The 64,217-nt window shown below is 53.4% G+C and overlaps 3 protein-coding genes and 1 long non-coding RNA gene across 8 annotated transcripts in view; 3 read left to right on the forward strand and 1 right to left on the reverse strand.

Moving 5' to 3' along the window:
- Nucleotides 1–7,790, forward strand: part of EFCC1 (EF-hand and coiled-coil domain containing 1) — a 33,046-nt gene extending 25,256 nt beyond the window's left edge. Inside the window, exons 4-8 of one of the 3 annotated variants that reach the window (XM_073787773.1) lie at nt 380–548; nt 1,655–1,796; nt 3,580–3,720; nt 5,858–5,927; nt 6,732–7,790. In XM_073787773.1, coding sequence (XP_073643874.1) covers nt 380–548; nt 1,655–1,796; nt 3,580–3,720; nt 5,858–5,927; nt 6,732–6,868 — 659 coding nt within the window. In that variant the 3' untranslated portion in view covers nt 6,869–7,790. Of the gene's footprint in view, nt 1–379; nt 549–1,654; nt 1,797–2,758; nt 2,891–3,579; nt 3,721–5,857; nt 5,928–6,731 lie in introns of those variants that run through there. The other 2 variants (XM_033865528.2, XM_073787774.1) reach the window with 2 other exon arrangements.
- Nucleotides 7,791–27,151: 19,361 nt separating this feature from the next.
- Nucleotides 27,152–30,496, forward strand: GP9 (glycoprotein IX platelet). Of its 2 annotated transcripts, none has more exons than XM_033865525.2 (3): nt 27,152–27,758; nt 28,526–28,647; nt 28,733–30,496. In XM_033865525.2, exon 3 carries the CDS (start codon nt 28,746–28,748, stop codon nt 29,277–29,279), a length of 534 nt encoding a protein of 177 aa, XP_033721416.1. In that variant the 5' UTR covers nt 27,152–27,758; nt 28,526–28,647; nt 28,733–28,745; the 3' UTR covers nt 29,280–30,496. The 2 variants fall into 2 exon arrangements, with proteins under 2 accessions (XP_033721416.1, XP_033721415.1); XM_033865524.2 differs by having other exon boundaries at nt 27,153–28,339.
- Nucleotides 30,497–32,661: 2,165 nt separating this feature from the next.
- On the reverse strand, nt 32,662–59,712 carry RAB43 (RAB43, member RAS oncogene family). Of its 2 annotated transcripts, none has more exons than XM_073787775.1 (3): nt 59,373–59,712; nt 38,696–38,873; nt 32,662–36,292 (listed from the first exon to the last, which is right to left on the reverse strand). In XM_073787775.1, exons 1-3 carry the CDS (start codon nt 59,568–59,570, stop codon nt 36,042–36,044), a joined length of 627 nt encoding a protein of 208 aa, XP_073643876.1. In that variant the 5' UTR covers nt 59,571–59,712; the 3' UTR covers nt 32,662–36,041. The 2 variants fall into 2 exon arrangements, with proteins under 2 accessions (XP_073643876.1, XP_033721417.1); XM_033865526.2 differs by having other exon boundaries at nt 38,696–38,879; nt 59,373–59,711.
- On the forward strand, nt 34,112–49,251 carry LOC117313984 (uncharacterized). The gene is made up of 3 exons (XR_012323934.1): nt 34,112–34,240; nt 36,437–46,748; nt 46,923–49,251. It is a non-coding gene; the product is annotated as an uncharacterized lncRNA (long non-coding RNA).
- Nucleotides 59,713–64,217: the final 4,505 nt, after the last annotated feature.

Consider the following 64,217-nt stretch of genomic DNA (forward strand, 5'->3'; position numbering starts at 1 on the left):
AGATCGGTTCACTGGGTGCCCGTGCCCTGCAGAGCCCCAGCCCAGCCCGAGAGAGGGTCTTGGCCCCCTTGGCTGGGATCACCATGTCCTCAGTGGGAAATAACATGCCCGTTGAGGGCACAGATGGGCCCCGGCTTCTCAGCAGAGAAGAGAGGAAGGCTCCTCGCTCCCAGTGTCCCCGTGTGAAACCAGGGAGGGGGTCCCGGGCCAGGCACACGGGAGGGGGCTGCACGGCACAGCCCAAGGGGGTGGGAGAGCCACTATCTGGCGGAGGCGGTGAGGGACCGGCAGGGGAGATGGCACCAGGGCCTCTCTCCCCTCCCCCCTGCACCCCCCCAGAGAGCTGCCTGCTTCCCCTCCCTCTGTCCCTTATCTGCAGCCCGTGCTTCTCCAGCAGTGGATGAGCAGCTGTTCCGCTCGGTCGAGGGCCAGGCCGCCTCTGACGAGGAGGACGACAGTGAGAAGTGGCAGCAGGAGCAGGGGCCACCGGCTGAGGTCAAGGCCCTGCTGGCCGGCCTCTCCAGCTGCGGGCGTGGGTGCGTGTGCCGGTGAGGACACCCAGGACCGGGCACCAGGGCGCCGGGCTCTCACAGTCGTCCTGGAAGCACAGGGCGGCCCCTCCGTGCAGTGACAGACCCTGAACGTGGGAGGCTGACCCCCCCCGATTCACGTCCAGGCTGGGTCACCTTCATGCCCTCTGACGCTCTGTCCCGTCATCTGTTGGGGGAGGGGAGAAGACGGCGCCCGGCATGCGTGAGGGTGAAATGAGATGAGCCAAGGCACAGTTCCTGGTGGTTTAATCCCCACTGACTCTCACTCCCTTGGCCGCGGCCCCAGGACCTGCCCCGAAGCGCTAGTGGGACCCTCAACACATCAGTCCCTTTCCTAACCCACTGCTCCCGACACCTGGGGCGCCTCGGCCAAGTCGCCCAACTTCTGAGCCTCAGTCTTCCTGTCTCTCAGATGGGACAGTAACACCTGTCTGACAGAGGTTTTGTGAGGATTCTCCATCGAGGATGTAAAATGCCCCACGGGTACCCGATCCCAGCAGGTACTCCACTGGGGGCAGCCTTGACTTTTTAAATGATATTGTAAGGTTCCGTTGATTTTCCAGGGTCATTGTTATCACCAACCCTTTAAGTCAACAAACATATACTAAGCACCTACTCTGTGCCAAACAAATTTGGGGGCATCAGGAAAACAGCATTAACCAAGACAGGCCCTCTGCCCTGGAGCCTCTGTTCCAGTGAGTGGTGACAGGTGTGAGGGAGAGGCGGGGCAGGGGAGGGCCTCTGAGCAGGTGCTGTTTGAGCAGAGCCCTGAAGGAAATGAGGGAAAAGCATTCCAGGCAGAGGAAACAGCAAGTGCAAAGGCCCAGAGGCATGCAGGAGGGGCCATAAGGAGCCTGCGGTGGCTGGAGTAGAATGAGTGAAGGTGGGTGGGAGGGAGGTCGGGAGGTCACGGGGCAGAGGGGGCGAGGCCTCTGGCTTTTGCTCTGATGAGATAAGGGGCCGCGGGGGTGGGTGAGCAGGGGGTGCCATAGCCCCGCTCAGCTTTCAGGGGAGACAGACTTGGTAATAACACCCGCCCCCCCCAGGCTGGAGCAGACTTTGGAAAGCAGCTCCCTCAGTGCTGGCACTCTCCTCCGCTGCAGGTGTGATGACCAGACGGCCAAGAACCTCGTGACCTACTTCACCCACTTTGGCAGTGCCGACCATGCCCGTGCCCTGGGGGAGCTGGAGCAGCTGGGGACCCAGGGCTGCAGTGGGAAGACCCTGGGGACACCAGGGGAGGAGGTCAGCTGAGTCCCACAGGCTGAGAGCTGGAGCAATGCTAGAGTCTCCCACAGGCGGAACTGAGGGACCTCAGCCAAGTGCTGTGCCCCATTTCCAGAGGCACAAACCGAGACTCAGAGAGAAGATGATTTAGGTCTAATGAAGAATATTCTGGTTGCAAGCTAAAGGATACATCTCAGATCAGCTCGAGTGAAAAACAGGAAGTTATTAGAATACGAAGCTGGGAGAACAGTTTCAAAAGAACAGCTAAGACGAGCTTCAGGCACTTCAGCTCCCTAAGATGGATGCAGGGACTCAGACCGCCTCCACCTATCTGCTCTGTATTTTTCTGGGTGCTGACCTCACTTTCCCCTACTTCAGAGGGGCCTGCTCCATGTGGCGGGGGACGGGAAGGTAGGACCACAGGCAGCTCTAGGCTCCCGTCAGCCCACTGAAGAAACCCCGGGGGAACAATAATAGCCCAGTACATTAAATCTCAGGGAAGAGCTCCAATGGTCCGGGCTCAGTCATGCGTCCGTGCCAGGGCTAACCCACGTGGTAGGCGGGCGGGGTCCCATGATTGGCAGCTCCATCAAAGTCAGATGAAATGGACGAGGGACACTTCCCTCAAGGAAAGTTAGTGAGTTTGTTGTGGAGGAGAAGGGTGGCGCCGGGCAACACCGAGAGAGGTGTCTCCATGTCAACAAGACCACTTGGCATGTTTTTCTCGTCTGTCTACACCATGGCAACTTCCCTGTTCCATAGTAATCAGGCATGGAATGCTATGGAAAGTTATTATTTCCCTAAGCCCTCTAGCACAATGCACTTTTGCAAACTGATTTTGATAAAAGAGTTTTATATTTATATACCTGAAATTCTAAATCCATACTGTTTTGTTTTCTTTTGTTTTTTAAACGTATCTGTGATCTGATACAGTTCCAAAGGGCATAGCGACCACTCCTTTCTAATTAAATCTCAAACAGGCGTCTGGAGAGCTCAGTTACTGACTATGTTCCCAGGCCTCCTCTCTCCTGCCTGAAGCTGAACGTCCAATGGCACCATGCCTTCAGCTGCTTCTCTTTCCCTCCATCGGTGCTAAGAGAGGGGGCTGCCTCACTCCTGCCATCCCTGCTTCGGAAGGCAGGTGGCCATGCAACATTCTGCGACCTCCCACCATCCACCCTCTGGTATTTTGATGGGATCAACAGCGTCAGTGCGCCCTGGCCAGGGGTGGGCCAGTGACTGTGGCTGGGCCAGTGGGGCCCCTCTCCTGGGGCTCTCTGTCCCGAGTGAGGGGGGGCGGGGGGAATGGCTGGAGAGTGTTCTCAGCTGCAGCACCGGACAAGAGGCTCGAGATGTTTCTGCTGCCTCATCCTGAGGTTCTCCAGCTTCCAGTCCCTTCTGGGAACAAGGCACTAGCCTGCCAGTGAATTCCCTTTCTGGTCAAACTAGCCAGATCGGTTTGTTGCTTGCAGCCAAAAAACTTTAAAAAGTAAAAGCAGATGGATAGAGAAGAGAAGGGAGGATGGAGTCCTTCCACCAGAAAAGGAAGGATGTGTATTCTTACATCAGCCTGACTCACTGTGTGGCCTCAGGCCCGGCATTCAGCTTCTCTGGGCCTCGCTGCCATCCCTGGGGAGACAGTGGGGCTTCTATGTGCCCGGCCACCTGGCAGGCTTGGGGGGCCAGATGAGACGACCTCTGTGAAAGGGTCAAGGCAGGCCATGGGCCCCGCCTGGGGACGGTGCTGTGAGTACGGGGCAGAGGGCAGCAGGGCAGGCGCTGAGCCGGTTGGTCCCCACAGGCAGAGCTGCAGCAGAAGGTGGACGAGAATGAGCGCCTGAGGCTGGAGCTGCAGATGGTGGAGACAGAGAGGGTGCGGCTGTCCCTGCTGGAGGAGAAGCTGGAGGACGTGCTGCGGCTCCTGCAGAGGCTCCGGGACCTGGTAGGCTCACGGGAGCTGGCACAGCCAGGGCAGGGGAGGAGCTTGGGGGGCGGGGCTGGGGAGCCCAGCCTGTGTCCGAGACTGGCTCTGAGCTTTCCCTACGTAGGCAGGTGTCATCTCTACTTCCAGATGTAGAAAGAGCTCAGGGAAGCTAATCCAAAAAAAGGGGAGGCTCTCTAATTCATTTTATGAAGCTAATATAACTTTGATCTCAAAACCAGAGGACAATAAATACAATAAGAAAGGAAAATGATAAGCTAATGTCATATTCAAATATGGATGCAAAAATACTAAATGGCATATTAGTAAACCAAATCTGGCAGTGTTTAAAGAAATGCAATATGACTAAATTGGATTTATCCCAGGAATTCAGGATGATTCAAGATCAAACATCTATTAACACAGTACAGCACACTGCAGATTAAAAGGAGCAAAACCACGTGTTCATCTCAATAGATGAACAGTCAGTAACAGCTCCTCTTATTATAAAACCTCTTGGCAAGTTAAGAACAGGAGGGATCGTCCTTAATCAGATTAGGAGTCTCAGCCAACTACCTCTCACAAACCTCACGCTTACTAGTGAAATGTTAGAAGGAATCCTTCTAAAAATCAGAATCAAGACAAGCATGCCTGTCATCACTGCTTGTGCCACGTAGAGGTTCTAGCCAATGCAGTAGCACAAGCAACAGAAAGGATGTGGGCTTCCCTGGGGGCGCAGGGGTTAAGAATCCGCCTGCCAATGCAGGAGCCACGGGTTCGAGGCCTAGTCTGGGAAGATCCCACATGCCGCAGAGCAACTAAGCCCGTGCGCCACAACTACTGAGACTGCAAGCCACAACTACTAAGCCCACATGCTGCAATTACTGAAGCCCATGCACCTACAGCCTGCTCACCACAACTAGAGAAAGCCCGCACAAAGCAACGAAGACCCGACGCAGCCATAAATAAATAAATAAATAAATAAAGAGAAAAAGAAAGGCTGTAAGGACTAGAAAGGAAGAAACAAAGTGATTAGTAATTATGTATCACATTTATCCACATAGAATACCGAAGAGAATCTAAAGGCAAAGTATTGTTATCCTTTGGCAAGGTGCCCAATTTAAAAAAATCATAAGACAGAGATCAATATTTCTAAATAGCATCAGCAAACCATTTAAAAATTTTTCTTAGGAGACACTAACTTAGCCAGGATTGCACAGCCACTATGAGCTGGAAGTAGGATGTGAACACAGGTCTTCAGGGTTTGAAGTGGGCTCTGCCTGCGCTTCAGGCTGCCCAGGATGTAGGGCTACCGAGGCCCAGCCTGATGTGACACAGCCTGGGACAGTGGCAAGTGGCAGCCCCGCACCTGTGGGCTGTGAGGGTAGTGGTCCCAGCACAGCTCTGGGCCATGGAGCCTGCGGGCAAATGCTGGTTCTTCCATCTCCCAGCTGGGCGGCTTTGGGCAGATTTCTCGCTTTCTCAGCACTGCTTTTTTAAAAAATTTTTTAAAAATTAATTCATTTATTTTTGGCTGTGTTGGGTCTTTGTTGCTGCGCGCGGGCTTTCTCTAGTTGCGGTGACCAGGGGCTACTCTTTGTTGTGGTGCCTGGGCTTCTCATTGCGGTGGCTTCTTTAGTTGTGGAGCATGGGCTCTAGGCATGCAGGCTCAGTAGTTGTGGCTCGCGGGCTCTACAGCGCAGGCTCAGTAGTTGTGGCACACGGGCTTAGTTGCTCCGCGGCATGTGGGATCTTCACGGACCAGGGCTCGAACCCGTGTCCCCTGCATTGGCAGGTGGATTCTTAGCCACTTCGCCACCAGGGAAGTCCCCCAAATTGCTTTTTTCACTGCTTAAAATGAGAATGAAATAAGCTCTTTCAAGGATTAAAGGAGCTGACGCATCAAGAGGCTCTCTGTTCACAGTCGTTTCCCAAGTGCCTACTTGGGCACAAGGACAGTTATCTGTAAGCACGTGATCTCTGAAGAAACGGGTCCTGCGTGCTGCTCCATCACCCACCTAGAGTATGGGCAGTGCGGCCACCCTAGGGGTGGGGGCCAGGGAGGGACCATGGGCAGGGGGACACTATCTGACACAGGGAGCCACACAGAAGCTCGAAAGGGCCACCAAGTGCCACCCGCCCTCCATTTCTTTTTAAGAACATATCGAAAAGAGCCCTGGGGAAGATTTTGCTGAGCACACTGGACGCTTGCAGGGACCCTGCACATGGTAGGTGAGCCCCCGACCCCATCTTCCAGAGCCTGGCTGCAGCTGGAGGGCATCCTGACCTAGCACCTCTGTCCTAAGTGTCTGGGCTGCAAAATGCCACCTCATTCCTGCCCTGCCCACCTGCGAAGGGTACATTCAGGAACAGGCTTCGGGAAGCTGGAGGTGCTATTTGACAAGAGCAGGGAGCACACACCCCAGGGAAAAGGCCAAACAGAAGCCAGTGTGGCCAGACCCCAGGGGAGCCAGGCAGTTCCCTGTGGGCAGTTTAGACTCACCCACAGTCCTGGGCTTACTGCGGAGGAAGGGCTGTTATCATACCCATTCCACAGATGGGAAGACGGAGGCACAGAGAGGCCAAGGGCCAGCCGTGCCAAAACCTCAGGTCTCTCCCTTAAGTACTAGGCCACGTGGCCCCGTTGTTTAGACAAAGTTCAGGGCAGCAGAATTTCATCAGTGCCAGCTTGTGCCCAATGAAATCAGGAGGAGCAAGGCCGGCTCCTGCCTGACAGGGCCTCACAGGCTGGCGGGGAGACAGACGGCTGAGGAGCATTTGCTCGCTGGCCTCACTGGGCACTGCTGGGCAGGGCTCAGGTATGTCCAGTGCCCTGAATGGTCCCTGGCACCAAGAAGGAGGTCAGAAACTGTGCATTAGAAGGTCCCTTCCCCAGGGTCCTCAGTGGGAGAGCAGCAAGAGGAGGGGGGACAGCTGAACAGGGCTGGGGAGGGCCCAGGGAGGCGGGGGAGCAGCTCTGTGGGCCAGAATGAGCAGACTGACCCGCCCTGCTGCCCACTCTTCCTTTTCAGAGGGGACGTCTGGCCCCTCAGCCATGCTGGATGCCCTGCACCGAGCTCTGGCTGGCTGTGAGCTCCTGCGTAGAGAGCCCTTGGCACCAGCCTCTGCAGCTCCAGCACTCAGCAACTCCCTCCTCATCTCCTGCTGAGGTTGCTAGCCCGGTCTGTGGGCCCCCTGGGCAGCCTGGCCACCATCAGACCAGCCTCGAGCAACAGCCTGGCCACATCCTCGGAACCCTGGAGGTGCAGGCTCCTTCTGAGACTGGCCCCAGTTCAGAGCCCGGCAGCCATCCCTTCCTTGGGTTCCTCCCAGATTCCCTAGCAGCCCCTGCATTCCTGCTGCCGGGGTCCACACTGCCCTAAGGTTGCTGGATCAGCCTGTACCTGCTGCAGTCTCCCCTGCCCTTGGAGTGGAGCTGTACACTCTTCTGCCCGGTCCAGTCCAGAATCTCTTCCCTGGGTTCCCAGGGTCTCCTCCCCTTCCTCCCCACAGCATGCCTGCTGCAGGGACTCTGTGTCCCCAGGTCCACCGGGGAAACTACTCATGCCTCAGGAATTGCGGAAGCCCAGGCAGGGCTGGGGGAACTCCAAGGCGGGCAGCGTGATCACTGCAGGCTTCCTGGTGGAGCTGGCCTTGAACTAGCTCTAGAAGAGGGATAGGATTTAGATAGGCAGAGAGGAGGGAAGGGCATTTCATGTGAGGTAACAGTGAGAGCAAAAGTGCGGTGCCAGAAAGGGCCCCCATTAGTACAGAACCCAGAGCCCCTCTTTCCTGAGCACACAGTAGGTACCAGGCCTCATGGGGTCACAGGAAGGAGGAGGACAAGCTGCCTGGCCTCATCTACCTTAAACTCTCGTAGGAGAGAAAGATACGATGGCAAGTCGTGCATCGCGGGTGAAATCCGGGCTACCCTGAGGTAGAAGAGAGGGTTCTTAATTAAAACTGCAAACCCCAAAGCTATGTAAGAATGTGAAGGCATATGTGAATATACGAAAATTAGAATTTTTGTGTATACAAAAAACTCCACAAATAAAGTCAATTATCAAAGGTAATGGTTTGATAATTTTTTTTTTTATTTTTTTTTTTTTGCGGTACGCGGGCCTCTCACTGCCGTGGCCTCTCCCCTCGCGGAGCACAGGCTCCGGACGCGCAGGCTCAGCGGCCATGGCTCACGGGCCCAGCCGCTCCACGGCATGTGGGATCTTCCAGGACCGGGGCACGAACCCATGTCCCCTGCATCAGCAGGCGGACTCTCAACCACTGCGACACCAGGGAAGCCCTGATAATATTTTTATTAAAAAAAAGAAAAAAAGAAGAGAGAGTTCTGAGAGCTCAGCTGAGAGGGATCAGTTCGAGCCAAGGAGGATGAAGCACTACAGAGACGGTGGGACGAGGGCAGATGCCTGGCAGGGACGGGGCAGGTCAGGGGGCCCTTGATGACAGACGAGGGTTTAGGACTCCATCCCCCAGGCAATGGGGGCCTTGGAGGGTTCTGACCTGCCTCCCAGAGGGTGGAGCAGAGAGGAGGAGACAGGAGGCTGCAGGACTCTGGGAGCAAGGGGTTGCCAAGGGGCTGGAGCAGAGTCATCGGGACACAGAAGGGGAACCCTGGGGGAAGGAGATCAGGGGAGCCCGGGACCAGCAGGCACTCCTGGGCAGGAGCCACAGGGAGGGCTGGAGGACAATGCCCAGCCTTGTGTCTTGTACGAACCTCATCTCATTGGAGGCAAGTTTATAACGTGGACTAGGATGTAGAGGTGCCCAGAGAGGCTGGAGGAGCTACCCAGCGTCACACAGCAAATTAGCATCCAACACTGGACTGAGGCCTGTTTTCTAATCTCATATCTCACACAATTCCTACCACTTCCAGCTGTCTCTGGCTAGGAAACTCCAGGCTTGGGGTCTGGATTCGTTATGGTACAGGCTAAACCACCCTGATAAGAGAGATCCCAATATACTCTGGGTCAAACAGGATAGAACTCTCTCTCCTGTAACAGCCCAGTGGTCCTGGTTGACAGAGCAGCTCTGCTCCATGTAGTCACCCAGGGATCAAGGTTCCTTCCACTTTGTTGCTCTGCCTTACCCTAGGGTGTCATCCTCCTTTGCATGGTGGAAGCCAATTCACCAGCACTGCATCTGCCCTCCACAGGAAGGAGGGGAGAGGCAGGGAAGGGTCAGGCACTCTGGCTCACATCTCCTCTACTCTCATCCCATTGGCCATACCTAGCTGAAAGGGATGCTGGGAAATATCATCTATAGCTGGGAAACCACGTATCCAGCTAATGCTAATATTATTAAAAGAAAAAAGGCAACCAACTGGACCAGGGCCAGCCACGCCCACCAGACCACCCACAGTAGTCAGCCTGACACAACAGAAGGACCTATGCAGTCCACATAGTGGGCACCCTATGGCATATAGCCTGGCTGGAGGAGAGTGCACTGCTGGGACACATAGGACATCTCCTACAAAAGGCTCCTTCTCCAAAGTTGGGTAATGTAACCAACCTACCAGATACACAGAAATAAAAATAGCAAATTAGGCAAAATGAGGTGACAGAGGAATGTGTTCCAAATGAAGGAATAACATAAAACCCCAGAAGAGTTAAGTGAAGCGGAGATAGGTAATCTCCCCAAGAAAGAATTCAGGGTAATGATCATAAAGATAATCAAAGAACTCAGGAGAAGAATAGATGAACAGAGTGAGAAGTTAGAAGTTTTTAACAAAGAGTTAGAAAATATAAAGAACCACCAAACAGAGATGGAGAATACAATAAATGAAATGAAAAACATACAGTGGAAGGAATCAACCGTAGATCATATGATACAGAGGAACAGATCAGCGAACTGGAGGAGAGTAGTGGAAATCACTGAAGCTGAAGAGAAGAAAGAACAGAAATGAAAACGGTTTAAGAGACCTCTGGGATAACATCAAGTGTACTCACATTAGCATTATAGGGGCCCTAGAAGGAAAAGAGAAAGAAAAAGGGACAGGGAATTTATTTGAAGACACTGTAGCTGAAAACTTCCCTAACCTGGAAAAGGAAACAGACATTCAGGTCCAGGAATCACAGAGAATCCCAACAAGAGCAACCCCCAAAAGGACCACACCAAGACACATTCTAATTAAAATGGCAAAAATTAAAGATAAAGAGAGAACATTAAAAACAGCAAGGAAAAGCGACAAGTTACACACAAGGGAACTCCCATAAGGCTATCAGCTGACTTTTCAGCAGAAACTCTGCAGGCCAGAAGGGAGAGGCACAATATATTTAAAGTGATGAAAGGGAAAAACCTACACTCAAGAATACTTTACCTGGCAAGACTCTCATTCAGATTTGAGGGAGAGATCAAAAGTTTTACAGCGGCACCCAACCAGCTTTACAAGAAATGTTCAAGAGACTTCTCTAAGCAAAAAAGAAGAGGCCACAACTATAAACATGAAAATTATGAAAGGAAAAAACTCATTAGTAAAGCAAATACACACTAAAGGTAGTAAACCAACCACATACAAAGCTAGTAGGAAGGTTAAAAGACAAAAGTAGTCAAATCTATATCCACAGTAAGCAGTTAAGGGATACACAAAAACACAGAAAAGGTGATGTCAAAAATATCACAGTGGGAGTTCTCTGGTGGTCCAGTGGTTAAGACTCCGCGCTTCCAAGACAGGGGGCACAAGCTCCACCCCTGGTCAGGGAACTAAGATCCCGCGTGCCATGCAGCAAGGCCAAAAAAAAAAAAAAAAATCACAGTAATTATGAGGGGAGGGGAGTACAAATACAGGGATGTTAAAATTTGTTTGAAATTAAAAGGTCAGCAACTTAAAATAATCACACATATATAGATTGCTATATATAAACCTCATGGTAACCTCAAACGAAAAATCTGTAATAGATACACGCACAAAAAGAGTAAGGAATCTAAATACAACACTAAAGATAGTCATCGTATCATAAGGGACGAGAAGAATGAGGGAACAAAAACCCCAAAACAATTAAACAAAGTGTCAATAATTACATGCCTATCAAAAATTACTTCAAATGTAAATGAACTAAATGCTCCAATCAAAAGACAGAGTGGCTGAATGGATATAAAAACGTATATATGCTGCCTACAAGGGACTCACTTCAGATCTAAAGAGACACACAGACTGAAAGTGAGGGGATGAAAAAAGACATTCCATGCAAATGAAAATCAAAAGAAAGTCAGGATAGCAATACTTACATCAGACAAAATAGACTTTAAAACAAAGACTGCAACAAGAGACAGAAAAGGACATTACATAAGGATCAGGGGATCAATCCAAGAAGATATAACAACTGTAAATATGCACCCAACATAGGAGTACCTAAATACATAAAGCAAATATTAACAGACATAAACAGAGAAATTGACAGTAACAGAATAATAGTAGGGAATTTTGACACCCCACTTACATCAATGGACAGATCATCCAGACAGAAAAAAATCAATAAGGAAACACTAGCCTTAAATGACACATTAGAACAGATGGACTTAAGAGAATGTGTAGATCATTCCATACAAAAACATCAGAATATACTTCTTATCAAGTACACATAGAACATTCTCCCTGATAGATTACTTGCTAGGCCACAAAACAAACCTCATCAAATTAAAAAAACCTGAAGTTGTATCACGCATCTTTTCTGACCACAAAAGCTAAGAAATCAACTACAAGGGGAAAAACTGCAAAAAAACACGAACATGTGGAGGCTAAACAATATGCTACTAAACAACCAATGAATCACTGAAAAAAAAAGTCAAAGAGGAAATAAAAAATACTTGGAGACAAATGAAAATACAACGACCCCCCCCCCACAAAATCTATGGAACACAATTATACTCCAATAAAGCTGTTAAAAAAAATCTATGGAACACAGCAAAAGCAATTCAGAGAGGGAAGTTTATAGCAATAAAAGCCTATCTTAGGAAAAAAAAAAATCTCAAACCAACCATCCTAACTTTATACCTAGAGGAACTAGAAAAAGGAGAACAAAACCTAAAGTTAGGAAGAAATCGTAAAGATCAGAGTGGAAATAAATGAAACTGAGGCTGAAAAAAAATAGAAAAAAATCAATGAAACTAAGAGCTTGTTCTTTGAAAAGATAAATATCAATAAACCTTTAGCCAGACTCATCAAGGAAAAAAGAGGGCCCAAATCAATAAAATCAGAAATGAAAAAGGAGAAGTTACAACCTACACCATAGAAGTACAAAGGAGAATAAGATATTACTACAAACAACCATACACCAATAAAATGGACAAGCTAGAAAAAAATGGACAAATTCCTAGAAATGTACAACCTCCCAAGGCTGAACCAGGAAGAAATAGAGAAAATGAACAGACTAATTACCAGTGCTGAAATCTCAAACTGAATCAGTAATTAAAAGAAAAAAAACTCCCAACAAAAGTCCAGGGCCAGATGGCTTCACAGGTGAATTCTACCAAACATATAGAGAAGAGTTAAACACCTATCCTCAAACTATTCCAAAAAATTGCTGAGGAAGGAATGCTTCCAAATTCACTGTATGAGGCCAGCATCACCCTGATACCAAAACCAGACAAAGATAACACACACACACACACACACACACACACACACACACACAGAAAAGACAATTATAGGCCAGTATCACTGATGAACATAGATGAAAAAATCCTCAACAAAATATTAGCAAACCAAATCCAACAATACATTAAAAGGATCATACACAGTGATCAGGTGGAATTTATCCCAGGGATGTAATAAGGATATTTCAATATCCACACACAAAAATATCAACGTGGTACACCACATTAACAAACTGCAGAATAAAAAAATCGTATGATCGGACTTTCCTGGTGGTGCAGTGGTTAAGAATCCACCTGCCAATACAGGGGACATGGGTTTGAGCCCTGGTCCGGGAAGATCCCACATGCTGCAGAGCAACTGGGCCCGTGCGCCACAACTGCTGAGCCTGTGCTCTGGAGCCTGAAAGCCACAACTACTGAGCCCATGTGCCACAACTACTGAAGCCTGTGCGCCTAGAGCCCGTGCTCCACAACAAGAGAAACCTGCACACTGCAATGAAGAGTTGCCCCTGCTCACCACAACTAGAGAAAGCCCATGCGCAGCAATGAAGACCCAATGCAGCCAAAATTAATTAATTAATTTTTTAAAAATCATATGATCATCTCAATAGATGCAGAAAAAGCTTTTGACAAAATTCAACAACCTTTTATGATAAAAAAAAAAACTCTCCAGAAAGTAGATATAGAAGGAATATACCTCAACATAATAAAGGCCATATATGATAAGCCCACAGCTAATATACTCAATGGTGAAAAGGTGAAAGCATTTCCTCTAAGATCAGGGATATCCACTCTACCACTTTTATTTAACATAGTATTGGAAGACCTAGCCACAGCAATCAGACAAGAAAAAGAAATAAAAGGAATCCAAACTGGAAAGGAAGGGTAAAATTGTCACAGTTTGCAGATGACATAATGCTATACACAGAAAATTCTAAAGATGCCACCAAAAAAACTACTAGAGCTCAATGAATTTGGTAAATTCGTAGATACAAAGTTAATGTACAGAAATCTATGACACTTCTATACACTAACAATGAACTATCAGAAAGAGAAATTAAGCAAACAATTCCATTTACAATCACACCAAAAAGAATAAAATAGGGAGTTCACTGGTGGCCTAGTGGTTAGGATTCTGGGCTTCCACTGCTGTGGCCTGGGTTCAATCACTGGTTGGGGAACTGAGATCCCACAAGCCACACAGCACAGCAAAAAAAGAAGAAGAAGAAGAAAACACCTAGGAGTAAATCTAACTAAGGAGGCAAAAGGCCTGTACTCAAAACACTGTAAGACACTGATGAAAGAAATCAAAGACAACAGAAACAGATGGAAAAGGTTTACCGTGTTCATGGTTGGAAGAATATTGTTAAAATGACTGAAGAATATTGTTAAAATGCAATCTCTATCAAATTACCAATGGCATTTTTCACAAAACTAGAAAATTTTTTTCATTTGTATGGAAATACAAAAGACCCTGAAGAGTCGAAACAACCTTGAGAAAGAACAGAGGAGGAAGTACCATGCTCTGTGATTCAGATTATACTACAAAACTACAGTAATCAAGGCAGTATGATATTGGTACAAAAATAGACACATAGATCAATGGAACAGAATAGAGAGCCCAGAAATAAACCCACACACCTATGGCCAATTAATCTACAACAATGGAGGCAAGAATTTACAATGGGGGAAAGAATCTCTTCAATAAGTGGGCTGGGAAAACTGGACAGCTACATGTAAAACAATGAAATTAGAATATTTTCTCACACCATATACAAAAATAAACTCAAAATGGATTAAAGGCTTAAATACAAGGCTGGAACTCCTGGAGGAAAACTCCTAGAGGGATAAAACTCCTAGAGGAAAACACAGGCAGACACTCTGACATAAATCATAGGAATTTTTTGGATCTGTCTCCTAAAGCAAAGGAAAAAACAAAATAAAAAAATGGAACCTTTGTTTAAAAGGTCAACTTAAAAGCTTTTGCACAGAAAAGAAAACCATCAACAAAATGAAAAGATAACCTACTGAATGGGAGAAAATATTTGCAAGTGATATAACCATTAAGGTGTTAATATCCAAAATTATGTAAACAGCTCAAACAATTCAAAATTTTTAAAAAAACCGATTTTTAAAATAGGCAGAAGAACTGAATAGACATTTTCCCAAAGACATACAGATGGCCAACAGACATGTGACAAGATGCTCAACGCTGCTAATCACAGAAATGCAAATCAAAACCACAATGAGATATCACCTCACACCTGTTAGAATGGCTACTGTCAAATAGACCACAAAAAACAAATGTTGGCAAGGATGTGGAGAAAGGGAACCTTTGTACACTGTCGGTAGGAATGTAAATTGGTGCAGCCACTATAGAAAACAGTATGGAGTTTCCTCAAAAAACTAAAACTAGAACTACCAGATGATCCAGCAATTCCACTCCTGGACATACATCTGAAGACAATGAAAACAATAATTTGAAAAGACACATGCACCCCAACATTCATTGCAGCACTATGTACAACAGCCAAGACATGGAAGCAACTTAAGTGCCCATGAACAGCCAACTGGATTAATACACACACACACACACACACACACACACACACACACACTGGAATATTACTCCACCATAAAAAAAAGAAATGAAATACTGCCATTTGCAGCAACGTGGATGGACCTAGGGAATATTATGTTCAGTGAAATAAGACAGAAAAACATACTATATGATATCACTCATATTTGGAATCTAAAAAATAATACAAATGAATGTATATGCAAAAACAGACTCACAGATATAAAAAATAAACTTGTATTTACCAAAGGGGAGAGGGAAGGGGGTAAGAAACTATGGAATTATGGATAATTATGGAATTATCAGATACAAACTACATATACATAAAACAAATAAGCAACAAGGATATACTATATAGCACAGGGAATACACCCATTATCTTATAAGATAATATCTTATAAGATAATACCTTATAATTATAAGATAATATCTTATAATAACCTATAATGAAATATAATCTGAAAAAATACTTAAACACTATGCTGTATACCTGAAACTAACACAATATTTTATATCAACTATACTTCAATAAAATAAAAATTAGAGCAGAAATCAATAAAATTAAAAATAGGAAAATAGACGAAAAAAATCAATGACACCAAAAGCTGACTCTTTGAAAAGATCAATAAAATCAACTAGCCTCTAGGCAGGTTAATTAAGAAAAAGAGAGGAGGGACTTCCCTGGTGGCGCAGTGGTTAAGAATCCGCCTGCCAATGCAGGGGACATGGGTTCGATCTCTGGTCAGGGAAGATCCCACATGCCGCGGAGCAACTAAGCCTGTGTGTCACAACTACTGAACCTGCACTCTAGAGCCCACGAGCCACAACTACTGAGCCCGTGTGCCACAACTACTGAAGCCTGCGTGCCTAAAGCCTGAAGAGAAGCCACCTGCAATGAGAAGCCCGTGCATCACAAGGAAGACTAGCTCCCGCTCACCCGTGTGCAGCAACAAAGACCCAACGCAGCCAAAAAGAAAAAGGGAGAAGACACAAATTACTAATATCAGGAATAAAAGAGGCGATCTTACTATAGATTCCATTGACATTGAAAGGATAATAAAGGAAAACTATGAACTCTAAGCCCACACATCTGAACCTAAATGAAATGAACCAATTCTGTGAAAGACACTACCTGCCAAAACTCACACAAGAAGAAATCTGAATAGACTTATATCTATTAAATAATTGAATTAATACCTAATAACCTTCCAAAAGAGAAAGTACAGGCCCAGGTGGGTTCACTGGTAAATTCTACCAAACATTTAAGGAAGAAATTTTCCCAATGCTTTACAATCTCTCGCAGAAGATAGAAGCAGAGGGAATACTTCCTAACTCACTCTATGAGGCCAGCATTACCCTAATACCAAAACTGTACAAAGACATTATAAGAAAAGAAAATTGGGGAATTCCCTGGAGGTCTAGTGGTTAGGACTCAGCGCTTTCACTGCTGTGGTGCGGTTTCAATCCTTGGTCGGGGAACTAAGATCCCGCAAGACACACGGTGCAGCCAAAAAAAAAAGAAAACTGAAGACGGTGTGTCTCATGAACACAGACAGAAAAACCGTCAACAAAATATTAGCAAGTTGAATCCAACACTGTATAAAAAGAATTATACACCACGAACGAGGGGGATTTATCCCAGGTATGCAAGGCTGTTTCAACATCCAATAATCAACTAATGTAATCCATCACATCAACAGGATGAAGAAAAATCACATGATCATATCCATAGATGCAGAAAAGGCATTTGAAAAAAAATCCAACATCCATTAATGATTTTAAAAAAACAACTGTCAGCAAACTAGGAATAGAGGGGAACTTCCTCAGTTTGATAAAGAACATCTACAGAAAACCTACAGTGAACATCACATTTATTGGTGAGAAACTAGACACTCCCACTAAGACCAGGAACAAGGCAAGATGTCCCTCTCAGCATTCATCTTCAACATCTTACTGGAAGTCCTAGCTAATGCAAAAGACAAGAAAAGGAAATAAAAGGTGCTATGGACTGAATACCTGTATCTCAACACATGTTGAAACCCTAATCTCCAAAGTGATGGTATTGGAAGATGAGACCTTTGGGAGATGATTAGGTCACAAGGGTGCAGCCCTCAGGATGATTAGTGCCCTTATGAGAACGGACATGGAACACGCTTCCTCTCTCTGTGTCTCCATCATGTGAGGCTACGATGAGAAAAGGGGCCATCTGTAAACCAGGAGGAGGGCCCAGCCAAAAACCTGACCATGCTGGCACCCTGATGTCAGACTCCCATCCTCCAGAACTGTGAGAAATAAATATACTTGTTGTTTAAGCCCCCCAGTGTATAGTATCTCGTGACTAAGGCAAAAGGCAATAAAGATTAGGAAGGAAGAAACAAAACTGCCTTCATTTGCAGATGACATGGTCATCTACATAGAAATCCAAAAAAATCAATGAAAAAGGGAATTAAAAAGCAACTATAGTAAGATTGCAGGATACAAGGTTAATATACAAAAGTCAACCGTTTTTCTAATACCAGCAACAAACAAGTGTTTGTATCAAAACACAATGCCATTTACATTAGCACCCTCAAAAATGAAATACTTAGATATGAATCTAACAAATGTGTACAAGATCTATATGAGGAAAATTAGAAAACTCCAATAAAATAAATTAAAGAAATAAATGGAGGGCTTCCCTGGTGGCACAGTGGTTAAGAATCCACCTGCCAATGCAGGGGACACATGTTCGATCCCTGGTCTGGGAGGATCCCACGTGCTGCGAAGCAACTAAGCCTGTGCGCTACAACTACTGAGCCTGTGCTCTAGACCCCGTGAGCCACAACTACTGAGCCCACGTGCCACAACTACAGAAGCCCACGCACCTGGAGCCCGTGCACCGCAACGAAGAGTAGCCTCCATGCAGCAATAAAGACCCAACGCAGCCAAAACTAAACAAAAAATAAATAAAATAAAATAATAAAATAAATAAATTTATTTTTTAAATGAAATAAATGGAGGTATATTCCATGTTCATGGACAGGAAGACTCAATATCATCAAGATGTCAGTTCTTCAAGTTGATCTCTCCATTCAATGCATTTCTGATCAAAATTCCAGCAAGTTATTTTGTGGGTATTGACCATCTGATTCTAAAGTTTATATGGAGAGGCCAAAGACCCAGAGTTGCCAACTCAATATTGAAAGAGAAGAACAAACTTGAAACACTGGCAGTATCAGACTTCAAGACTTACTACAAAACTACAGTCATCAAGACAGTGTGGAATTGTACTGCCTCACACTGGTCAGAATGGCCATCATTAAAAAGTCTACAAATAGGGGGCTTCCCTGGTGGCACAGTGGTTGAGGGTCTGCCTGCTAATGCAGGGGACACAGGTTCGAGCCCCGGTCTGGGAAGATCCCACATGCTGTGGAGCAACTAGGCCCGTGAGGCACAACTACTGAGCCTGCGCGTCTGGAGCCTGTGCTCCACAACAAGAGAGGGCAAGATAGTGAGAGGCCCGCGCACCACGATGAAGAGTGGCCCCCGGTTGCCACAACTAGAGAAAGCGCTCGCACAGAAACGAAGACCCAACACAGCCAAAAATAAAAACAAATTTTAAAAGAAAAGTCTACAAATAACAACTGCTGGAGAGGGTGTGGAGAAAAGGGAACCCTCCTACACTGTTGGTGGGAATGTAAATTGGTGCAGCCACTATGGAAACCAGTATGCAAGTTCCTCAGAAAACTAAAAACAGAACTACCATATGATCCAGTAATCCCACTCCTGGGCATATATACAGAGAAAACCATAATTCGGAAAGATACATGCACCCCAATGTTCACTGCCGTACTATTTGCAGTATCCAAGACATGGAAACAACCTAAGTGTCCGTCAACAGAGGAATGGATAAAGAAGATGTGGTACATGTATACCATGGAATATTCCTCAGCCATAAAAAAGACCGAAATAATGCCACTTGCAGCAACACGGATGGACCTAGAGATTGTCATACTGAGTTAAGTAAGTCAGACAGAGAAAGACAAATGTCATGTGATACCCCTTATATGTGGAATCTAAAAAAAAATGGTACAAATGAACTTATCTACATAACAGAAATAGAGTTACAGATGTAAATTATGTTTACCAGAGGGTAAGGGGGGGTAGGGATAAAATGGGAGATTGGAACTGACAATATACACACTACTATATATAAAATAGATACCTAATAAGAACCTACTGTATAGCACAGAGAACTCTACTCAATACTCTGTAATAGCCTATATGGGAAAAGCCTCTAAAAAAGAGTGGATATATATGTATGTATAACAGATTCACTTTGCTGTACACCTGAAGCTAACACAACATTGTAAATCCACTATACTCCAATAATTTTTTAAAAATTAGACACAGACCTTACACCCTTCATAAAAATTAACTCAAAGTGGATCATAGATCTAAATGTAAAATGCAAAACTTTAAAACCCCTGGAATACAACACAGGAGAAAATCTAGAGGACCGCGAGTATGGCTATGATTTTTTAAATACAACAAAGGCATGATCAATCAAAAATGGCTGATAAGCTGGACTTTGTTAAAATTAAAAACTTCTGCTCTGAGAAAGACACTGTCAAGAGAATAAGCCACAAGACAAGCCACAGACTGGGGGAAAATATTCGCAAAAGACACATGTGATAATGGACTATTATCCAAAATATACAAAGAACTCTTAAACTCAATAATAAGAAAACAACCTGATTTTTTTTTTATGGGCAAAGACCCTGAACAGTCAAACCACCAAAGAAGATACAGAGATGGCAAATATGCAAATGAAGAGATGTTCAACATATGTCATCAGGGAAATGCAAATTAAAACAAGGAGCTACCACTGCACGCCTGTTGGGATGGCCAAAATCCAAAACATTGACAGCACCAAGTGCTGACAAGGATGTGGAGCAACAGGAACTCTCGTGCCCCCGTTGCTGATGGAATGCCAGTTTGCTGGTAGAAAAGCCACAAGCCGTAGAACCACTTTGGAAGACAGTTTGGCAAATTCTTAAAAACTAAACATATTCTTACCACATGATCCAGCAATTGTGCTCCTTAGCATTTACCCAAATCAGCTGAAAAGCGATGCCCACACGAAAACCTGCACACAGATGTCTACAGCAGCTTTATTCAGAGTTGCCAAATCTCGGAAGTGACCAAGATGTCCTTCAGTAGGTGATGGATAAATAAACTGTGGTCCTTTCAGACAATGGAATATTATTCAGTGCTGGAAAGAAATGAACTATCAAGCCGTGAAAGGACACAGAGGAACCTTAAGTGCATATTATTATGTGAAAGAAGCCCATGTAAAAAGGCTACAAACTGTAGGATTCCAACTATATAACATTCTGGAAATGGAAAAACTATGGAGACAGTGAAAAGATCAGTGGTTGCCAAGGGCTGGGTGAGGAGGGAGGGATAAACAGGTGAGGCACAGAGGAATTTAGGGCAGCAAAAATATGCTCTATGGTACAATAATGCCAGATATACACTGGTCAAAGTCCATAGAAGGTACAAACCCAAGCATGAACCCTCACGTAAACTATGGATTCTGGGTGATGCTGTAAGTTCATCAGGTATAACAGATGCACCACATTAGTGGGCGAGTCTGTGGGGATAAAGGGCAACTCTGTACTTTCCACTCAGTTTTGCTGTGAACCTAAAACTGATCTAAAAAGTACTGTCTATTCAAAAAAGGAGAAAGGGAGAATGGGCACAGGAGGTCCCTCAGCTACCTTTGGGCAGAGTCAGCCCTGGCGTCAGGTGCCTCCTGGACCCTTAGCCTTGCCGGCCTGCAGCCTGGTGACCTTCCCTTTTACCCAGCGGGGAGAGGCTGGGACCCCCTCAATCCCAGACCTTGAACTTGGACGTGACCTAAGCACCTGTCTAATGCTCTGCCCTGGCCCAAGGTCAGGTGGCTGCTCCCAGCCCAGCGAAGCCTGGCCCAAGGCCTCAGGGCGACAGATCCTGAGAAGACCACGGACTTTTCTGGAGAAAGGCCTGGGTCTGTGACCGACAGAAGCCAGGCGTGGGGTTTCCTCCCACCTCCACCCTGACTGACGAGGATGCTGATTTGGGGCCTTGCCCATGGCCATGCAGCCCAGCCATCGAGCCAGGATTCAGGCCCCGGGCTGGCCGACCCAAGCCCACACTCATGACCACTTAACCACCCTGTCACCATGATAAACAGGCAGGGCCTTCACTGGGCACCGAGGTCTGAGGTCACTGACAGGAAAGGGAGTCAAAGGGTACAGTTTCACAGAAAGGCGGGGCCCACCTTTGCTGAGCTGAAGACCGGGGTGATTTCTCCAGGGGAGAAATGTGGAGCCCGGGGAGCTGACATCATGGGAAACAGGGCTTCCTTCCGTCAGAAGCAGCAAAGTGCACAATTCCTGAGAAACTCTCACCAAAAACAGGGCCTGAAAATCAGTCACAACCTGGACCTGGAAGTTTCCTGTCACTTGAGGCTCCTGGGAGCTCCATTAACCAATTATCCCTTCACAGGGCCTCTCAATAAAGCTGCAGAGTTTTCCTGACAGAGGCCTTGCAACGATTGATATTTGAATTTGAAAATTTCCTGTTAAACTGTCTACAAAGTCTCCTTTGAGATATAAAGCCAAATTCTCTTCCCTTTGAGTGTGAGCTAGACTTAGCGACTCACTTCTTTTTTTTTTTTTAATTTATTTTATTTATTTTTGGCGGCATTGGGTCTTCGTTGCTGCACGCGGGCTTTCTCTAGTTGTGGCGAGCGGGGGCTACTCTTGGTTGCATTGCACGGGCTTCTCACTGTGGTGGCTTCTCTTGTTGCAGAGCACAGACTCTAGGCATGCAGGCTTCAGTAGTTGTGGCACGCAGGCTCAGTATTTATGGCTCGCGGGCTCTAGAGCGCAGGCTCAGTAGTTGTGACGCACAAGCTTAGTTGCTCCGCGGCACGTGGGATCTTCCCGGACCAGGGCTCGAACCCGTGGCCCCTGCATTGGCAGGCGGATTCTTTACCACTGCGCCACCAGGGAAGTCCCGTGACTCACTTCTAACAGAGAACGGCGGAATTGCTGGGGTGCTCTCGGACACCAGGGCCTGAAAAGCCTGGGCAGCCTCCTCGCTCCCCATGTCAAGAAGGTACCCAGGCGCCCTGTGGAAAAGACCATGTGACAGGACATCAGCGTCCTCTGTCAATAGCCAGCAAGGAACCAAGGCCTCCAGCCAACGGCCCAGCTCACATCTCAGAAGCGTGTCCTCCAGCCCAGGTCAGGTCTTTAGATGAGCGTAGCCCCAGCTGAGGTCCTGACTGCAGTATCCAGAACCAGACCTGCCCAGCTAAGCCACTCCCTAGGGCTTGACCCACAGGAACTGAGCTCATAAAGGAATGCGTGTTACTGTTTTAAGCTGCTAGTTTGGGGAATGATGTGTTATGCAGCAGCAAGAGATAACAAATACATTTCCTAGTGAAAAACCATGCTTCCTCAGCACACAGGGTGATTTGGGAGTGCTCCGGCAGGTGTTTAGGTATATTAGTAACCTTCGGAGGCCTGACAGTGATAACCAGCAGGTTAGAAGGAGGACCAACCCTGCTCCCCGCACCCAGACACAGAGCCGGCTGAAGGAGCTCTCAAGGGCACGGAGATACTGGGGGAAGACGCAGGCCTGATGGATCCCCCTGCCACCAGCCGCAGACTGACGCAACACACCCTGGCCAAGGGCATCCTGGGGGCCTGGGGGGCCAGGGGGGCAGGCAGCCAGGAGTCGAGGAGGTGACAGGAAGCGGAGACTGTGCAGCCAAGGCTCCAAGTGCCCGGTGCATGCGCCACTGTCCCACTGGACTTCACCGACAGGACAACGCAAAGGTACAATGATTATGAATTTCGGGACAGTGGCCGCAGAGCACCAAACCCCAAGTCCAGGGCCTTTCCGAGTGGGCCCTAGGCAGCTGCACTGGTGGCAGGGCCTGCAGCTGGCCCTGGGTGGGCAGAGGAGGGTAGGGGCAGGGGCGGGGCACGAACCCTGCCGTGTTTCTGGAAGAGGAGGAGAATGGGATATTTGTGAACAGCCTCCCTGTCCACCACTCTCCTTTTGCCTTTTTCTAGAGAGGCTTCTTTGGGGTTGTTCAAATGGTCTGCAACTCATTAAACGTGTTTTCTAGGAAATTCTAACTACTGTCCTCTCTCACCTTCTGGCAACAAAATCGTTCTGTTGGCCTGGAATTGCCTCCCCCCTCCCACCCTCCCCGACCCCGGCCATGAAAACATCTTGTAGTTTCACACTCTCACCACCAGGTGGCGACGGCTCGGAGTGAAGGTGAGAGGGTCCAAACGCTCAAAGCAGGTTGGGGCGTTGTGGGGGAGGTTTTGACTCGCTTCAGTCCCCTCCTTGGGGATGTGCCATGTCCCCCCACCACCTGCGCTCCTACCAACTCTACAGTTTCCCTAGAATCGGCTCACTTTTTAAAGTTACGTAAATGACCTTAAGAAGGAAAGTGTGTGTTCTACGCTAGCAGAGACAGCAGCCTTACCTGCCCTGCAGAGGCGGAAGCACGACGTAAGTTCACGGAAGATGCGGCGACGTTGTTCGCTTCCGACCAGGTGTGTTTGCTGAGCCTGAGGAGACCGGCGCGGGGAGGCCCGTGTCAGGGCTGCAGGCCGCGTCCCGACACGGAAGCCCTCCGACTCCGGGGGCAGCGCAGGGGCTTCAGGCCACCCCTGCGCCTGAGGAAGCCGGCTCCCAGCAGCCCTCGATCAACGCCGGCCGCGCTCAAGCCTCACGCTTCATTCTCCCCACTTTACAGACGAGCAAACTGAGGCAGAGGCAGGCTGAGACTCTCCCAGACCACAGAGCTGGCGCGAAGCACACCGGGCTCGGGAGCCAGGCGTAGCCCCGCAGCCCAGCCCCACACAGCCCTGTTGATGGAGGCGCGTGTCTGCAAAGACGCAGTAAGTGACAGTCACCCACGTGCGCTGAGACGCCAGGTTTGCAGCAGAGAGAGGGCTTATTCACGAGCCGCCAAGGGAGAAGACGGGAGAGCAAACCTCAAATCCCCCTCCCGGAAGGCGAGGGGCTGGGGTATCTATGGGATAAAGCTGAGGCTGCGGAGGAGGGAACGGTGATTGGACAGAAGAAAAAGGTGCGGAGCGATCCTTCCGCTCCAGGCTTCTTCATGGGACGCATGCTCAGAAAAAGGCCTCCTTAACATCTTCGGAGGGTGGAGTTCGGGGCCTCTGATGTCAAAGGTCAGGGAGCGGACACTCGCGCAGGCCCAGTTGGAGGGTCGGTGGTCCTAACCAGTCTTAACTGGCTCGAGCTCAAACTGGACACAGATGACTCCAAGTTCCTGCGAAACAACTCAAGGAAACATTTTTTTAGGCTCCGGGCGGCCTGGAGGAGGTGCAAGCGTTCCAGCGAACCCGTGGGGGCAGGTTACAGGTGTGATGTATCTAGGTGACGATCGCCCTCAGACTCACAAGCAGGGTTTCTGCTTCTGCGAGAAGGAAGAATTGCTTCGGGGGGATAGTGAAGGGTCCTGGGCCCGCAGGATAAAGGTCCTCCTCAGCGTTCTCCCTTATAACACAGTGAACGGACTAAGGCTCCAATTCCAGGGCAGGGCAGGGGAAAGGGGGCTCTGCCCCTTGTGTTTCTCATTATTTCTTAGGCACTTACCGCCTGAAACCGCCTAAGAGCCCTGCCCAACTTTCAGTCGCACCTGCTCTGTGAACACCGCCCAGGACACTTCCCGTGTGGCCACCATGGTCCCCCGGAGCTGTTGGGCTCGTGGGCAGACACACAGCAAACAGCAGCACCACTTACTCTGCTGGGGGAGCGGTCCAGGAGAGCTTCCTGGAAGAGGTCATGCCCTAGGTGGATCTGAAAGGATGGAGAGTGCCAGGTGGAGTTTGGGGGTGGGCTCCAGAAAGAGAACGGCCTGTGGTGGGGAGAGGGGACGAGGATGGCCTGCTATGAAGCTTCCAGTTACAAGGCAATGACAGGGCAGGCTGGAGAGGAGGCCAGGGAGGACCCTGCTGAGGAGCTGATTTTAACCTGAGGACACTGAAGATGAGGTCAAACCTCTGTCAGCAGAGGCAGAGCCCGGCACCCAGGAGACAGCCGTCCTAGAGAGAAGCGGATTGGCTGGAACCAGCGGAGACATGGTCCCCAAGGCTGACAGATGCTTGTTACACCTGCTCTGTGCCAGGCACTGGTGTGTCCTAAACAGTGGTTACCCTTCTGAAGTTCGCATCCAGTGGGAGGAGACATTTCATAACTGCACGCAAAATGTAAACAGAAGATAATTTTAGGTCCTGCAAAATGCTGTGGAAGAGGCAGAGAAAGCAGAGGCATTTGGAGGAAGATGTGGACTTAGGGGGTGGGCTTTCCAGAAGCGCCGTGTTCTAGGCATCTGTAATCTGATGGGAAGGGTCCAGTGAAGCAGGAAGGGCGGTGGGAGTGGGCTCACTGCAGCAGCCATGACCTTGAACCGGTGAAGGGGGCAGAGTTCAGAGCTCAAGAGCAGAGTCGGCCTTTGTGTTGATCTCTTGCTGCTGTAACCAAGCCCCGCCGACGAAGAGGAGACCGCAACAAAGTCCCCTTGTGCTGCGTCTCTCGCTTCCTCTTCTGCACCAGCCGCAGAAGGCTGTCTGCGTCTAAGGGCTCCCACGTTCAGCTCAGGCCTCCTGGAAAACCTCCCTCTTTTGGGGTCAGCCGTCCCATGAAGCACAGCCCTGAGGTTGCATCAGATTCTCTGGATCCAGGGATCAGGCTGTGGGATGGTGGGGGCCGTTCCTGGGGATTCCTACAGGAGCAGGAACCCCTTGTGCTGGAGCAGGTGGGAAGGCAGGACGTGGAGGCCTGTGTGCGCACACACACACACACACACACACACACATGCACATAGGATTTTTCCAGAATAAAGGAGGCCTGAGCACGTTTACAGACAGAAAGAGCCAGAGAGAGGGGCCTCCACAGGGAGGGAGGGAGGGAGGGAGGGACCTAGCAAGGAGCCCGAGAGGCCGGAGCAGGAATGCCTCAGCCTCCCCTCGGGGGAACCGTGTGGTCAGCCAGGCCGGCCAGCTCAGGCAGCCCTGGAAGCGGGTGTCCCCTCCGGAAGCCGAGAGGCTGCCCCCAGCCCCGTCCCCACGAACGCCTGTTGCGGGGAGATAAGGAGAGCAGGCGAGCCCTGCATGCCCAGGATCCCCACGTAGAAGATGCATGCAGAATGGAGCCAGTGAATGCTGGTGACCTGGGGCTATGTCCACAGGCGCGAAAGCAGGTTCCCCAAGGCCGTGGACCCTGTGTGGCCCTGTTTGGGTAGGAAAACAATACTCACAGGACAGAAATAAAAGGTAGTCTTGCTGGATATTGGGGTTGAGGACAATTTTTTTTGTGTGTGTGTGGTACACGGGCCTCTCACTGTTGTGGCGAGGACAATTTTTATCATCTTCTTCTGCTCATCTGCAGAGTTCAGGTTTTCCACAATGAAAACGATTTCTTATTTGTGTCGCTTTTTGTGGTTTTAAGTTGTACGTGTTGAAAATAAGAAGGAAACCTCAGAGGCCCCAGAGGAGGAGAGAGCGTGGGCCCGACCACAAGAGGTCAGGTCAGGAACAGCCTGGGAGTCGCAGGGCCAACACCTGCTGCCTGTCCTGAACGTGAGGAACATTCCTGTGGGTCTGGGGTGCCGGGGGTAAAGCGCCCTCAGCCCCCTGACTTTGATTTCTCCTGCCCAGCGCCGTGACCTCCGGTGCAACGACCCTGTTTTAAGAACAAGGATCAGCTGGAGAGGGTGCGGGCTCCCTCCCTCCTGCTGGGGTGATACCTGGTCCTGGTCACGGTCCAGTGTCCCCTCGGCTGGCAGCATGGCAGCTCTGGGCCTCAGTTTCGCTCTCCAGCCCGAACCCTCTGAGTTTTAGAGGGTTTACAACCGTCCGGACTGGGGGCCCGAGACACGTCCTTGGCTGACGCTGGCCACAGCCATGGGGGATGGCCAGGGGTCCCTCTCCTCAGCAGCGCCCCACTCTGGGCTCCTCTCCTGGGCCCCTCTGGCTGCTAGAACCCCTTCTCCCTGTTCCCAGAGCATTGCTAGACCCCAGGGGTTCCCACACCTCAGTCCCCCCAGCCCGCCACGGGTGCAACTTTTGCCGTCTCTGCAAATCCCTTATTGACTAAGTTAATATTTCATATTGCTGACATTTTTATAACTTCTAATAAAAAGCATACATTAATGTTTTAATTTCCCAATATAATTCTTTGTAATATTTCACTGTTCAGCTTGATTTTAATTCATATTTTATAACGTTAAAATATAAAGATACATTTATCTTTTATAGAGAACTTTATATCACTAGCATAGATGGGAAGCTGATGTCACTCCCCAGAGTAGAATGTCGCTATAGAAATAAATACAATGCACAGACGACTATGGTCTTGACTTCTAGCCTGAGACTGATGCAGCTCTTCGTCAAAAAGAAGGATCAGAAAGTGTTGAAAGGCGCTGAAGATGCAACGGCACCCTCCTCCTGGAAGCCTTGCACACCTTCTGGGACCGGGGCCCCCCTTGGTTCTCCCGCACGCTGAGGATCATGGGGCACTGGCGGTGCAGTGAGAGGCACTGTACCCTTCCATAAACTGGGCTTGACCTGCGGTTCTGTGCGCAAGTCCCTGGGACCCCGAGGGCCCCCACTTCTGGAGATAGGCCCTCTGGGGGCTGCACACAGGGATAAGCCAGGCCGTTTTCACCATTTCCTTCCTCCTGCTCGGGCAGGGGCTGCCATCGGCTGCCCCACACAGAGCTATCACTGTGGCCTCAGCCAGGACAGCTCAGGCCGGGAAAGGGGCGCCCCGCCAGCAGGCCTGAAAGGTAAGCGGCCCTCATCACCCCGCACCACCTCCCACTGTGTGGGCCCCTGGCAGGGGAGGCGGTGGGACCAGGCCGGGCAGGGAGAGAGGAGGCCAGCAGGCAAGTCCAGCTTCTGTCCCTCCTTGGGGCGGGGGGCACGGGCAGGCGTTCGCCCTGAGACACCAGGTCCTTGGCTGAGTCAAGATTCATTGGTTTATTCAACAAACGTTCATCGGAAGCTTGTCTTCGCGAGGGGAAACAGCCCGCACTGAGTCCTGGAGGGGCACTGGACCAGGCAGAAAGCAGAGACTTGAGTGCCAGTGTGGTCTCTGACGTGGAGCGCTGGGCAGCCCTGCACAAGTCACTCTCCGTCTCTGGGCCTCAATTTCCAAACTCCAAGCATGAGCCTCGATCAACAGCTTTCCAGGCTCAGCCCCTTCTGGGTCCCCTTCCCTATGCCCCCGTCAGCATCCTCAGCCAGCTGCCTTCCACACCAGAGACCACTTGTGAGAGTTCACTCCGCTGGGGCCAAGCTACTTGGAATCCGTGGGCCGAGGTGTGGTCTGTGGCGTGCACACCATCTGCCAGACCAAGGCTTGAGGGTGGGTGTTGGGAGCAGCCTGGGAGGCCCTCCCCGGCCTCGGGGCGGGGGCGGGGCCAGGCCTGGGATTCTTTAGCAGGCATCTGCTCCCCCCACCGCGGAGTACAGGCTGGGTCTCTGCCAGAGGACGGGAGGGTCCTTCCTCTTCCCAAGGAAGGACTAAGCCCGCTCCGTGCTCCCACCGCAGCGGCCGTCACGGTCCTGCCTGCTGACCATCCGGGGAGGGTCAACCGGCCTGGACCCCGCACGCTTCACTTCCTTGATCCCAGCACCCATTTCACGGAGGAGACAGCCCGGCCGGAGAGGGAGGTGAGTGGTCCCTTGTCCGGTCGGGTCCCACCAGCCCTTGGGTCGGGTGCAGGCCGCCAGGACCTCACGGCCACTGTCCCCGCAGCCCGTCCTGCCCGATGTCCATCTGGGCTGCCCTGCTCTTGATCTGGGCGGCCGCCGAGGCCTCCGAGGACTGCCCCGCCGCGTGCGCCTGCCGCGCCTTGGACACCATGGGGCTGCTGGTGGACTGCAGGGGCCGGGGACTTGCGGTGATGCCCGCCCTCCCGGCACATACGCGCCACCTCCTGCTGGCCAACAACAGCCTGCGCTCAGTGCCCCGGGGAGCCTTCGACCACCTGCCTCAGCTGCAGAGCCTCGACGTGGCGCACAACCCCTGGCGCTGCGACTGCGGCGTCACGTACCTGCGCCTTTGGCTGGAGGACCGCGCGCCCGCGGAGCTGCTGCGCGTGCGCTGTGGCGGCCCCGGCCCCGCCTCCGGCCGCGCGCTCGGGCAGCTCAGCGGCTCCGAGCTGGGCAGCTGCGGCTGGATCCTGCGGGCGACCTGGGCCGACACGGGGCCCTGGTGGGACGCGGCGCTGGCCGTCGTGGCCGCGCTGGGCCTGGCTCTCCTGGCGGGCCTGCTGTGCACCGTCTCCGTGCCCCGAGCCTGAGCCGGGGCCCCCCGGGTCATCGCGGCCCCGGCCCTGGGCATTCCAACCACCGGTAGCTCAAAATAAACCAGCGGCTCAGCCGTTACCCAGGCTCGGAGATGTTTCCCTCTTAGCACCCGAGTCTGTCTCATCCTGGAAACCTGCGACCATGTTTGTTTTGACAGATATTGACTGGGGCTTCTCTATCCACCAAGTTCCTAGCAAAATGGTGTATCCCACTTCCACATCTCCTCCAGCCACCCCCAATGCCACCATCTCTGGACACCCCGGGCACTTCCCCAGGTCCCGGGAGTCCCGTTCTAACACCCTCCTGGCTGCTGGCGCAGACGGACCGCCAGACAGTCCAGGCCACTCTCACATCAATGTTCTAAGTTCCACAAAAAACCTTGGCCTAACAACGCAGCAGCGAACAGACCCCAGGTGGGAGGAGAGGAGACATACCTGTGACAGACCTTGGAAGGCACATCACTGTTCCCAAAATGGGCTTTGGCCACCCTGACCTGGCCATGAGGCCACCTGGCCTCACCCCGCCCCGTCCTTTGTCATCATCTCTCTCTCACTCTCTCTCCTTTTCCTCCTCTCTATGCCTCTTCTTCAGAAACAAAACAACCAATTCCCCCTTTTCTCATGGAAGCAAGTCCCCTCCGGATGCTGGCATCAGACACCTGCAAACTCTGGGCTCCCACCTCTACCCTAAGCAACGGTCACCAAAGTCTTCAAACAAGATGCTTCTCTCCCTCAGTGGGTTTCTGGTGCCAGCAGTTAAAAGCTTAAACTTTTTTCCACCATATGAGATAATAATTTCAGATCCATCACTGGCCAGCCCAAATCCAATATAATTATACCAAAGATCCCCCCAGCAAGGAGGTCCACATAGTGGGGCTGTGGGTCAGAGGGTGCCACGAGGGAGGCCAAGTGGGCACCAGGCGCCACCGGAGGGCAGTGACCCACAGAGGTGAGGCTGGACCAGGAGCCCCAAACTTGGGGCTGGTGGACAATAGGGAGTGGTGGGGACTGTGGTAAACCAGGGATCCCACGTTCCATCCAGAGGCCCAGTGGAATGTTGCCACGTGGAAAGGTGGCCAGGTGCCCGTTCTTACAGAGAGGTTGGAAGAAGTTTATGTTAAACTGAATTATTTAAGCATTGGCAACTAAATTTAAATTTTTTTAAAATATACATCAACGGGACAAATAAAACATATGAATCAACATGAATAGTCCGGAGGCTGAGAGTTTGGTTTCTGCATTAGGAATCAGCTGGCATCCACTCGCTGGGCACTTAATATGTGGGAGGCTCTGCATAAAGCCCCCCCACACGGGCCTTTCTCCTGTACCCTGTGAACCCTGTGAGGAGGTGCTGTCCTCCTGCCCCGCATGGAGGTGGACTCAGGCCCAGGCCCGTGGTCACTTCACAGGCACAGGCCAGACACATCCCCCATCAGACCTGAGAAGCGCTCCCTTGGAAGCTTCCTGGCCCTGGGCCCTCAGAACTGAGCCCCTTCAGCCTCAAGTCCCCAAGTGGGGTGCCCCTAAATTCTGCCCTGCTCCTTTCTGGGGGGCCGTCCTCCCGTGACCCCCGTGGCCCCCTCACCCACGGCTGCGGATCAGGGCTGAAGCGGCAGGGCCCATGGCGCCGGCCTGTGGGGAGCACAGAGAGGACGCCCGGGAGTCGGTCCAAACCCGCCGCCGAGTCTTTTCCTCCAGGTGAGGAGAACCCACAGCAGAGGCCGCAGCTCCAGGCAGAGTGGGGGGGCTCCCCACCCTCGGGAGGGGTCCTGGGCGTGTCAGCAGAACAGTGTAGCTGCCTGGTCAGGCGAGGGTGGGGCGTGGCCGTGGGGAAGGCGACCTGGGGCTTCAGAGCTGGGAGGGGAGGGCAGGGCACAGGACTGGGCCCGGGGTGGGGGTGGGGGTGCTTCACTTCCCTGGAGGCAGGGCTGGAGGCGCCCCTCGGCCGAGCCCCTGGGCGAGTGTGTGCCGGGAGCAGAGAGGGTCAGGGCTGGAGCGCTGGGAGCCCCGGGGGCCGGGCAGGGTCAGACTCAGCCCTGGGACCCACACCCAGCCCGGGGCTGGCCCCAGGCAGGGGCTCAGGAGCGAACTTAGTGGGGACTTGGAGCAGGTCCCTCTGGACACCGGCCTCAGGTGCCCTGTCTTAAAGGCCAGGACTGGACCTAGTGCCGTCCGAGTTCCCCCCGGGTCTGGGCAGTCCCATGGGGTGGGCAGAGGCGAGGGGGGGCCTTGGGACAGCCAGCCCCTGGGGAGCGTTTGGAGGGCCCAGCTCAGATGGCCCAGTTACAGGGTTTTCATCCAAGGGTCACTCAGGTGGGGCTCCTCGCATTCAGTGTGAGTAGGTAGTTCAAACGACAGGTGTTTCTTGTCCCTGGAAAGATGGATGGCAGGTGCCTGGAGTGTGGCCCACCTGGACCATCCCTCTCCTTCCCACCCACCCATCCCACACCCGGCTCCCCAGGCCTCGCAATGGCTTCCTGGGATGGGATGCAGGCAGTGCAGGGATCAGTGTCCCGAAGAAACCAGGCTCTGGTGGAGGAATGCCTCGTCCAAGGTCACAAACCAGCCTGGGTCGACCTGGGGTTTGAGTGGAGGCTGGTGTGACCCCCAGCCTGTCAGCCTGTCTTGGGGGAGGCTGGGCAGGTGGGCACAGCACACCTGGTGCCCTGAGCGGCTGTGCCCTCCCATCAGCAGGGGCCCCCTCTGTGAGGGACCAGGGACGGGCTCCACTGATCTCGGGGGGCTGTGGACTCATGGGGTCCCTGGGGGTCAAGGCTCTGGTCCAGGTGCTCAGCAGCTCTCTGAGCGCCTACTGTGCGCATGGGTCCGGGCTCGGCGCTGGAGAACAGTGATGAGCGAGACCCATCCTGCCCTGCGGGACCTCGCAGACCCTGACTTGCAATAACAGCTGTACTTCCTCATGGCTGCAGGACTCAGGCAGGGAACTCCCTACTCTGAGCATGTCGGCTCATCTGAATAAATCCAGGGTGGAGGGATGGTAACACGTGTGTGCCTCGCAGCGTTGCTGGGCTGGTGCTCCTGGCGTTCACCAAGTAGCACCTCCCAACCTGCCTCCCCAACACGAAACCAGATGAGGGATCCTGGGGCCCAGAGAAGTGCAGTCTCACCCAAGGTATCCCTGGCAGAGATGGGACCCAACCCCAGCTCCTCCCTGCCCCTGAGGCACTGTCTGCTCCTCCGTCCAGGGGTCCCGATGGTCTTAACAGGGCTCTGGGCAACAGACAGGCAGGGGGCAGTGTGTGGGCCTGGAGGCCAGTCGGGGGAGCCGGCCAGGCAGGTGGGACATCTGTGGATCCGTGGGCACTGGAGCCAGCTCTGAGCTCCAAGCCAAGAGAACCAGTCTGGGCGCTGCCGGCTCGTTACAGAAACGTTTAATAGTTTAGGAATGCGTACACTCTGGCTCTGCTAAGTCTCCATAAAGGCAACTTTTCCATGTTTTAAAAAATAGATTCGCTATAAAGATTTATATATTCATAAATAGGCAATGTGAAAAATCCCCAAATGCAATGGCATCCTTGGGCTGAGGCCCTCCCCACCCCAGCCCAGGTGCAGGCTCAGAGGTCTCTGAGGCCCCAGCCTCGGCAGCCCTCCGGGGAGAAGTAACTGCATTCAATGTGAATTAGGAATTTCCTCCAGCTTCACGCCTGCTGGGGCCTGTGTCCTTGAGCTCCACCCCAACACCCACCCGCCCTCTGGACCGGGCCCACCTCTCTGGCTCAGGAGTCAGGATCCCTGTCCCTTGCTTGTCCCCCTCCCGGGAGTATAAAACACCAGCCTTCCTCTGGTCCTTCAGCCCAGGCCACAGACCGCCCTCCTCCGCCCGATGGCTGGGACACTTCCTGGCCCTCCTGCCGGGCTTCCTCTCCTGGCCCCTGACCCCTGACCTCACCTGCTCCTGTTCTTGGGTAACTTATAAACAAAGGAAGAGGCCCTGGGAGAGGGAAGAGGCGGGGCCGTGCTGTCTTACACACTTCCCCGTTGTCCCTTGGCCAAGTCCATCCGTCCGGGCCCATCTGACAGAGGACTTAGGCCCAGAGAGGTAGTGAGGCCCCTACCTGCCAGGGCACCCCAGAGCAGGCAGCCAGCAGTGTGCCCAGGGAGGCCCTGAGCGCTAGCATTTGGCTCTGAGACGGAGGACGGGAAGCCTCCGTAGGAAATGGCTTCAGCCCAGGACGGGAACCTCGCAGGCCAAGGGTGGGTAGGGAAGGAACGCATTCTTGCCAGGGGGTACGATGAGCAAAGGACCAGCTGGTCATCCGTGGGATTCTAAATGGCACGTATTCAAGGGCAGGGTCGGTAAGGGGGGCAGGGCAGGAAGGGGTCTGCCTGGACAGAAGCTGCTCCTGTGGGCAAGACGGTGCAAGGGAGAAGGAACGGAGCTGTGTGAGGCCTTGGACACCCGCGTGAGGATGGACATCCTGAGGGCCCGGGGGCGACTGGAAGGTGTCAGGATGGGGGAGGGACCTTTCATAGCTGCCCCCCTCACAGCAGCAGGATGGTGCCTGGGCTGGTGGAAGCCCAGGCCAAGGAGGTCAGGGAGGCATCCAGGGGAGGGGATGGGGCCCATCTGGGCAGAGGGGCCGGGGGCACGGTTGTAGGGTGGGGGAGAAAGTGGGGAGCCCGAAATGACCCCTGAGTTCTAGGCTACAGCCCTGGAGCGAGGCTGCTCCGTGCGGAGGATGGGTGGCAGGAGACCCACTGGGCCCTGGGATTGTGAAAGGAGAGAGTGAAGTGCTGCTTCCTTGGTTCTGGGTGAGGAAGGGCCACCGTGAGGCCACCTCCCCTGTGCAGGGTTCCGGGCACAGGAGTAGGGGGATGGCTCACAGCCCAAGGTGGCAGGTGAGCCCCTGTCACCGGTGTTTCCTGTACCTGTGCACCCTGGATGCGGACTGCCGGATGCTGCTGGCAGCCCGGCAGGGCTCCTTCTGGAGGAGGTGAGCTGGGGGCCTCCCTCCTTCCCTAAGCCCTGTGAGGCAGCCCTGGGCCCGGGGTCAGTACCTGTGCTCGCTGGAACTGGGGCGCAGTCCCGGCCGCTGCTCCTTGCGTGCACCCCACCCCCCAGAGCAGCAGGTCTGTGCAAGGCGGTCTTCGTGAGACTTCTCTCCCAGCTGGGCCTGGACTGAACACCCAGCTCTGCCCAAACATCAGCCCCCTGCAGAGAGGTCATGGGGCTGGAGGACCTCTGCCCTTGGCCTGAAGGGGGCCCCTCTCTGGGGAACCCCTCAGTGCAGGTGGAGGGGCTGGGCCCCATCCCATCAGCAGGGACGGGGGAGGGAAGCCAGGCAGCCTTCTTGCTCCCACTTCCCAGCCCACTCGGCCGACAGCGGGCTGACCCCTGCTCAGCGCTCCTGGCCCGTCCAGGCCAGCATCCTTCCCCTCCAGGACCAGGCTCAGCCTCCGCGGCTGGAAGGGCCAGCAGCCCTGCCTGACCCGCCTCCTGGGGCTGCCTGGCAAGGTCTGGCTTCCTGCTCTGTGTCCAGGCCTGCCTGGGAGGGTTTGACGCAGACCAGGTGCAGGGATGGAAGGCAGGGAGCCCGATTGCAGCTGTGCGGCACCTCTGGGCTCTCAGGGGCCCTGGGCTGTGTCTCCCTGATGTGGCCTCGCCCGTGGCTCTGAGAGCAGCTGATTTCCTGGGGCCCCACACTGGGGCGGAGGGCCTGCAGGGCTGAACTGGACTGATGGGAGCGACTGGGATTGGCCTGGGAAGACCACCTGCTCCCCCAGTCCAGTCCCTGCGCTCCTCTGAGCTGCACCCAGAGAACGGTGCTGCTTCCAAGGGCCCCAGTGACCCTGGTCCCCTGCTGTCTAACCTCAGTGTCCAGCGTATGCAGAGACCATTAGAGTGGGTGGGCCCAGACCCAGGCCTGCCGGGGCCTTGCCTTTTCTGTGCGGGAAACTCTCTAAGCTGGTCTGGGAGCGGCGGGGGAGCTGGCACTCTGAACGTGGCACGAAGGATCTCTGCAAGTCAGGTGGGACAGGCTGGGCTCAGGGGTGCGAGCGTTTACTTTTCCCTTAAATGTCCGCACTCCTATCTCATTCCCACTAACCCCCAGCTTCCGAGAGCCAGAGCTAAAGGATTCACTGCTTTTGCAACCTGAGTGGCAAAACTTTGGGCCCCAAGCCAGCAGACGAGCGCTCTGGGCCGTGACCCACCGTTGTCCGGGTGAAAAGGAGAAGCTCCATGGAAATGGGAGAGGGAGGCCCGGCTGAGGCAGGAGCTGGCCTTGAAGGAAGGAGGGAGGTAGGGAAACCCCGGGACGAAGCTCAGGACTGAGTCTGCTGGGCCGTTGCTCCTGCACAGGAGGCCCTGGAATGCCCTGGGAGGACCCGGAGCTCCGGCCACATCCCTGGAAAGCAACACCCTGCTGTGGCCTCGTGTGAAACGGTCCTAACCAGGCAGCGTGTAGCCCGGGAGGCCCACTCCCAGCCCCTGGGCCAAGGTCCACACCGCTGGGCTCGCGCCAGTCCTGGGACGTGCCGCGTGTGGCAGGGACAGCAGCTGGCTGGCAGGAAGGGCCCCACACCCTACCCTGTGCCAACAGGGCCTCCCGTGGGAGGAATCCTGCTTCTTCCTTCCTGGAGGGCAGTGCTCCCATCAAGCATCCAGGCCACAGGCGGGGTAATTCCAGGCCTTTATCTGGCTGGCACCCTGGAGGCCAGCTCTGGAGGGCTGGGCGAGGAGGCCACAGGGCGGGAGGAGGTGGGGCAGCCCCGCCTGCCTGCCCTGCACCCCGGTCAGCACCCGCAGCCCCAGCTCTCTCCAACGTCCTTGCTGTCCAGCTGGATGTGGTCAGTGCCCTTCTCGCTGAGCAGAGGGCCCCCGTGCCGCATGACCAGCTCCGTGGCCACCCTCACGAAGGCCTCTTCCACGTTGCTCGAGTCCTTGGCCGACGTCTCGATGGCGCACAGGATGTCGTGGTGCTCTGCCAGGCTCTGCGCCTCGGCCAGCGGCACCTCCCTCAGCTCCCTGAGGTCTGACTTGTTCCCTGCGGGGAGGTGGGGCAGTGGTGAGGCCCAGGGCCCAGGTGGGCGCGGCTACAGCTAAAGGCAGCAGAGCCGGGAGAGTCTATCTTTAATGCTCTTATCCCATCCTTTAGTCCCTCATCTCATCTCTTCCTTATCTTTGCCAGGGGCCTGTGCATTTTACTGCTTTTTCCTAAGAAATAGAAGCGGGAAGGTTTGGTGAAAAGAACACGGTGCTTAGAGCTGGAAGAAGACCTGGGTAGAGACGCCAGCTTCCTGTCACCTGCTGTGTGACGCTCGGGTAACTCACTCCATCTCTGAGTCTCAACCCCTCATCTACGACGCCACCTTCTGCAGAGCAGACATTAAATGACACAGTGGACACAAGCTAGCACCTAGCGGGCACTCCACCAATGCTGAAGTTAAAGAAATCTGGCCTTGCTATTTTTTTTTGGCTAAAATTTTGTCATTTTTCTGATTATTTATGCTCTCATATTTTCCTTTGGAATTTTTTAATTCTCTGTAAGATTGTGGGTTTTGATTATTTTGCTTTTCTGATAATGAGAGCACAGACTACAGCTGCCCCTGAGAGCACGCCTTTCCTTCTCCCATGAGGTGTGAGATGTTTCATTATGTTTTAAATAATCTGGTCAATTGCTCCTTGGTCCAATTTCTACAAGAATTTTTTTTAAGTCTCTAAGTGATTGACTTTTATAATCTGATTATAGGGACAAAAAAATAGATAAGCATCTATGAAGATCTAGGGACTTCCCTGGCGGTCTAGTGGTTATGGCTTGTTGCTTTCACTGCCAGGGCCCAGGTTCAATCCCGCGTCGGGGATCTAAGATCCCACAAGCCAGGCAGAATGGCCAAAAAAAAAGAAAAAAAAAAATCTACAGTTTCTTTGGTAACCTTAAACAATGCAGCAACCAATTTCAATGTTAGGAACTTATTTGGATCCTGATTTCAACAAACTGAAAAGAAAACCACATGTGATATTTATGAGCAATTATAAATCTGACCCCAGATCAGCTAAGTTGATTGTATTAGGAGATGTCAGTATGTTTTAAATGTGAAAAGCGTACTGTTATTATATATTTTTAAGTGTTTGTATCTTTTATAGATTCATGCTGGAACATTTGCAAATGAAATCATTTGGTGTTGGGATTTGCCTCAAAATAATATGAGGTCGGGGGAGGGGCCGAGGGCTGAAATGACCGTGGACAGGACTTGCCGGCTCTGCTGAATCTGGGGTTTGTTACGCTATTCCTTTTATGTCCTTGTATAGAGTGCTCTATGATAGAATGTTTTCTTTTAAAAGTCCTGGATTGGGAATTCCCTGGCAGTCCAGTGGTTAGGACTTTGTGCTTCCACTGCAGGGGGCCCTGGTTCAATCCCTGGTCAGGGAACTAAGATCCTGCAAGCTGAGCGGCGTGGCCAAAAAACTAAAAAAACTAAAAAAAAAAAAAAAAGTCCTGGATGAAAGGGGAGCATCAGGCCACGTAGGGAGGACTCCCTTCCTGCCCGGGGAGTCCAGTCCGCCTAGAACACCCACACCCCAGTCCAGGCCCATCTGCACTCGCTCACCTTAGAGGAATCAGCCTGACTGTTGGGACGAGCACCCCAGGGACCACACACATGGTCCAAAGCTTCTTGAATCCAGGCCCAAGAAGTTTATGCGGGAGGGAAAGGTAAAATGGAGGTCACGGCACCCCCTGCAGCGTCGGTTCTCAAAGTGGGATCACTGTGTCACCCAGGAACTTGTTAGAAATGCACACGCGTGGGCCCAACAGTGCTCCCGAGTGAGATGCTCTGCGGGTGGTGCCGGCGTCTGCCCTCCACCAAGACTTCAGAGTGGCTGGGAGGGGCGTGGACACCTGAGAAGCACCCCCTGCAGGGTGGCCGACAGAGCAGGCCGCTGAATCACGATCGGCCACGTTTACACGCTCACGGGCTATGTGGACAGGATAAATGACTTCACTTTTCTGACCCTCGGCCCCGTCCCTGACACATGAGGAGCAGGCAGGGTTATGAGAACACACATGATGAAGACCGAACTAGCCTGGACCAAGGTGCGGCCACGTGGCGACCGCTTCCTGGCCTGCGTCGTCTCATTTCCACTTTGACTGTAACTTTACAAGTGATTAGCAGGATCCGAAGTTTCTTTTTTTTTTGGCCGCGCCTCGTGGCACGTGGGATCTTAGTCCCCTGAGCAGGGATCGAACCCGTGCCCCCTGCAGTGGAAGCTCAGAGTCTTAACCACCGGACCAACAGGGAAGTCCCCGAATTTTCTAGATCATGGTCCTGGCTCCGCTCCTACCTGGCCAAGCTCAGCCCTCTCTGTGCTCTGTTTGCCCTTTGTTTAGAAAGGAGAGAGAGACTGAGACAGACAGACAGACGGGTGGACCGCAGGGGCCCCCGCTCACCGATGAGCAGCTGCACGATGTTGGAGCCCGCGTACTTCCTCACGTCCTCGATCCAGTGAGGCACCGACAGGAAGGAGCTCCTCTTGGTGATGTCGTATGCCAGGATGGCCCCGTTGGCGCTGCGGTAGTAGCTCTGGGTGATGGTGCGGAAGCGCTCCTGGCCAGCCGTGTCCCAGATCTGCAGCTAAAGGAACAGGGGTCCCGTGAACCCGGGGGTGCAGCCGAGCGCAGGGGACGGGGAGGCCGAGCCCCCAGACCCACCCCCAAAGTGCTGCTTCCGGGGGCAGGCCACCGGCCACAGCTCGGCAGGCCCCACGTAGGACGGGCCAGAAGGTGGACAGAGCGGAGGGGCCTTCTGAGCCCTTGGAAGGCAACTCAGCGGCCTAAGCAGGACGGTGGGAGCAACGTGGAGGTGGGCAGCCCCGTTTCCACCTCCAGAGTCCCAGGACAAGGGGGTGGGTTCTGCACTGTGGCGGGAAGCACGCTGGACCCCGAATCCTCTCTGCCCTGGACACCAGGCTCACTGCTGGCGCCATGTCTACTGCCTGCCCCTCTGGGCCGTGAGTGCCCGCTGCCCCCACCGTCGGGAGGCCCCCAGCACTCGGGCTCTCTCTTCTGCCTCAGCGGCGCCAGGGAAGATGCTCACGCTGGGCAGGGACGGCCCGGGGAGGCTCCTCTCAGGCGGCCTCTGCCATCAGCTGGCGCAGCCTGCTAACCCTAACCCCGGTTCCAACCCTCCTCCCGCCCAGGTCCTCACTGCACCAGCACCCATCAGGGCCGCTGCTGGGCCTGCCTGGATGGGCGCCCGGCGGGGCGGGAGCATCCCTGGCTTCCAGCAGCAGCAGCAGGATGGCGGCAGAGACCCCAGGTAGGGCGGCGGAAGCTGGGCCAGGGGCCAACCTGGATGGTCACTGGGCCCGGGCCAGGAGGCTGCGCCGCGGAGGGCATCAGAATGGGTGGGTCCAGGGCTCTCAGCGGCTCAGGGCCTGCCTTCTCTGCTCCGCAGACCACAGGTCCTCGGGGCCCTGAAGATGACATCCTGAGCCGCAGGCCATCCACCCTCCTCCACTGGCACAAGCACTCTGGGTGCCTCTCTATCCCGTTCTCAAGGGGCGTCCAGGGTGGGGACAGACCCAGAGGCCTCAGACAGTTCCTGCGGGCAGGGCTTCTGGCCCTGGCACTGTGGAAGTGACCACCTCTTCCTGGGCCTCACAAGAGGGGTCCACCGGGTGATGCACTCTGAGCCACGACTCGCCAAACCAAACTCCCCGCCTGAGACGTCCCATTTGCTCCGCGGAGTGAGAGCCTCCAGGAAGCAGGGCCCGGGGCACAGCTCACGCAGGGGTGACGTGAAAGGCGGGACCTTGGCACCACACCAGCCTGGGATCCAGATGACCTAGGACTCCCTTCCACACGCCAGAGGGGAGCATCAAACACAGAGGCCAAGCAGACACGGGAAAAGGCAAGTTGGCGGAAATAGAAACTAGGCAGAGTTTCTCAAAACAATCTCCAAAATAATCATCAGTGTTTTCAGAGATAAGAAAAGGTCCATGAAATGATAAAAGAACACTCTTATTTTAAGTAGAGGGAACATTCGGAAAGGAAAAACGAGCTCTTGAAAATTAAAAATATAACATAAATGAAAAATGCAACATAAGCGTTGGAAGATAAACTTGAAGAATTTCCAAGTAGGGGAAAAAAATGCAAAGAGATGGAAAAGAGAGAAAAGGAATTGTGGAACCAGCCTAGAAGGTCCACCATCAGGATAGTAAGAGTTTTGGAAAAAAAAGAATAGTAAAATCAAAGGAATGCTTCAAGAAAATTCCCCAGAACTGATTGAAAAGGCCCACTAAGTACACAATGGAGGAAAACAGACCCACACAAGACACTTGGCCTTGGGAACTCAAGAACAGTGAGGAAGAAGAAAGGACCCTAAAAAGTTGCAGGGAAAACAAAAGAGAGAAAGGAAAAACAGGTTTGAAGGCTTCACCGAAAAGATCCATATTGCATTAGACATTCAATGAAACGATGCCTAAAATTACAAGGGAAAATAATTTCCAGCCTAGAGTTCTCCACCTAATCACTGAGTCAAGTGCGATGGTTTAACAAAGGCATTTTCAGACATAGGGGCCTCAAAAAATTTACCTTCCTGCCACCCTTTCTAAGGAAGCTGCTGAAATCAACCAACACGAAGAAAATGGGGGATCCAGAAAGAGAATTCAACTCAAAAGAGAGGCGAAGGGAAACCCCGGGGTGGTAGGGAGATCCCAAGACAGCAGCCAAGCCGCAAGCCAGGATGCGGGCCGGTCGGGAGCCTCCAGTTCTGGAAGAGTATCTAGTGGCCGTGGAGACCTCCCTCCTTAAACAACCGGGAGACTGAGAAAAACACGGGAGGCTACTGTTTTCAGGATGCAAACAACACAGCACGAGACCCTAATCCTTGAAAGAAGCAAAACTCATGGAAGGCGCCTCACGATTGCCAGCACTCTACTGGGGACGGTTTTCTGACCACAGGACAGGGGGCTAGACTCCAAGCAGGGCATGGAGCCTGGAGCAGCTGGTGTGACTGGAATGAGGAGCGACGGGGGTGGGGTGGTAGTCCCTGGTGGGTCCTAGCCCGCGGGCTCCGCGCACAGGGTGAGGCTCCCAGGTTCTAACCAGAGAGCGGCTCCTCCGGGGGTGAGAACACACCAGAGGTGGAGGCTGAACAGTGCTGGGGGATCTTCCAACCCAGCCACGGGGAAGAGGCCTCCTTAGGACCTTGCGAAGGACCCAGATATTGAGCTGAGCCATCAGGAAGGCTGTGCCCTACGAGTGAGGACCATGGCAAGAGGCAGGCCTCCCGACACCTGCCCAAGAAACCCTAAACCAAGCTCTCAGGTTTGGAGGCCGCGTTCTGTCAAGGTGAAAGGCTAGAGAAACACTGTCAGACTTGCATCTCTCTGCCCTAACAGGACATGAAGACAAGCCACACAGGTTCAAGGTGATCAGTCAGTCACTGAATTGACTACTAGGACATGAATCAGTGCCCTTCCAACACGATGCAGAGTGACTAGCCAGTATCAACCAGTATTTCCAGTATACAATTAAAAACCTGCTAAACATGCAAAAAAAAAAAAAAATACAATTTGACCCCAAGAGAGAAAAGCAGTCAATAGAAAATGAGGCCAAAATGGCCCAAGTATTGGAGTTAGTAGACAAAGACTTTAAAGCAGTTATTTTAAATATAATCAGAGAATTAAAGGAAAATATGTTCGAAGAACTGGAACAAAATATCAGTCTAAGTGGGCAAATCGGGAATTTCAGTTAGAGAAACGGAAATTATTTCTAAAAACATATTTTAAGAGGGTCAAAATTCTAGAACTGAAAAGTACAGTAAGTGAAGTGGGAAATTCATTTGATGAGCTTAACAGCAGAATGGAGACAGAAAAAAAGAATCAGTGAACTTGAAGAAAAATCAATATACCAAGTATTTAATCTTTGATTAAACAAGATCTTAAGATAAGCCTCAATGAATCTCAAAAGATTGTATTCTTCTGTAAGAAGAATATTCTCTAGCCACAGGATATTCCTCTAGCCACAGAAAATCTAGAACAGAAATTAAGAACGCTCTGGGAGAGACTTCTTCAAGAAGATGGAACTGAGAGGCAGCAAGACGTTGCGGGGACAATCACACAGTATGTGGGGTAGATGGAGAGGGTGAGTGTGCCCATTAGGGGAGGATTTGGAGCTGAGTTAATGGTAAATACATAGACCCCACGCAGAAACAAGATGATCACGACCACCAGGGAAAACTAGGGAGCACGGGGAATGAAAGATAGTGCTACATGGCTCAGCCGTGAACAGCTCTCACTAACCAAAATGTGTTCATTCAGCCACTTCAACAGCGCTTACTGGACACCTGCTCTACGTTCTAGGTACCAGAGAGAGCAGAGGAAGCAGACGCAAATTCCTGGGCTCAAGCTTACAGTCTAGGGCAGGAGACAGATGCTAAGTAAGATAATAATAATACGGATATATATTTGTTTATATGGAAATACAGAATATAAATAAAATATCATAAAATAAGTAATACAATAATCAGTATGCTAGATAGTGATAAGATGGAAAAAACAAGCAGGGGAAGAAGTTATCAAGTATGGTGAGGAATGAAGTTTTAGATAGGAAGGCCTCATTGAGATAACAGTTGGGTAAAGATCTGAAGAAAGTTAGCTAGCTGTGCAGATGCCTGCGAGACAAGCATTCCAGGGAGAGAGAGCGCAAGTGCAAAGGCCCTGAGGCAGAGACTTGACTGGTGCACGAAGATCAGTGTGCTGGGAGCAGAGTGAAAAGGGAGAGAGAAATGAGGGATGACCGAGAAATTGGGCCAGATCATGCAGTGCCCTGGAGACCACAGCAAGAACTTTGTCCTTCACGGTGAGTGAAGGGGAAGCCAGGGAGTTTTGAGCCAATCAAATTTATTTTTAAACAGGATCACTCTGACTACTGTATGGAAAAGAGATCAAAAGAGAGCAAGGACAGGGAATTCCCTGGTGATCCAGTAGTTAGGATTCCATGGGTTCACTGCTGAGGGCGCGGGTTCAATCCCTGGTCATGGAGCTAGGATCTCGCAAGCCGCGCAGCCAAAAAAAAAGAGGAAGGACAGAAACGGGGAGCTCAGTTGGACGGCTGTAGCCATAATACAGGTAAAAGACCACAGTCGTAGCAGTGAAGTTAAGGAGAAGTGATCAAGTTGGGGCTATGTTTTGCGAATAGAACTGAAAGGAACTTAATGCTGATCTAATCAACATTACCACACACCTCTACTGGGAGGATGCAAAGTGTGTGTCTGTGTGTGTGCGTGTGCGTGCGTGCACACGCGTGCGTGTGTGTGATGGGGGCTAGGGTAGTGCTGAGAGTTAAACCCTCATCTTCCAAAGCAGGAAGTCAATAGATGATGCGTGTACCTGGGGGAGGAGGGGTAGCAACACAAGCAAGAGAAAGAGAAACAGAGAAGAGCCGGAAGTGGGTGACCCTAGAGGCTGGGGGCAGAGGGGAGTATCTGGAGACCAAGGCTTGTTGAACCATCATACACAAGTGTAACCGATAACAATTAAAAATAAAAACCCAACACAATAGCTACAGATTACGGTATCTGGGTCAACCAACTCGTGAAATCTGGACAGTAATGGAGGAAATATTTTTGGAAAGTAGGTCCTTCTCATGACTGGTAATACTCTCATCCTACTTCCCCACATCAGAGCCAGGGGAAGAGAAAAGCAGGGTCAGTGCTCGGGCCCGGCAGCCTGAGATCCTGAACCAGTCCCGTCACTTCCCACCTTGGTGTCTGCAGGCTAAAACCTAATTCACTTTTCATCTGTCAAAAAAGGTGCCGTAAGGGTGAATGATAGACTCAAGTGTGCTCAGAGCCGAGCGCAGAGAAGGGGCTGGATAAACGCATCCCCTTAACGGTATTACTGAGCTGGCATCATTTGGGGCTGGCGTTTTTAATACACGCCAAGGAGCTTTAATGCAAAGTGGAACACGTAAAGGGCTCAAAGAAAGGCACACTGGGCTGTGTGCCTTTGTTCACACATTTGTTCATTCAGTATGAACTGAACGTCAGCCATGTCCCAGCCCCTGTTGGAAGGACTGGCAACGCTGCAGGGGGTGAAACAGGAACAGAGTTCCCTTTCCAGTTACAAGGAGGCAGAGGAGAAGAAGGCCAGTGGGACACTTGCAGAGAGGGGGGACGAGCACCCTGAAGAAAGTAAAGGTAACGAGAGGGCCTCTCCGGATGGCACCTCCCAGGGTGGTCACAGAAGGTGGCCCCTGGGCTGAGGCTCCTGCCAGTCGTGGGGACAGTGTTCAGGCGCAGGGGACAAAGGCCCAGAGGCAGGACAGAGCCTGCCTGCCACGCTGGAAACACAGCAAGGGCGGCATGGCCAGATGGCAGCAAAGCAGCACCCCGGAAGGCGAGGCCGTCGGCGGTGCCGGAGCCACGGCCTGAGGTGGGTGTTACTTCACCGTGGTGGGAGACGGGGGCAGATCGTCTGAAGCAGGGGATGTGTATCAGATGCCTCTCATTCCGCTTCGCGTGTCTCAGCAGCACCCTGTGCTCCAGCCATTGTCACAGCAACCAGCCTCGCACAGAAACAGCCTTCGAGCCTCCCTGATCCTAGCCCGGGAGGCCCGCTGGAAACCACCGAGCACTCGGGACTCGTGACCCAGATGAGAGGGACCCGCCAGCCTATGGACTGACACTCAGCCAGTGCAGGGCAGGGGATGCCGGGCCCGATCAAGCCCCACTTGCCCACAGAGGGACCAACATGAGAATGCAGCCTCCACAGCCTTTCCTCCCTTCTCTGTTCTAGAAACAGATGAGCTCCGCGCACGCTCTTGCCTACGGCTGTCCTCAGGGAGCCCAGGCAAAGCCGGGACGTGCCCCGACTTATGTCTGTAAAGCTGCCGGCTGCTGGGTGGAGGACGGTCCTACAGAGGCGGCCCTATGGCTTGGCCCGAATGCCCCCTGTGTTCCAAGAGCTGGGTGAAGCCAGGCTGGGAGCGGCCCCGCTTTCCGGGCAGGTAAGCACAGCTCCTCCACCAGGCAGGGCCCCAGGGAGGCTGGTGAGAAGGTTAATGAGGCTTATCAGACACCTGAGCTACCGGAGACCCAGACGAGCAGAGCAGCATCGTCCTGAGCCATCTCCTGGGCAGCACAGGCCCGGGCTCTGCCTTAGAAACCAGAGCAGGGACTTCCCTGGTGGCGCAGTGGTTAGGAGTCCGCCTGCCATCGCGGGGGACACGGGTTCGATCCCTGGTCCGGGAAGATCCCACATGCCGTGGAGCAACTAGGCCCGTGCACCACAACTACTCAGCCAAAAACTTAAAAAAAAAAAAAAAGAAAATTAGAAACCAGAGCAGAAGTGCCGCGTGGACGCAGTGGGGACCTGTGCAGGGGTAGTGCGGGGACCCGCGGCGGGTGCCGGCCTCGCCCGGGGTCTCACGGGGCTGTGGGCAGAGACCGTGAGCCCCACGTCACAGAGGAGAAAGCCGGCTCTGGAGGTGCAGTGATTGGCCGAGGAAGGCATCTGGACATCGTGCTGGGTCCGAGCCCATCTGCCTGCCTGCTCCCCGGCACAGACCTCAGCAGGAGCCCAGCGCCCAGGAAATCACGGGTGTGGAGGCCCCTCTGCTCTGCGTTTCCCGCTCCTTCACACGCATCACAGCCAAGCCGGCGCCAGGCTCCCTGCGGACGGCCTCCACCCGCCCAGCGCCCGGCCCACGACTCGCACAGCAGCCACTGTGGAGCCGCCAGAACCCGGCTGAGATCCTGCAGTCCCTCCGCTCTCCGGCCTCCACCCTCAAGTGCGTCGTCCGAGCCCTCCGCATCGCCTGCAGGCCCCACAGGCCCCGACTTCCTGCCGTCGCCCACCCCGCGTGTCCAGCTCCCGGGAGGTCTCATCAAGGCCCCTGCCTGAAATGCTCATCCCAGACCCTCGCCATCCCAGCCCCGCACCCCACGGCCCGGCCTCAGCCTCTGCACCGCCTGGCTGGACACAGGCGTGCACGCACACTTCTTAAATGTTTACTGTCCCTACCTCACGTGGGGCTCTTGAGGGCAGGGGCTGTGTCTGGCTGGCTTTCTGCATAAGTCAGGTAGAAGGTGCTCGATGAATACACGGTCCATCGGCTGGACGAGCACCTGCCTGCCAAATTGAAGCCACCACCCCCACCCACCTCCTTCCCCACCTGGAAGTTCTCCACCTGCACTCACTGGACAGACAGACGGGGGCCTCGTTCACGGATCACACCCGAGCCCCCTCCCCGACGCCCACCTGCCACCCACCTCCCACCGGGCACATCGCCAGTTTCTCCGACCTTCCCAGCCAGGCTGTCTCATCTGACTTTGGGGGAAATTCTCTGGCCTGCTGATACCCAGAGTGAAGTCCGGAAGCATCTTTGGGGCACAGAGGGTAGGACTGAGGCCCGGCCAGGATGGAAAAGGGCTCCCAGAGCACGGATGCTCGGGAGAGGGCAGCTGCCCCCCTCCAGCTCTGCAGGGGTCAGTCAGGTGAGTTTCAGACATGTGGGGTGGGGATTTCAAGGGGAAGTACGGTATCGAGGTGAGGGACGAGGCTATTTTCCCTTCTAAGCTCCACACCTAACACCTCCCAGTTAACACTGTCCCTCTGGGTCCCCACACCCATGAAGGGTGTTACCATTTTGCCATTATCTCCTTTTCTAGGATAGACTGCATTCCTCTTGACCTTTTGACGAACTCCTACCTAACCGTCAGGGCCCCAGTTCAAGGTCACCTGGTCAGTGGAGCTTCCCCGATGCACAGGCCTGGGCCCCACACCAAGCGGACTCAGCTTTCTTTTCTTCGTGGTCCACAGCCCTTTACTCTTGCCTCTATGACAGCATATACCACAGAGGATGTCACCTGTCCCAAACTTGGGTGCCTTTGGGGGCCAGGAAGGGAACATAAAATGCAGCAAGGTGACAGAAAAGGATATCCTGCCTAAAGCAAATTCAATAAAAAACAAACCAGCAAATCACCACTGAGCAGGCCAAACGAAACAGTTCACGGTGGGAACTGGCCCAGGGCTGTATGTGCGGGGCTCCTGGTTTGTAACTCTGCCTCTCGCCATCAAGAACAGGCTCTGGGGACTTCCCTGGTGGCGCAGTGGTTAAGAACCCACCTGCCAATGCACGGGACACGGATTCAATCCCTGGTCTGGGAAGATCCCACATGCTGCGGAGCAACTAAGCCTGTGAGCCACAACTACTGAGCCTGTACTGTAGAGCCCGCAAGCCACAACTACTGAAGCCCATGCGCCACAACTACTGAAGCCCACGCACCTAGAGCCTGTGCTCCACAAAAAGAGAAGCCACCACAATGAGAACCCCACGCACCGCAACGAAGACTAGCCCCCGCTCGCCGCAACTAGAGAAAGCCCCGCGTGCAAAAACGAAGACCCAACGCAGCCAAAAATTAAAAAACAAATAAAACAAAAAACGGGCTCTGGTGGGGACAGACCCCATCTCATTCCTTTGCACCCTGGTGCAGAGCAGGCGCCTGACCAGGAAGGAAGCCCTCTGAGGGCAGGTCCTGCGGTCAGGCCAGTGGGAGCGAGATGAGGCTGGCGGGGCAAGGGCTGCTCTCCAGAGAGGGTTCCCATGTGCCCCGGTGGGAAGTCAATTCTGCTTAGTAGGTTAAATAAACCTAATAAATAAAATCAACTGCACCATTGGCGATTCAGGTCCCAGAACCTTTGTCCAGCACCATCCCTCCTGATGGAAACAGAAGAGGATTTTATCTGAACAGCCTTTCTCCCACAGGATGAGGCCAGCAGTGGGAAGTTCCTTGCTTCTTCATAGCAGAAAGGGACTTTGGAAAAATTAGTTCTCAAGACAAAACTCCAAAAACTGGTTGGAGAGACCCAAATACGAGCCCCCATGCTGCTGTTCATCGTGTCTCGGAATGTGGGGAGTCTGAACCAGGAGGTGGTCTGCAAGCTACTCCCCGGCCGGCCGCTGTCACTTCTGCCTCAGTCCTCAGTGAAGAGCTCAGCCCCTGGCTTGAAAGCAAGCCTCGGCCGAGAGGCAGGTGCACTGCCAGAAGCGACGGTAAGACCCTGCAAAACCTCCAATGTGTTAGCGGGTGAGACAGGCAGGAGGGGATGGAGCCTAAGTGAGGAGAACCGGGGCAGCAACACTGGACGGGGGGCCGCGCGGACCTGACACAGACGCGCCTCCCAGCGGCTGACAAGGGCTGCGGACGGACTCCTGGGCCCAGGTTCCTCCCGCCCCGACTGCTCAGGATCCCAGCGTCAGAGGCAACTTTCTGTGTCCCTTGTCACCATGCAGCTCTCCCTGTAGAGCTACCACCACTGGAAGAAGGGAGGCGGGACCCCTGGTTCCCCGCCCTGCTCCACCAGCCGGGGGACCAAGGGTGATCAGGTGGCTTCCTGGCATCTGTGTTTCACCTCCAGCATCTTGGGAACAGTGGTGGGAACCCAGGTGATGAAGGTGACAGATGCGCTGTGAGCCCCTCCAGGCTGACTGTGCCGGAGCTCCCTGTCTCGGTACATTCCATCCTCAGGCAGCCCTGCAGGTGCATCTCAGAGCCTTTTACAAGACGGGTCCCAGGGCACAGGAAAGGAGAGCTCAGTGTGACTCCGAAACCTGTGCCCTTCGCTGTGTGCACGGCTCCTCCACAGACCATGTCCTGTGCTTTTTTCATGAAAGCCCCTCCTCCTACAGGAATCAGTCAGCCTGTCCTTAAGTCCTGGCGGGAAGAAAGGCCCAGCCTCCACCCATGGGGGATGTGGGCAGCCCGAGCTCCCGGTGCAGCAAGGAGGGCCTGGGGAGCTGGTGGCCCTGTGCTGGCGACCAAGGTGGGACTCACAGGTGGCCTCTTACCTGCTTGTAGCCCCTTCAGGCACAATGGGGTACATGGGGACGAAACCCAGGCAGGACGTCAGGCAGCAGTCTGTGCCCCCCAGGGAGGTCAAGAGCAGGGGCCGCAACACCCGGACCAGGACTTGCGGCTGGGCCGCCACCTAGCATCAGACAAAGCCAACCCATTCGCTCGTTGGCCCAGAGCATACCTTCCAGCATGACCGGAAGGCGGCTCCCACGCCCCACGGGGCCCCACCTCCCCTGATGGGATGTACACCAGGCCCTCTCCTGCTTCCGGGGCTGCACACGAACACGGCCCTGGAGCACAGCCCCTGTCTTTCCTCACTGGGAGCTGTCCTCCTTCAACGCCCAGCTCCAAGCCCGGGAAGAGGACTGCGCATCGTCTGAGTCCCGGGCACCAGGCAAGCAGCCCCGTGACGGCACGGCACCCGAGCAGGAACAGTCCGAATTTCAGATATCTGGTCCTGCTATGGCCACAGTACACACACGTGTGCTTGTAAGGCCGCATGATTCGGTTCCTGGTTTGGCAGGTCAGTCCCTGCAGCAGCAGTATGGACGGCACTCATGCTGCTTCGGTGCTTGCACGTCTGTCCCCCAAGCCAGACATGAGCTCCGAGGCACAGGGACACATCTCATGTGTCTTCCTTTTGTAGGTACTCCGAACAGCACCTGGGAGAGAGGAGGTACTCACAGAACAAACCCTGAACCCACTGACGTGCAGTTTCTGTCCTGGGTGTCACATAGAAACTTCCAGCCAACAACCACAGTTAAGCTCGACAGAGCACCTTCTAAGTTTCAGGTGTTTTTCCCTTTTCATCTCACTTAACTTGTCTGTTGCTCCAGAGAGAAGAGAAGAGGCCAGGTCAAGGCCCTGGCTCTTAAATTATAACCGAAGAAACAAAGGAAAATGGAGCAAAAAGGAATCTTTAACAATAAATGTGAGTGGAGATCAAGCTTGGCCTCACCTCCAGCGGGGGACCTTCATCACGTCCCGCCTGCCGTGGGGCAGTGTGGGTGCAAACATTACCCGTGAGTCATTCTCGCCAAAACCCTTCCACCCGAGTGTGTCTGAACCTCTAAACTCAACCTCCAGCTTACAGAAAATACAAAGGATAGAGGAACAAGGGAAAAGACACCACGAGGGAAACGGGAGACAAATCCAGAAAGCGACTCTTAAAAATCAACAGTCATCAAAACAGAAGTGAGGCATCGTTCTGGACTAAACCCACACTGGACTCCAGCTCAAGGGGGAAAACTCTATAAAAGACATTTTGGAGGAAGTTGGGGAAACTTAAAAATGGACTAAGTAGATGTGTATAGAAACAAAGATTTGCTTAGGTATGATAACACACTGTGCTTATTCTTAAAAGCTGTATGTCGAGGTATCCAGGGGTGGAGTATCATGCTATCTGCAACTTACTTTCAAATAAAAAAATTTATATTACACATACAAAAAGATAAGGCAAATTCAGCAAAACACAAGCAACTGTTAAATCTATGTAGAGCATATATGGGGCTCACTATGTTATCCTTCCAACTTTCCTATATTTTTAAACTTTTTCATAGTGAAAAATTGGGAAGAACAGAAGTGTTAATAATATCCTGAGAATGAAAATCTTACTGATGGGAAAAAGTACCAACTGGAGATCTTGGAAATGAAAAACGTTAATTGTCAGAATACAGAAACTAAAAGATGAAATGAACATCGGAATAGAGGCAGCTGAAAAGTAAATCAGGGATCTGGAAGGTGGGGCACGGGCTGCCAGAACACAGCACAGCAGAACACGCTGTCACTACAGAGGCCAGACCCTAAGCCCAGCTCCCGCCCTGCGCAACCTCCAGAGGAGAACAGGGAGAATGACAAGAAGGAATGAATCGAAGCAACACAAGCAAATCGCACAGAGCTTCAGGAACACGGGACTTTTCATATTGATTACACCTACTGAGTTCACAGAGGATGAATGGGACGATCCCATCACCTGGAGAGAGTGCTTTACTCAACTGCCAGGACACACGGGGAAGGCACAGTGTCAGGTGCAGACGCACAGAACGACACGGTGAGTGTGACTTGGGGGGTGGATGGAGTGCTAGGAAGAAAAACTAAGCAGGGCGAGGAAGGGATGAAAAGTAACTCAGACCTCAAAAACATGACCCAAGGACCCCGCGACAGTGTGTGTTTCCATGTACACGTGTGTCCAGAAGGGGCAGCTCCACAGAGATGGGCTGGGGGAGAGTGGAACAGGCATGACTGCTGATAGCTACCAGGCTCCTGTCTGGATGATGAAAATATCCTAAAGTTGACCCTGGTGAGTATTCAAAACAACAGGAAAAAACACTGAATTGCACACTTTAAATGGGGGAATTCACAGTATATGAATTATATCTCAATAAAGATTTTTTTAAAAAGGAACTTGGAGTACTACTTTGGACAGGATGGTCAGGTAAGGCTGACTTACGTAAAGCAAAACAATAACGTGTTGATGTACATACACACGTACACACACACAGAGCAAACTGCCCCAGGCATCCTAGCACACGGGGGCCTTCCATCTCCCCGGCTCTTGCACGGACCCCACTCTGCAAGCTGAGCTTCCGGACCCACCTGCGGCGCAGACATGCCCCTCCGCCTCTCCCCGCCCCCCGCCCCGCCCTCTCCCTCACTCGCTCCTTCATTCAGCCAATACTGGTCAAGAGCTTATTCTGGGGAAAATAACCTGATGCAGACCGCAGAGCTGGAGTTTACATTGAGGTATTTACCTTGTGATTTCAATATTAAGGTTGATTTTTCCCATGTATTTCATCTGTAATGCAAACATGGCAGATACAATTCATAGCTGGCAAACTGAAGTTTATCCTGTGATCCATTTTTTTCATCATGAAATCATCCACTGTTCGTGTCCCCACTACAGATTTAAAACCCGAGAGTAAAAAACAAGTTAAACCAAAACAATAAAAGTGCTTCACTGAAAAATATAAACAGAGTATTTTTAATTAAAAAAAAATCTGATTTTTGCACTTCTCAGACATAAAAAAAGGCAGAGGTGGGGACTACCTGGCTTGAAACTACAAGGAACTTTCCTCAAGGAAAATGGAATCCCTCAGTGATGTGGTCCAGCCCCCTCACATGGCGCCCAAGGAAACTGACATGCGGAAGGGAAATGACCCGCCGACTGTCCGCCGTGAGGTGGAGGTCACCGCTGCAGGCCTCTGGGATCAGGATGAACCTTGTCACCCACACATGGCGACTGCCCTCGGGCAAGGCCGGCCTGACGTAAGCCTGGACTCTGCTTTCACAGTCAGATCTCATCTGGGACCAAAGGCCTCCTGACAGCGTGGCAGGTTCTGCTCCAGTGACCTCTGACCCTTCTGAGTCATCAGACCCACCCTGCGATCCAACATCCGGAAATACTCATGCAATTTCCCAAGGAGACCACTTTGAGAGGGACAGGTCCTGGCGACACATTTAAGCTCCAGGTTGTTGCCTTTTAAACAACCTGTGTGGAAAGTCACATACCTGGTCTAGGGCTACTCTGACCTCTTCCTGGGGTAGGAGAGGGAGGCCTGCAAGGCCAAGCAGGACAGGTAAGAAGGGAGGGGATGCGTGTGTAACCCACGGAGAAGGGCGCTGCTAGTGACTAACAGTCCTGACTCACTACATCCCCAGAGCAGGTTGCAGACGCCTCTACCTACCAGCACTGGCTGTACGTTCAATAAAACAGCATTACGGGGCTTCCCTGGTGGCGCAGTGGTTAAGAATCCACCTGCCAATGCAGGAGACATGGGTTCGAGCCCTGGTCCGGGAAGATCCCACATGCTGCGAGGCAACCAAGCCAGTGTGCCACAACTACTGAGCCTACTCCAGAGCCCGCAAGCCACAACTACTGAAGCCCGCGCGCCTAGAGCCTGTGCTCCACAACAAGAGAAGCCACTGCAATGAGAAGCCCACGCACCGCAACAAAGAGTAGCCCCTGCTCACCGCAACTAGAGAAAGCCCGCGCGCAGCAACGAAGACCCAACGCAGCCGAAAATAAATAAATAAATTTATAAAAAAAAAAAACCCCAGCATTACGTAGGCCATTCTAGAAGGCAGGCACTTTCTTTTGTTCACACTGGCCATAAGCACCACTTCTGCCAACTAATCTGAATTAATAAGGATTTGTTTAACAAGCAGATGGCATCAGTATGTTGATGTGACCCCGCTAATCAAAATGTAAGAAAATGTAAAATGCAAGTGATACACGATGGCCCAGACTTCACATTGGTCCCAAACCTTTCCATGCGTGTGTTCATGCACATGTGTCTGTGTGCACGTGCGCGCGCATGAGCTCACACACGTGCGTGTGGCGGCTGGTAGTGGTAGAGGGCGTGAACAGCAATGAGGAAAAGGCGCCACACGAGGAGCTGGCAGGCAAGGTTCTGGTTCAGACCTGCCGCACATGGCCTTCATCTCCCCGTCTGTGAAATGGGGTCTCACCGGGTGGCTGCAAGGACCAGGCAGAACAGAGCACGAGAACAGTGGTGAAAACTCAGGAGATGGGGGACTCAGGGAGGGAGGGCTGCCCCCTTACTACTAAGCTTCACGATCCCTCACGCCCAAAGCCTCTCTGCAAGGGCCACACAGGGCTGACAGAAGGAAGGAAATCGCAAACAGGCCGAAACACCAAAGGGATGGAAGCAAAGAAAGGAGGCAGGTGGAGGCCCTGAGCTGTGAGAAGGCCCGGTCTGGGCGATGCCACCCCCCTGTGACCCCAGTGGGCTCGCCTTTTCACACACAGCGGCCCTCCACGGCACGGACATGGGGATTCTGCCTTCATTTCATAGCTGGGGAAGCAGATCGGTGCACGAGGGCAGCTGGGCAGCCAGGCTGAGAAGCTGAGCCTCCCGAGCCCCAAGCCACCATCTCTCTCTGGGGACCCACGCCCATGTCAGCTCCCACCTGCTGATGCTCTGCTGTGCGTCAGGTCCTTAAGCTCGGGGTTGACAGATGAACAGATCAGGAGCGGTGATGCGACGTGCCCCAGGCGGCAAAGCCAAGATTGTGACCTGGGGCCCGAGGCTCTACCACTGGCCCCCTTTCCACCATTTCCCACAGCACGTGCTGCCTCGGAACTGGCAGAAACCTCAGGAGGCAGGTTCGTTTTGCCATGAGGATGATTGTCACCGACATCAAGAACAGATTTCTTGGGCTTCCCTGGTGGCGCAGTGGTTGAGAGTCCGCCTGCCGATGCAGGGGACACGGATTTGTGCCACGGTCTGGGAAGATCCCACGTGCCGCGGAGCGGCTGGGCCCTTGGCCCATGGCTGCTGAGCCTGCGCGTCCGGAGCCTGTGCTCCGCAACAACAACAACAAAAAGAAGCACTTTCGGACCAGGAGAGCGATGGAGCGCAAGGTCCTGCAACGTGGAGCCCGGGCCCCAGGGCAGAGACTGAGCTCTGTGTGGGAGGACCCTGGCTGCCTTCCCAGCATGGGGACAGTGACCCCGACAGAAGGCCGAATAAAGGGGCGCAGCTGTTCAGGGCCAACCCGCGTGCGCGTCCCCTGTGAGGTGCACAGACCAGTTTACATAACAGGTCTTTGTGTCGTCCCAGATAAGGGTGGGTGAGCAGAACTCGGATGTGTTCAGGATTTAGAACCGGCTGAGATTTCCGGGGGGATGGGGAGGTGGGGAGGGGCAGGTTAAGAAATAATCCTAATAATAATCCCTAGGGAGGAAAATGCTAACAACAGCAACAATCAAATAATCTCTTATGTTTGTAATTCTTTGGTTTTATTCACAATAGCACTTTCAAGATAGACAAGAGATGGGTAGCATTGTCTGCCTTCTCTTACAGGGCGTCAGAAATGGAAAGGAGGGTGGTTGTTTTTTTTTACGGTACGCCCTTTTATGTCTTTGAAATTTTGAAATTCTGAACCATGTGGATGAATTATCCAAAAACATACAAGGGGAATTTTTAACTATTTTGAGCATGTCCATAGCCATCCAACAACCCTGAGAAGTAGGCAGAGCAAAGATCATTCGTTCCATTTCAAAAAGGACGAAGCCCGCGGCTCCAAGAAGGGACAAGGAACTGGCCAGGGCTAGGATGAGGTTGCAACAGACCTTTGGACACCTAGTCCAGGGTTCTCCTGCAGAGACATCACCGCTGAGACACCAGCAGCTCCCAGAGTTGCCCCCAGCTTCAGCCTGCACAGCTAGAGCCCAGTGAACTCACACAGGGCCGCCCGGGGGCCCACGCCACGGCCAGAGCCTTCCCACCAGCAGGGCTGCTACGGGAGCTGCCCAGGGCTGCCTGTTGCTCTGTTAGCTGACAGCACCCTGAAACTCCTTGGGGTTTCCACCCTCATTCCTGAAAATCTAGAAAATGCCCAACTCCATTCGCTTCTCTCCAAGTGCGGTGACCACAGTTGTCTTTTCGCTAGAGTCATTAACATGCAGATCTCAGGGTCATCGTTAAGAACTGAGAGGGACTCAGAAGGGTAGTCAAGTGTAAAAATAGGCGCTGCAACTAGGAGCCAGGGAGACCCTGGGTTCAAAGCCTGGTTTTGCCACTGACTTGTGTGGGGCCTTGGGCGTGTCGGTCACTTCCTTTATTGTGGCCTCAGCTTCCTCCCTATAAATAAAAATCAGTGAACACACAGGTAGTGAGCACCGTGTGTCTGACACTATTGTAGGTGTGGGGATTCACAGGTACGCAAGGCGGTGTCCACTTTCAAGGAGCGGAAACTGTACGGGAGAGAACCACAAACAAGGGAATGTCAAGTCCTGGTAAATGCTATGAACCTACCCCGTAATGGGACGGAGGGGCTGGGAGGTCAGGGAAGGCCTCTCTGAAGAGGTGGCCTGTGCAGTGACAGCCGAATGATGAAGCAGCTGTTACATGGGGATCTGGGGGTGGAATGTGGCAGGCAGGGCAGCAGATGCAAAGGGCCTGAGGCAGGCATGTTGGAAGGACAGAAAGGGCCAGTGAGGCTGGGGACTGAGTGTGGGGCAGGGGCAGGGAGATGAAGTGGCCGAGGCAGACAGGGGCCCAGCTCTCCAGGTCAGCTGTTGGGATGTCATTCTGGTCGCAAGAGAAAGTGACTATAGAAATAAAGGGATTTAATTCAATCTGTGATGTTCCCCACTTTTAATTTTTTTAGCAGCAGAACTCTTCAGTCAAGGACATGCGGAACCTCAATATAAAACTGGATAAAAGTAAGCTAGTTAAGGCCCTTCTGACCCTGCGGTCTCTCGGCCTCCCCGCTTCAGTCCGCAGCTCCCCAAGCACAGAGCAGCTGGAAAAGCGCTAGGTGATCTCTCCCTGAGGTTCCTGAAGAGCTAACAAGAGCCAGCAAGCACAGGACCGGCGGCTTTGAGATCCTGCTGGATGCTTTGCTGGACCCCAGACAGGCCTGGGAAGGTTTTAAACTAAATCCCTGATGTGAACATGCTTTCTGCAGAAACAACGACGACAAACTCTGGTTCCTCAAAGGTTCCAGTTAAAAACCACAATGTTGAAACTATAGGGACAGAAAGGAGCTCAGTGGTTGCCAGGGCCTGGGGTGAAGGGAGGACGTTGACACAAAGGGACACGGGAGAACTTTCCGGGTTGATGGAAGGAATCTATGCTCTGAATGTGGTGGTGGTGACAGGACTTCATAGGTTTGTCAAGGTTCACAGAACTCGACACCTGAAATGAGGCACATTTACTGTGTGTCAGCTGAACTTCAATAAACTTGATTTCTTTAAAATCACATTGCTGGAAGACACCCCAGAGATAGTTTATGGGTGAGGAAAAATGACCTGCCCCCGCTGAGTCCCGAGAGCCCAGCACCCAGGGCCAGGGAGGCTGTCGTCTCACCCAACCCACCCAACTGCAATTCACAGCCTCTTCAGTGCCTGGGCCTCAGGATTCTCTGGCTGCAAGATCAAGAAGTAAATACTTGCACAGGCTTTCCCACTCCATGCAATCAGAAGCAGCAGTCTGGTGTAGGGAAAGACCCCAACGCCCTGGAGTCCGAAAAGCTGGAAGAAAACTTGCACGTCTGTCACTTCCCAGCTGTGTGCCTGGGGAAGCCTGCCTGCCCCGTGTGAGGTGGGGTTAATCACAAGAACACATCTGTAAAACAGCTGGCACACATCAGACTCTTGAGAGGGGTGGCCGCTGTTAACTCTTAGGGGGGTTACCATGCCTACACTGCTCTCCTGATCCCAGAACCACCCGGCTGCCTCCCAAGTAGAACAATCTGAAGGTGACTAGCAGGAAAAGAAATCTCGAAGTGCCTGCCCTGCATTGCATAACCTGTGCTCGGTACACAGTGCACCCAGGGCTCCTGCACAGGTTATCTCGCCAGGTAAACAGGAACACCCAGCCCCTCCTTGACCACCGTCAGCACCGGGAGTGGGGAAAGGGGAGGGGAGGGGGAAGGGGAGGGGAGGGGGAAGGAGAGGGGAGGGGGAAGGGGAGGGGAGGGGAAGGGAAAAGGGAGGGGAGGGGGAGGGGAAGGGAGGGGAGGGGAAGGGGAGGGGAGGGGGGAAGGGGGAGCGGAGGGGGGAGGGGGAGGGGAGGGGAAGGGGAGGGGAGGGGGAGGGGAGGGGGAAGGGGAGGGGAGGGGGAGGGGGAGGGAGGGAAAGGGGAGGGAAAGGGGAGAGGAGGGGAAAGGGGAGAGGATGGGGAAGCGGAGAGGAGGGGAAAGGGAGAGGAGGGGGAAGGGGAGAGGAGGGGGAAGGGGAAAGGGGAGGGGAAGGGGAAGGGGAAGGGGAAAGGGGAGGGGAAGGGGAAGGGGAAGGGGAAAGGGGAGGGGAGGGGGAGGGGAGGGGAGGAGAGGGGGAAGGGAGGGGAGCGGGAGCAGGCAGCCCGATTGTTTACGCCTATCCTTCAACTCGCCACTTCCCCGTGGCTGTTGGCAGCGTCTCAGGGCACAGACTTATCCGTGGACCCCATCCCACAGCCTTCCCTCGCCACCTGCTCCAAAGGGTGGTCCCGAATAATGACTCAAAGCTGCCTGCCACACCTTGTTCTTTTTTCCTATCCTAAGGAGATTCAAAACACACAGAAACCCAAAAGACTGTTAAAAAAAGAAAAGAAAAAAAAAGCAACCCTTCTGGCAGGGAGTTTCCGCTTCCCCTGTCACATCAACTCCAAAGGCACCGTGTGCATGGAAAGGCTTTTGGCTGACGTTTTCTCCATGCTGGGTCGGAAGGGAGAAATTATCCCAATTTTGCAGAAATAAAGAGCTAAGCATCCTGCCAAAAGCCAACCGGTAGCAGGCCCACAGCAGCCCAGGGAGGCCCGGTGCCACAGTATCGGGGCTCACGGGACTCAATCACCCGGCTCCACCTGAAAACACGGAGATACCAGGAGATGCCCTGGCCCTGTGCTGCCCCGCCCAGGGCTCTTAGGAGCCGTCCCGGAGTCGGTGGGAACTCAGATCCACCAAAGAGGGCAAAGGATTTCCGTCCGGCGCAGTTCAGTTAAGTTCCCGAGCAAGAACAATGGTCTCTCACTCCGTTCGGGAGAGCGGACACCCAGGTTAAGAAACGGATTCACTAATCACAAATATTAGTTATCTGACCACTGCCAGGACTCTGTGGCAGCCACATCCTGCCGGTTTAGTGCGGAGCCACTGCCAAACCTCGGTCCTCTCCCCCACCTTCCGGGGCCCGTGAAGTTTTCAGTTCCTATCGGGCTGCAGCTGGGGGAGGGGACCCGGGCCGCCCCGGCCGAGTAAAGTTCCACCACCAGGTCCACAAAGAGACTGCAGGGAGGCGTGGCCAGGCCGGAAATTCTGACAAAAAGTTTTGGCCCTCCGGTCCTAGAAGCAACTACTTCCTGGTCCCTCCTAGTCGTGGGGGTGTCCCTTTCTGCCTGGGGTCCCCCCCCCCGAGGGCCGAGCTGGGGCCCTCGACCGCGGTGGGGCGGGGGTAGGCCTGCCAGGCGCCCCCCGTGCCCGCACCCGAGGCGCTCTGCCGCCAGGCACCGGAGACGCTATTCTGGAGCAAAGTCCCCCAGCGTGTAGCTCGGAGGGCAGGGCCTCTCCTCCGCACTCCCCCCAGCACGCGCACCCCAGCGCCCCGAGGCCCGCGCTCTGCGCCCAGAGGCCGGCCCCAACGCCCAGGCCCAGGCCTGCTCGGACAGGGGGCCAGAGGGGACCCCAGCCCCCAAGGACCAGTCGGGTGCTCGCCGCGGCCTCCGACCCCGACCCCTCCGGGGAGACCCTCCAGGGCCCTGGCCGACCCCTAGCGCCATGGGGCCCGGCTGCACGGCGGCCCCGAGCCGGGCCTCCCACCTTGACCCGCTGGCCCTGGATCTCCAGCGTCTTCATGGTGAAGTCCACGCCGATGGTGCTGCCCTGGCGCTCGGAGAAGACGCCTGTCTTGAAGCGCTGCACCACGCACGTCTTCCCCACGCTCGCGTCGCCCACCAGCACCAGCTTGAACAGGAAATCGTACTGCTCGTCCGGGTCCCCCGGGCCCGGCCCCGCCATGGCCGCGGGAGCCCAAGGGCCGGCGCTCCGGACGCTGGGGCGGCCTGGGCTCGCGCAAGCCGCGGGCCGCCTGGCGACGTGGAAGCGCCGCAACACCTGGGGAAGGGGCGCCACCGCCCGCCGGCCGCCCCGCCCCGGCCCGCCCCGGCCCGCCCCGGCCCGTCCCGGCCAGCCCGGCCGGCCAGACCCCGCGGCCGCGGCCCCGCCCCGAACTCGCCTGGCCCGGCCCTCCGCGCCGCGCCAGGCCAGTCCGGCCCTCAGGGCAGCGCTGGGCACCGCCCCTGGCCCGCCCCCGGCCGTACTCTTCCAGCGCTGTTCTCGGTCCCGCCCCCAGGCCTACTGGGCCCTCGGCACTGCCTCTGGCCCGCCTCCAATGAGACTCCGCCCTCAGACTTGACCCAATCAGAATCCACCTTCAGACCCGCCCCGGCCAGACTCCGCCCCCAGTTCTGCTTCCGACCCCGTCCCCATCCTGACTGCGCCCTCAGGGCTGCCCTCAGCCCGTTAACACTCCTCGGCTCCGCCCTTAAGCCCGCCCACAGCACCGACCCCCCGTACCCGCCACGCCCCCCACCGCCAATTTATCCTCTGCCTCCGCCTTCTCCCCCCCGCTCCCGCCCCTCCCGCTCACCTAGGACTAACCAGCTGCCTGGCCTCTCCTACCAACCTGGGTTCTCCTACCTGGTCTCTCCCAGACCCACAGAAAGGAGTGGGCTCGAGGGAAGGGTAGCCTGTTAACCCAGCCGTTGGGCCCAGAATGGCCTCCTTTAGAATGGATCTCTGGGGAAGGGAGACCACTGGGTCACCTCGGTGCTCACACCAAAGGGGCTGCAGAATCCGTCTAACAGAGGATGGGAGAGGCGGTAGCATTTTTCCTGTACTGAAGAAGGGAAAGGCCTGGCGCACACTACAAGGAGGAAAAGAGAAGGCTTCCATGAGGCCAGAAACTAAGCTGGCGACAGAACTGGGGAGGAGGCCAGAATCCTTGTGGGGCTGTGTGCTCAAGGTGACCCCCCCAGGATTCTGGGAGAGTGGAATTAGGGAGCCCCGTTTGGTGGGAGGCCAGGTTTGGGGGATTCCAAAGCCCAAAAGGCAGCCTAGCAGTGGTGGAAGCAGCTGCCCAACCGTCTCAGGATGGGCTGGCTCAGTTGGGGATTTGAGTCCAGTTGGGGGAACTGACCCACCTGATAAGACTGACCTGAGCTGAGGAACAAGGGTGGTTCATGGAGAGTTCTGTGTTAGGGCAGACCCGTTCCCCACATGGCCTGGTGAACCAGGCCTCCTCGGAGAAGTGAGACCCAAATGTCTCTCAGGAGCTTAAAATAGATCACATAGGACCTATTCCCCAAAGTCTCCCCAGTTACCCAGATGGAAGGGAATTGAGGACACCCCTGCCCTCTTCAGACAGTACCCTTACAAAGGGGCCGCAGAACTTCAATTCCGTGTAATTTTAAAGTTCGATTAACGACTGCTATGGGTCAGGTACTGTTCTGAGGCCTTGGAATCCATCAGTGAACAAAGCAGAGAAAAACCCATATCCTCCCCAGTAAAAAAGGGAAGACGGCCTTCCTGTAGCTTAAGGAGACCACAGAAAGCAAGTTCACCAGGACTAGGACCCCCAAGGACCCTGACCAGCTTTACTGGCCAAGTGGGGAAGACACTGGACCAGTAGGCAAACGCAGACCCACGGGGATGGGGGAAGAGTTACTGATCTCCATTCCCATGAGAAATACCCAACAGCACCAGACAGGAGCTCCCCAAGTGCCAGGGAAAGCAGGTGTGGGAGCCCAGCTTTGTTACATCACGTTGGAGCCAAGGACATAGCCTCCATCCAAGGCAGAAGTAGGCTGAAGGACATGGGATGGAAGGCTTCCCCCTGCTGGGCTGGCTCTGGGAAGCGGGGACACGTCAAAGCCCAGGACCCCAGAAAACAACGTCTGCCCCAGTGGCTACCCACAGCACCAGGTGGAGAGGAGGAGGGGAAAGGTGGCTCCAGGAGGGGCCAACGTCCCACCAACCACAGGCACGGGGAGAGGGAGGAGGCTTGGGCAGCTGTGGGCGTGCTGGGCAAGTGGATGGCCAGCTGAACTGGCCTCTCCACTGGCCTTGCCTGGAACTGGTTTGCGGTGGGGAGTGTTGGCCCGGGTGTGGACTTTGCCAGAAAACACAGCCACCATTTGCATTTGTGGGGTGATGGAATCCTTCTAAAACTGGACTGTCGTGAGGGCTGCATGACCCAGGAGATTTATTAAAATCATTAAGTTGTACACTCACAGTAGGTTTTTATGGTATGTCAAGTATATCAGGAATGCTGTTAAAAAATATCTGCATTTCCTCTCTTTGGTGGTAAATTCTTGGATAGCACAGTGGAATTTTATCTGAAAATGAATTATGCGCCTTTGAAATGGAGTAATTAAAAAATGTTTATGATGTCTCACTTAATGTCCCCCAGCTTTTTTTTTTTTTGTGGTTGCACCACATGGCGTGTGGGATCCTAGTTCCTCGACTGACCAGGGATCAAATCTGCACACCCTGCATTGGAAGCGCGGAGTCTTAACCACTGGACAGCCAGGGAAGTCCAAGGCCCCAAATTTTAAGTAATGCACATCCCACAATCTTTTAAATGTGTCAAGAATTTAACATTCTTAAAGCTAAAGGTGGGTGAGCTGAACGAATTTTCACTGTTTGTGCCATTGCCACACGGTGGCACCATCCTAGCTGATACACGGAAGCACCTGCTGTGACCCCAGCGTTGCGTGGATCAGAACTCCTCCAAGTGGTGAGAGACTTTCTCCCCCTTCCTTCCTTCTTTTCTCATCTTTTCCTTTCCTTCTACAGTCACCATTACTAAAATATATAGCCTCTAACGATATCATCCGAGTTTTCTTTCTTTGAAAGAGCCCAGGCTACGGATGAAAACGTGCCCCTGGTCAGAAACAAAGGTGGAAAACACCAGGAAGACCAGACACCAGCCATGACGCCCTGTGTTCTTAATACAGAAGAGTGCTTGCTGCAAAATGTTAAAAAACTGAAAGCAGCAAGAATGCAAAAATATGCCACAGCAGCTGTGGACTTAGGTGCCCTGGGCCGGTGCTGCCTGAGGGCTGGGAGGACTCCTCGGGGCAGCCGCCTCGTGGCCAGAGAAACATCAGACGTCCGCCCTCCCCTCCCAGTGCCCCCAAACCTCCTAACGGAGGCCAAAGGAGCCCTGCTTCATTCCAAGGTACCACTCACACACAGGAGGCTCTGACTGGAAACACAGGGTCACCGGGCTCAGCACCTCCGCCCCAACCTCCACCAGCCCCGCGGTGCCCGCCCTGGAGGGGTGCCCTGGCTTCCTCCCCTCGCAGCTTCCTGCTGGCCCCCAGCCACCCCTGCCCGCACCAAGTGGGCCTGCTAGACAGACGCCAGGGACAAGCCCCAGCCCGTCGGGAAGCCCCTCTCACCACTCCCACTGCCTCTGCTCCCCTGCCCTGAGGCTCCTCCCCTAGTTCCCAGCCCCTCACACTTGCTAGTTTTCACACAGTCCTACCCGGCCCCACCAGAGGGACCTGGGGCACAGCTCATCTCCCTGGGGCGAAACGCAGGCTCGGTGACGCAGAAAAGCGCCAGGGGCAGCCCTACAGGAGACCCTTCCTCTACAGTCTGCCTTCTTCTGCGGGGGAGAGTGCGAGAGGGTGAGGCAGGAGGGGAGCAGATGTGAAAATCCGCCACCCCCACCGTGGACCTGTCTGCTCTTTAGTGGACCTGACGTCCCCCCGCTGGATTCTGCTGTCACTGCTTCCATTAGTATGAGCAGGGGCTTTGGGAGGAAGCAGTGAGATGCTGGTGGTAGCAGAGGATGGGGTGGGCATGGGGTGGTCTGGGAGGAAACAAAATGGGCCCCCTCGCCCTGGAAGGTTTTAATCTCGTCCAGGTTTACAAATTGCCCGAGCCAGAGCACGTGGGCTCGGGGCAGAGTGCAGAGGGCTGGGGTGCAGGGGAGAAGGGCGCTGCGGGGCCCGGGTGGGGCTGGTGTAGGAGTCTTAAGGCATGACAGGTGGAGACTGGTGTTTCAGACTCACTAACCGGGCCGGTGGGGCAGAGGGGAGAGGAAAGGGGAGTGAAGTCCATGGACATGTGTATCTACGTTTGGGAAACTGTGAGCAGAGCCAAAGCTGATATAAACCATGAAACAGATTTTGTCAAAGTTTCCGTGGAGCTGGGCCATGGAGACCACACCCCCACCAGTGGCCACACTCCCCTGCTGTTCCAGGCCTGGGGGGAGCCCTGCAGAGGCCTCCTCTCCAGCCCCTGGCAGACAAATAACCGGGACCTGCAGTACAGGAAGAAGCCTGGGGTTTGGCCCATCTCTGCCAGGGACACCTGTGCATCATGAGCAGAGTCCCAGTTTCCTCAGATGCCAGACACGGATCCCTGTGCTGCCCACATCCCATCCGGGGAAGCCACCGCGAGACCCTGGGGGGTCGTCGGGAGGAGACTCGGGGGACTGTCCAGGTGGGCCGAGCTCCACGCACCTGCCAACCATCTTTCCAGGGACAAGAAACACCTGTCGTTTGAACCTCCTGCTCTCACTGAATGCAAGGAGCCCCACCTGAGTGACCCTTGGACGACAACCCCGTAACTGGGCCATCTGAGCTGGGCCCT

The sequence above is a fragment of the Tursiops truncatus genome, chromosome 10 (genome assembly GCF_011762595.2).
Source record: "Tursiops truncatus isolate mTurTru1 chromosome 10, mTurTru1.mat.Y, whole genome shotgun sequence".
NCBI lineage: Eukaryota > Metazoa > Chordata > Mammalia > Artiodactyla > Delphinidae > Tursiops > Tursiops truncatus.

Bases quoted from the DNA above. Each gene is read 5' to 3' on its own strand.
- GP9 (XM_033865524.2), top strand. From the start codon at position 28,139: ATGAGCCTCGATCAACAGCTTTCCAGGCTCAGCCCCTTCTGGGTCCCC. The intron at 28,340-28,525 runs GTGGGTGTTGGG...CTCCCACCGCAG, and splicing joins TGCCAGACCAAGGCTTGAGG to CGGCCGTCACGGTCCTGCCT. The intron at 28,648-28,732 runs GTGAGTGGTCCC...CTGTCCCCGCAG, and splicing joins CAGCCCGGCCGGAGAGGGAG to CCCGTCCTGCCCGATGTCCA.
- RAB43 (XM_033865526.2), bottom strand. From the start codon at position 59,570: ATGGCGGGGCCGGGCCCGGGGGACCCGGACGAGCAGTACGATTTCCTG. The intron at 38,880-59,372 runs GTGGGAGGCCCG...CTGTTCCTTTAG, and splicing joins TCCAGGGCCAGCGGGTCAAG to CTGCAGATCTGGGACACGGC. The intron at 36,293-38,695 runs GTGAGCGGGGGC...ACCTCCCCGCAG, and splicing joins CATCGTGCAGCTGCTCATCG to GGAACAAGTCAGACCTCAGG.